The sequence below is a fragment of the Rhopalosiphum maidis genome, chromosome 2 (assembly GCF_003676215.2).
Source record: "Rhopalosiphum maidis isolate BTI-1 chromosome 2, ASM367621v3, whole genome shotgun sequence".
Taxonomy (NCBI): domain Eukaryota; kingdom Metazoa; phylum Arthropoda; class Insecta; order Hemiptera; family Aphididae; genus Rhopalosiphum; species Rhopalosiphum maidis.
Genome location: NC_040878.1, coordinates 49,483,851 through 49,555,939, shown reverse-complemented (window position 1 = coordinate 49,555,939; position 72,089 = coordinate 49,483,851). Strand labels below are relative to the sequence as shown.

Genomic DNA, 72,089 nt, shown 5'->3' with positions numbered 1-72,089 from the left:
TGAAAAATGTTATTTTTTGGGTTATATATATTACAAAAACATATTATAATTTTACGAACATCTCTAAATAATGCAATTACTAGGATGAATGCAACAATACGAACAATGAATTGTAAAAAACTATAAAACAATTACAATATTGATGAATTATACTTACCATTCTTCTCACATCCTTTTCCTTTTATTACATCGTAGAATTCATATACAATTTCTAAAAAGGATAAATATTATTGATATTTTAATTACTTTTATATGCTTACTATTATTATTTCTTGGTTGCAAAAAATATATCTCTAATATTATAAAATATTTATTAGAACTGACTAATCGGTCTAATATATAATTTGTACTATACAAATTAAATTGTTTTATAAAAACAATAATTTTCCACACCAGATAGTTAAAAGTCAGGAAAGATATATAAACATTTTACTCAAAAGTATAAAAAAAATTTAAAACACTGTATAGCTTAGTTTTTTTCCAATTTCAAATAAATTAAATTGAGTATCATTAAAAATAATTGTGTAAACGTATGATCTTATCACATTTTTAAACACTCTGTGATGGTGTATAAAATCATTTATGATATATATAATTAAATACATTATAACTAAAATTTACCGTTATCTTCAACTACCGATTCATATTAAACATTATACCTTATATTCGTTTTAGTTTATTATGTTTTTTCGTTATTATAGGTACACGTTTATATAAAACATCTTAACTAATCATTCTATTTCTATTCTACATTTATACGACATTACCTTGAAGATAACATTAATTTTTAGTCATCACTTTTCCTAGATTAGCATACTTTTCTCAATAATAGTAGTAAATACGAAAATGTATAATGTGAAGGTATATTATCATTTGGCATTTCTCAAATTGATCAAGAAGAAAAATCAAAAATATTTATTTGTTAACCTATGACGTGTTGTAACTATAATACGTAGTTTACGATAATAAATGTAAAAACCTACCTTCGGCTTGTGGATTCCACATTTTATTCTCGACCATATATAATTTAAACTCCTCACGATTTTCTGTAATAGTTAATTTTTAAATTACAACCACCCGCACACTCGAAGTGTCGCATGAAACTTGAAATAGAAATAATTTTTAAAACGTGTAAATTATTATAAATGTTTATACAATGACTATATCAAGTGACACTATTTATACAATTATAATTTAATAGACTCTGCACTTAACTTGTTTAAACAGTCTATGCAAAGATGATAAATTCTCTACAAATTATAGAGTATAGACTTTATAAAAAAATTAAAAATTGATATTTAATACATATAATGATATACGCATAATATATTACAATTGATTTTTTTTTTTTTTAATTTAAATATTTACGAATTAAAAACATAATGACTTTTAATAAATTATTTAATATTAAGTTTATTGTATGACTGTAAATTATTAATACGAGACAAAAAACAATCGCCAAGCGCCAAAATGTGCTGAAACTGATAGTCACTGTCATAATTTTAATTTATGATTATTATCACTAAAAAACTCACCAAATTGTATAATATAACAGTAGTTTAAAAATCCAATTTCCTCTAAAACATGATAAATTACATATTAATTTATGAATTAAATTTTACCATTATAAAATAATTTAAATTTATACACATTTTCAACTGATAATTCGTAATTTTAACAAGTATGTCAACAAAAACTGTTGTTGTTATAAACTTATAACTACTCACTCGAGTAACCAGCAAAATGTAGAGCATCTATAGGTTAAATACCAAAATTATAAATACAACATTGATAAAAAAAAATTAATTGGAAAAAAGAGATATGAACATTTAAATTAGATAAATCAGAATATATTAATCTTCAAATGATTATTTCTAAGATTATTTTTTAAGAGAAAAATAATGTTGATTAAAAGGAATGAGTTACAAATTAAGTATAGGTAGTTGAACTTTGTTACATTATTAACGAATTGACATTATTCATTAAAATGTAAATACCAAAAAGGTATACCTAGTACGTAAAATCCAAAAGATAATAATGTAAATGTTGTATAAATAAATTATAAAATATATTATCTATTAATATGATGTTCCTTACTAATGCAAGCTAATAACAAAAAAAAAAATACATTAAATAAATTTAATGTTTAATTGAAAAGAAATGAATGTCATTAAAAATACTTATAAATAAAAATTATTTCTAATAATATGTATTTTTATACTTTTATATTGCTATAATGATAACTTATGAGAATACTTACACTGCATTTTTTAGCTTTTTGGCGCAGTAGGGAATTTTTATTGACATTTATAGAAATAAAACTCAGAAACATTTCAAATTTAAATAAAATATTATAAATAGCTCGAAAAGAGTTAAAAATGTACTCTACTTATTATAGGCAAAGAAAATACATGATCATTTAGTGAAAGTTGTGTGTAATTATTTTTGAATAACAACAAAACATTAAATATAGGGCATGTACCATCAACAAATATTGTATTTGTTGAGCTTAGAGCCTTTAAATTACTATTTCTAGACAAATACATTAATGTTTTCAACAGATCTGTTTGTATTAAAAATGACTCGCCTTTAACAGTTGTTATTTCAGAATTATCTGTGAAATTGTTAAGTTTTCTATGCAGTTAATTTGAAAATAGTTATTTTTTTAATACATTTATGGGCTATTTTTCAAGATTTCGATAATATCATATTTAAAATATCCGTTTAAGATTCATTTATGTATATTTTAACGTTACACTTTTTATTCAAAATAAAATTAATCGTTTTTCGTTATCACAAATAGACAAATTGTATTTTTATTACAGCAAGAACAAACAAATAAGCAGTACAATCAGTATTTATAGTGACTGTGATTTCATGCGTTTGTAGTCATTTGTATATTATAAAGTGAAATGGAAAATAAGCGTAAATTAAATATCCTTACAATTAATTTTTAAATTCTTACAAAAACAAAATAAAAAATAAACTTTAATGACAGATTTAAAAAATAAATAAATAATTTATTCATTCTTGTATAGTTTATTAATATATCTGTATAGTATTGGTACTTAAAGTATTCAAACATTTAAAATTGACCAAGGGGAATAATTTTTTACGCCCACTAATGCCACATGTGCATGTAAATACTTTTGCAAAAAGTAAAAAGCTTTTATTGCATTAAAATATCCTTTAATTAGTTAATGATTTTTCAATGAGTCAACGCGTAATAATTTTTTAGATAACAAAATTATAGAACATAAATCAATTTTGCATCGAGTTCCTTTTTTACGTGCATTTAGTAGAGATAGTCCAGTCAAATTAAACAAAAAATCGTAAGCGTTTGAAACTAATTCTCCGAAAGCTGAATTTTGGTACATAAATAGTTCATCACTAATAATTACCTCACTAATAAACATACTAAAAGTTTGACACCAATCCCTTGTACGTAGCCCCCTCTTTTCTTTCTGCATATTTTATTTCATATATTATTATTAAAAAACTAAATGTTAATGCATATAATATTATGATATGTAGGTATAACGAAAAACAAATAAAATAAAATACCAAATCTGTTTGTATTAAAAATGACTCACCTTCAACAGTGCTTATTCCAGGATTAGCTGTGAAATAGTTAAGTTTTCTTTAGAGTTGGTTTGAAAATAGTTTTTTTTAAATATATCTATCGGCTGTTCTTCATGGTTTCGTTGGTCAATTTCATATATAAAATATCCGTTTAAGATTTACTTATGTATATTTTAACATGACACTTTTTATTAGCACATATCCACTTATACGCACAAAAATACTTAACAAAGTTTGTTTTAAGAAATTTTTTAGTTTGATAAAGTACTTAATTATTTTGTCGTTTACCAGCTACAATTTCAAAATTCATTATTTTGAAAAATAATCACATAAGAAAAAGAGATTAACTAGTTTAGTGTAGGACGATATTATTATAATTCGGCCACACGTTATATTATCATAAATTAGCGTCTAGGGATAACAAGCCATAATTCAGATATCTATAAAACAATAATCGATACGATACACTATTCAAATTCAATATACTGCCTTCACGACCGTGGAACGTGTAAATTGTATGGTTTAGTTACCAGTTACGAGATTATTAACCATTATTATTTTAATCCAAGATTACCTATTTTCAAACCATTTGGATCAAAATTGAAAAATATTTAAAATTCAAGTTACTTAAATCTATAACAAATATTTTAGAATATTTTGTTTTTTAATTAAAAATAAAAGTGTTCATCCATATTATTCATTTCTGAATTACAACAAAAAAGATTCAAATTTATTTTATCAAAAAATATTTTTGCTAATATTTTCGTTTTTTTACATTTTCTTTAAATAAGCATTGAGCATTTTTAATTTTCACTAGTAAAATATAAATTAATTTAATGTATTTTTAGTGTAAAATCATTGTTAGCCAACAAAGAGTTCTTTCGACACTTGAAATACTTTTTTATATAGTAAATTAATAAAATGGATTATATTTTAATTTTATAATTTATAATCTGTATAGCTACATAATATAAAAAAATTTGATAAAAGTACACTCCATAACTCCATACAATATACAGTATGAATATAATATAATATCCATATTAGATTTGATTATTGTCTATAATCTAATAATTATATTGTTTAAAAATGTAATTATTATCATTTACCATCAAAATTAAGTAATATTGAACCATTTAATAAAATTTTGATTTTAAAATTTAATAAATATATTAACTTATTATAATATGTAATTTTTTCTATGATATCTTTTTAGCAAAATCACAATAATTTAAAATAATATTTTAAATTTACAGTTTTATATTTTTTACAGTATAAACCATATTCTTCATAATTTAATGATAATTGTGTTGTTTCTTACCGTTTATCAAATTTTTTTTTAATACATATTTAAATAAAACTATTGTTATTACCTTCATTGTCGGAATCACTGTAGCTTATAATACTGATTACTGTTAATGTTATTAAAATTTTAGAAGATACCATTCTTATTTTTAAGAATGTTTAGATTATTACAAAAAACAAGCAACTATTTTGCGTTACAAGATTAAAATAGGTGTGATTATTTTCTGAAAAGTTACGGTTATTTATTGACAATTAAGTACACATTTCAACCGTATTAGAGACTAAATCGACTATCATTTGAGACAAGCGTAAATAATAAGATACACATATAATTTATCGTATTTGATTCTAAAGTCAAACATATGATGGAACACATTTGACCTTATTTTTATCATTATTACTCAATATATTGGGACAATAAATTTGCTTAAGTAAATTTTCTGAATTATTTATTATAGAATTTTCAGTAACCAGTTTTTCAAAAAAAAAATATAAGTACTCATCAATTGAATCACTATTTAAAATCTATCGTTATTAAAAGATATCCAATATTTCAAAATATACAAGACAAAACATAAATTTAACATTAACATCAACCATCGATTCATAATATATACTTATATTCGTTTTAGTTTATTATATTTACGCATCATTAAATATACATTTATATTATAAAATATCCTTCCTAATCATCCTATTTTTATTCTACTACATTACCTTGGAGATAACATTAATTTATAGTTATCACTTTTTTTAAGATTAGCATATTTTTCACAAATAAATCCGAAAATGTATTATGTGGAGATATATATATATTATCATTTCGCATTGACGTTGGCATTATATTAATATACGGTTTGGCTTTGGTCAAGATTAAAAACTGGAAATATTTAATTGTTAACTAGTTAACTCATCTTAAACCAAAATACAAAGTTCACGATAATAAATGAAAAAACTTACCTTTAGTTTTTAAATCCCGTGATAATTTTATCTTCTCACAATCTTCTGTAATAGTTAATTTTTTAATTTTTTTAAATTTAAATATTTACTATAATAAAGGAAATGATAACTTTTAATAACTATTTTAATATTAAGTTCATTATGATTTATGACTACAGTAAATTCTTCCAATGTCATATTCTATACTTGAAAGTACACATCATATGGTCATTTTTCTGTAATTTTTTCAAAATATTATTTTGGTAAGTTTCATTACCACAGTCTGGTAACACCTCCAGACAATATTTTTCTAAATACTATTTTAGCCTCTTTCGCAATTTTACATTGGTTAAATAGTTTTTACAAGTTCTATGGATTTTTCGCCAAATTCTACTTCATCGTTAACAGCAGCACCATCATCAAAATAAATAAATAACTCAGATACATTAATGATCATGGATTCATAGTTGTCTAAAAATTAGAAGAAACATCAATTATTTATTTTTCATATTATCTTAATGACCATAATGTGCTCAAAACTGACACTACAATTATTTCTAACTTTTTAAATTATAATTATAACTATTTTACCTCGAGTTTTATCCAAAAAGACTGATACTAAATCATTAATTGTTTTCGAGTACGAGTAATCTGGAATAGATTTTACTTATGAATTATAGACAAATACATTTTGTTACCTACGCATTTTCCAAATTAGAAAAAATTAAAATTATTACTACTTATCACATTCACTACTAAATAAATCGAGAACTGAACAAAATATGTGTATATTGTGTACTGTGTAATTCAAAAATATACGACAGCAAATGTTTAAACATTGTCACTTATCATTAACTTAAAATTAAAATATAATGAACGATTGAATGACGACTAGTTAGTAGTTTCCTAAACCACAATGCGGAAAATATAGATTAAATTCAGCGGTGAGGAGTCCAGCTTGGGGTCTAGTTTCCCTCACACATAGGTTATGAGTGTAGGCTGTGATAGATTATTCGCTTGAGACGCTCCTGTTTTCACTAGCTTTTACGAACTTTATATGCGGATAAACGCTTATAGATAAATCTTGTGATTTCATGCCCATACATTTGAATTAATTCAACAGTTACTGATAATTTAAATTCTTATACATGTATGTATTAAAAGAAGAACAAGCCATTTTATGTTCCAATTTTGTGAAGAAACTATTTAACTTTCATCCAATTTTTTTTCACAGAGTTGTCCCAAATACTCCTACGAGTAAATCACTCTTATTTTTTCCAATTTTATTTTATTTGTTTTTTCAATTATAAATATCAAAAATTAAGTTAAATTATAAAAATGATTATACCGTGTCAGGCATTGCTCTTTGCATATGTTGCGAAAATCATCTTTTCTATTTCAGTTATAGAGGATTGTATAATACTCTAGAATGTATTGGACGAATTTAAAAATTGGTGTAACCTTTTTTGGATTATCACTAAACACAAGTAAATGCAAAATAATGTCTTTCTATCGTTCACTAAGAATCCTTGAATTTGATTATTGTTTAAACGTATAACCACTATAATGCGTTAACCAGGTAAAAGATCTCAGATTTTTTTTATGTTCCATCACTAGATTTTCGTCCTCATATTGACTTTATAACTGGTAAAGCGCAACGTGTTCTCAGCTTTATTAAAAGACACTTTTAAAACTTTGATAACCCAAAACACCTACATGCACTCTTAAGCTCCCACATAAGATCATTTTTGGTATAGGTACCTACGAAGTTTTTGTCTGGTCTCCTTACACAATGAGTAACACACAGAGATTTTATGCAGTCCAAAACCGCTTTTTAAGTTTCGCATGGCACAGCCTCAATGCTGCAGTGTGATTATTTTCTAAAATTATAGGTTATTTATAATTATAGGCCCATAGATATTATAAAAATAAAATAAGTACTAAATCAACGTCTGCTTGTAAGACATATGTGAATAAAAAACACATAGTATGGATTGTATATGTTTCTAAAAACAAACATATCAACAAATACATTTTACCTTATTTCTATCATTATTCATTATTACGATAAATTCTTTAAGTCAATTTTTAGACAATCTGAATTATGTATAGTTATCAAAAAATAAAATGTGTACACATCAATTTCATTATTATTTAAAATCTATCGTTATTAAAAGAGATCCAATATTCTAAAAGACTATGTTGTACTATATTAGCAAATGCAATAAATTATTTATATAGGTACTTAATTTTTTTTTTTTGAAGGTTCAAATTTTTATATCTAACCCATGGTTATTAATAGTTTTATTACGTACCCCAATTTATTGACAACAAAATAGTTGTATAATATATAATATGATAAAATAGTGTGAGGATTGTTGTATTAAGCATTTAAGTATAATATATATATTATATTACTAGCATACCCGTCTCAGCTCCGCCCAAGATTTTAATTAATAATAACTAATTATTTATTAACTTTATCGGACTAAATTTATGCCTGTATCCTTCTCTGTGGTGTCCTCTTTAATTTAATAAAACTGCACGACGATTGAATAAGTAGTTTCGGAGTTTATCCCGAACATACAAACAAACGCTATCATTTTATATATTAGTATAGATATATATAAAATAAATGTATAATTTATTTATACAAGAAGTCACGATAACAGATAATACTATGTTACTACTTGTTACAACACGCAAACATTATTGGAATTATAAAAGAGATTTAAAAAAAAACATTTATGTAATAACAATATAGCATTCATAATTAAGTTTTAGTATGGTTAATATAGAAAACTAGGTTAATCTATTATATTTTACTATGTAAGAGATAGAATTAATGAATTTTTAATAATTTAATGATATCAATATAATGTTTTCTTTAAATTAATGGGCATTAATTGGAAATGTATGAATTACATAGAATAATTCAAAACCAGATTATTATTAAATTTATGACGATTTTATTTATATAAAAATTATTTACCTAAAAGTATAAAAAGAATACATAATGTAAAAAAAAAATGTTGTCTATACATTAGTATAGAAGTACTGTAATTTTTTTTCACAATTGTTGACAATATTGGTTACTTAGACGTATTATAACAAGTTATTCTCCAGCATTAATCTTAACGATTATTGTTATTTTTTTAATTTGTTATTATACAAAATATATTAATTTTAATACTGCAGGAAGAAATTGGTTGAAAACCTACTACTACAAAGCAGTATGTTTTTCAGGTTTTTCATATTATTATTATTGTATTATTTTAACTATATAATTTATTATACGTCTTTTTATAAGTTTACAAACAAAGATGTATTATAATATAACTATTGTGTGTATAATAAATACGATTAATTTAATATATATTTAATTAATAAAAGCTTTTGTTTAATAAATAAATGTTAATGAATATTCCTTAATTCATATTTTAATTACTATATATTTGAATACTTACAATAAATATATAATTTAACAGTTACAAGTTATGATTGAAACATACTTAATACACATCAGGAGTGAATACACGGGTTTTTCAATATTAGTTATATATTTAAAATACAACGAATTGTAATTGATTAAATAAAATAATAATGAAACTCTCTAGTCAGACCCATTCTCTTTGGTTTTCAATTTTTCATAACACTTAACATTTGGATATAAAGTATCGATGATGGGATATAATGTTCTACACCATTTTTTCGGGGTCAAATTTTGTTGGTCTGCAACTAATAATAAAATCAAGATTACATTGTAAATCCTTTAATAGTATTAGGTTAAACTAATAAATTTACCATGATAATTTTAATATTTAGTTACACCTTAGTTCTTATGTATAATAAAAAAAAATGAAATAAACCACCACACAATGGTTGTGAAATGGATTGTATTTATCAATAAATATTAAAATTCATATTTTAATTAAAATAAAAAACGGATTTAAAGTTATGGCTTTTTAGAGACACACATTATATAGTAATGAACATAGCTGACAAAATTAATTTTAGTCCATTCGAAAAATATTTTACAAACGGGTCGCTACAGTATAATTTATTTGCAATTATTAAAAGTTATATTATACAAAAAAGCCTATATCAATTAATTATATACTATTTTCAGCTTGTCACACAGGATTTTCTATAGTAATTTATCATTTTCTCTAGGAAGAATCATTTCAAATATATAATATTATATTAATATAACTTTGAAATTAACTTTAATTAAAAAGGAAAATGTCTACGTTGTTAATGTTGAAAGCAGTAAATATACATTTGTAGCTTTGTATTTAATTATGAAAAAAATGTATTTGAAATATTTTTCTTGGGTGTTTTAAAATCATACGCTAGTTACGGAATCACAGTTTTAACCAAATTAACTAGTCATTAGAAACATTTTAAGAGAATTTTATCATATAATATATTCTACGTAAAAATAGCAAACAATTTAATTTGTTATGAAACTTTGTAAGTAAACAAAATATAAAGATTTAATGTTGCAATTCAATAAATAATAAATATTAAAACTAATAACTTTTCCTAAATTGAAACTTTTGAATTTAATTATTTTACTGTTTACTTAATCTACATTATTTTTATTTTTAGTTATTTTAACGTAGAAATATATATAAACTAAATATATTTTATAACTAGTTATTTTGTATCAAATTATAATTATTATATTTGTAATGTTCTGATGTAGTAATCAATCTAAACGTATATTTAGGTTTTTACTATTCATACACTTTCATGGAGATTTATTATAGTTTTATAATAATATATAATTTAAAAGTTAAAATCAATAAAGAATTATTTTGTACCATTATTTTATCATTTAATAGTTAAAACTAAATATTACTATTAATTATTTTTTACAATAATACGTACTTTTTTTCATTTTAAAAAAATAACTATTGAGGTATTTGTAGTAATCTATTTCATAATCTAAAACAAAGAATTTCAAAACATTTTGATTGGTACTTTGAATATTAAAACTATACTGCCGTCAATTCCATTATTTATTAACAATAAAATTATGTACTATACCTTAGAGGTTTAATTATTGTTTATCGTTTACATGTGTATACACATATTGTATTATTTATGTGTTTTAATAAAATCAATACGATTTTTTTTATATTTTCTTCAGTTTTTTTAACTCGTTTAGTGTCTTCGCAGTGCTTCTACTGTATAATGCCATTCATCTCTATTCACACTAGATTTGTTAGTTTCCTATTATGTCATTAGTACATTTTTCTAGTCTAAGCAAAACAGCAATTGAGAAACTTGTATAAGATGTAGTAAGGAGCGCTATCCTACATTCATATGACTAAAAACTAATCAGTCGCAAAATTATAAAAATATCATTCGAGCTATAGCTCATTAAAATACGCATTATGATCCATAGCTATCTTTTTTTTTAAATTATTTAAAATTTTAGAGTTTAATAAAATTATATTAAAATAAAATTTACCTGAAGCATGTTCTATGTTCTTCTGTAATTCAGCTATTAAAACTAAAATATACATTATTAAATAAGCTTTTCATAACTGTACTATTTTCTTTTAATTCTATAATATTAGACGTCATAGTACTATAAATATTAAACAGTATACCTTCAAGAAAAGTAAAGAGTTAAGTTTTGCATAATTTAGACTTTCAATTAAACCGTTATTATTACCTTTGTTAATATCACAATCACAATCTACAAAAGAGTAAAGAGTTAAGTTTTATATAGTTTATACTTTCAATTGAACCATTATTATTACCTTCGGTTTCATCACGTTGTATAAGCACTAATCAATAAAATAAGAATAAATTTAAATAATTTTCTTTTTTGTAAAGAACCTTTTTAATATTATTAAATTCCATGAAATATAGTTCTTATATTATAATTAGTACAATTTGTTTTTCAACAATTTGTGGAAAGTACAATATATTAATTATAAATATAATTATATAATTTACTATTTGATGAGGAACATTCTTAATTTTAAACAAATATCTTCATAATGCTACGTAATACTCAGTATTAGGTATTACGTATTTGTTGAAGATGTAATGTATGCGTAACGTTTAAAATTATGTAGTTACTACACTGCGTGGTATAGTAGTTACTATATACTAAATAATAATACGGTTTAGTTTAAAAGTTACTTTGAATTATACAAAACAAACGTTTTATTACTTTAAAATAGTGTGTTTTTTTTTTGTTTTAAACATTTATTTTATTTTTTTAAGTGATGTTTTAAGCAACTAATAACAATAAAAAATAATTTATATCAATGTTTTATTTAAATTGTAATATATATTTTATAGCCATAGGTATATAGTAAAGTAATAAAATATATTAGGCAGTAGTTTAAAAACAAATTCAAACTTAAATTAAAAATATTGTTTATAAACTGTGTACCCATATAATATATTGGTGAGGCATACAATATTTAATTATACCGTGTATCTGTACACAATATTATGTATATTTCATAGGGGAGGTGGACAATCGACCGACAACCAAAATACCGACATGACAATTTTACCTTTAATTTATATTTTAATTTTAAAAAATCTGCTCATAATGTATATAATTGACTATGTTAATAATACATTTTTTTATGATATTGTATAATAATAATATTGATAATAATTGTTTTATAATAAATTATAATAGCTAGTTAAGTATAATAATAAAATAATTCGTTGTATAATAAAAAAAAAAAATACTTAAAAGACTAAAAATAATATATAAATATATGCGATTCTAGAGTATATATTACATGATTAGGTTGTGAGCAATATCTCGAAGATAACCAGACGTGTCACGATTGTTAAAAGCAGTGTTCAAGCGCTGTTCACGTTTTCGCTGAAAATTTGTTGGGCGTGGCTTTGGAGCTCCTCGAAGAATTGCTTCGATATCTGTGTCAACCTTAACTTTTTTTTCTGAAGTTCCTTAATCAGCGTAAATAGACCAATATGAGCCCTCCCTACCATTCATTCCAACGCCGATGCCATTTTCTACTGTAAGTAACATTCAAAAACCCAGTCAATCATTGTTTTGGATAGTTGATGGTACTTTTAAAACAGTGTCTACTCTTCTTACACAACTATAAACAATTCACACATAAGTTGGCTTCAGTGACGATTCTAGGGTTTTGCCTCTAGTAGTCTAGTGTATGTTCTTATGACAAGTAAAAGTTCAGTTTGGAGTATCTTCGAGGTATTGCTAACAACCTAACCATGTAATATACACTCTAGAATCACATACATTTGTATATTATTTTTATTCTTTTAAGTATTTTTTTTTTTTTTATTATACAACGAATTATTTTATTATTATACTTAACTAGCTATCACTATTTATTATGAAACAATTATTATCAATATTATTATTATACAATATCATAAAAAAATGTATCATTAACATAGTCAATTAAATACATTATGCGCAGATTTTTTAAAATAAGAATATAAATTGAAGGTAAAATTGTCTTGTTGGTATTTTAGTTTTCGGTAGATTGTCATGTCGGTCGAATGGTTGTCGGTCGATTGACCCAGAACCATTTCATAGAAAAACTACCTACGACACAATTTTATATTTTTTTAAACTTCCATTAAAACTTTTAAATTTTTTGTATGAAACCATTTGTCATCACTCATCACCTTTCAGACCTGGATGATTTTGTTCTTAAAATTGTCAATATGAATATCTAAATATGAATCGAACCAATACGGTTATGAAAAAAAAAACTGCATTATCGTATTCCTGGAAATTGACCACATCGCCACGTATATAGCTCACATTCGTTATTAATGATAAAATCATTGGGTCTTAAAAGTGACCTGGTGGTCTGAAAGGGTTTTAATACACATTTCAACCTGATAATAGGTGTATTGGTAATAATATAAGTACCTATAGACCACAAATAATTCATGTCCCGTATACAAATATATACATCCTCTTGTGGAAAATCTCTAATGGTTTATTGTTTCTCATGCACACCAGAGTCTCATTTAGTTATCTTTCTAATCATGGTCTATGTATTATTATGTATCTATGACATACGTATTCTCAGTAATCACAAATAAGGCGTGCAAATATTATAATAATAGTAATTAGTATTGGTATTTTTCATATTTAAAAACTTATTTTCTACAATATCTAAGTTCTGCAATTAATAACACATATGTAATTGAAAACTATTTAATATTAATCAAATTTTTCTATTAAATTTTATAAATGTTGTATATAATTTATTCTTACGTTGTTTATTAGATAGTCTTATGATGTTCCTGTACGGGTTTTCTAATAAATACATAATAATTATCATATTATAGTCTACTATAATCTACTGTATTTTAATTGTTAGTTTATGATAATGTATATTCCTCGTTTTTAATTCATAAGACCGAAATTTAGTTACCCACACAATGACAAGGTCAGACATTTTTTTTTAAAAAACCTTTGAGTACTTTGTGTTAAGGGCGGGACTAATTTCCTCCAAAAGTAGTATAATTATGCTTCTCACCATAATCCAATTTCTTCAAATATATAGGTACAGTATTGTGATGATAAACATTTAAAAAAACGATAGGATACCACTTTGCTGTACATTAGGTGTGTTATGTGATTCACTATTATGGATGTGTTAAATTCGAATTTAATATCATATTATCGTACGCAAAAAAACGATTCTAAGCGGAGACGGTCTGTCTGTTTATATCATGAAGAATATTTTTGATATAAATATACTTATTAAAATCATTAATTTTCTTTTTAATATTACTGAGGATGTTATAATTTTTTCCTAAAATATGGCATTTATAACATTTTATTATTAGTATTTAATTATTACTATAAAATATATTTATATTATATTATATCAACTTATGTTACTCAAAATTCAATAAGATCTTTATGTAAACATCGTAGTACAGTAAAAAAATAGATTTATAATATAAAATATAAAAAGATAATATCTCAAAATAAATCAAAAAAAAACATTGCGTAAAGTAAAATTAGTAATAATACAATGTATAGTACTTAAAAGTATTAAGTTCCCACGAATTAAATTTAAATTATAACATAAAAATTTTAATTGTTAATTATCATAAATAAATCTAAATTTGAACTCGAAATGTCAAAAATAAATAATTTCTCCGCATATTTTTTAAATTATATGGTTTTAATATGAGCTATATCTGAGAAAGTTTGTGTACAATTTTCAAAATTTGAATATAAAAAGTAAAATTCTTATATATTTCTAACTACAAAATAGTTTGCAATTTTTTGCGAGATTAACGAATTTCATTAAAATTTTAACTTCAAATGCAAAAAAATATTTCTACTTATATATTTTTATATAGATATAAGAATAACTGTTATTATGGAATTTAGCATAAAATTTTCAATAATTTTGATGCAGTGCATAATTTTTTATCGAAAAAAAACTACATAAATATACAAAAATATATCAAAAATTGTTTGTGGAAAAATAATTATTTTACGGATGAATACCAAATGTCATAAACTCATAAATAACTGAACTTGAAATAGTCATATAATATTAATTTAGCTTTCCGGTAGAATTTGTTTTTTTTGTATATAGGTTCAAAAATTATAAAAAACCTTATACTTAATTTTCAAATTTTATGTATAAAAAACATGAATTATTAAAAATTTCTTACAAAACGATTTGTTAATTTTCTCAAATTATATGAATTTTGTGAAAATGTCGATAATAGATTTTCGGTGTTTTTAGGTGAAAAATTAACCACATGATGAATTTTTTATTTAATTTTCAAGCATTTCTAACCAAAAAAATGTAATCACTATTATTTTGATATAAAACTGAAAAAATAGAAAATGTCTCATACCGATATATATTTTAAAAAGAGTCAAAAATATTTTGAAATTTTATCGTAAGTAGTAAATTATAATATAAACATTTGTTGTCAAGAATCTACGGTAATTCATATTCCAGGTTGTATCAAACATTGGATTTGAGAATAAAATATTTGGAATTTCTTACTTTTTTCCTCGAAATACTAACTTGATCAACTTAGATACCAGAAAACACATTCAATTTTAAAAGTCGGTGTATTTGACAAAAAAATTGTAGGATCAATATATTCATTGCTCCACTCAGAATTTTAAACTAAATAAGAGTGATCTTAGATCACAAAAATAATACCTTCATTCAATTTTATTTCAAAAAATAAATAACAATTTCATTATGTTGTGTTGCATAAGTTGTAAGTACTCAGAGGGTATATTATATTATATTTATAGTTTTTAAGAACAAACAGAAGATGGAAAAATAGAAAATCTGTTAGTAAAATATTAAAATTTAAAATGGTGATAATATTAAAATAATATTATGCAGACTAAAACTAAATTAGTAAATTTGTAAGGAAAAATTTAACAATGATACAATTTTAACAATTTAAAAATGTCTGATACCTCCCATGGTTATAGTTATGAAATTCAGTAGTATAAAATATTTTATTTGTGTTAAACTTGAAATTTGTATCATTAAAATCAATATACTTCCTATTGTACTTACCATAAAAAAATGTTTCCAATATTGAATCTGTTGAATAATACATCTTGTTAATACTAAATTCTACAATTATCAATAAATACATCGACACTTTTGGAAAGCAATGATGGGAAAGAATGCGTTCATTTTATGAAAACTGTAAATGACTTTGTTCAATTTTCACTGTTTCCTAATAGATTTTTATATTTTTATTTAGTAGTACGAATATTGGTATATTATAAATAATGGTATAAGAATCTTATCAATCGTTTATTCGTGGATAATTAATTTGTAACCTATACATATCTAAAGAACTGTTTTTAAGAAAAATTAATAATTGATACATATTTACTATTTACAGATTTTTACAAAAACTATACAAAGTACTTACCAACCCTGCAATTGATAGTATTACAATAACTTCTAAGTTTCAAACATTTTATGAATTATATTTTTGTATATTATGAGATATATTGTGTATTATTCACTATTATCTAAGTCTAACGTGTACCGATAGCAATAACATTTTATACCAGTAGAATTTACTAAAAATATTGAAAATAACTATCCCATCATTGCTAATGGTAAATAGTATACCATAATATACCACAATATACTAATATTTAGGTTTGCAAATATTTAATATAAAATAAATTAAACAAATCAAATATTTTACCTTTGCACGCTAAAAATATCAAACAATTGTAAGTCAAATTAATTTTATTTTCAGATTTACATAGTAATGTATTCTAATATATTTAATCTATATTGAAAGTATCAATGAACTAAATTATTACTATTATTTTAACAGCATGTAGAGTTACTATATAATTATTATAACTATATAAATAATTTTATAGTACATAATATACTGGTTGTCCTGCTGTTTGTGGGAAACCTGAAACATAGTTGTGAATCTACTAAAGATGACTTTGTGTGATTAGGTTTGAAAGAAATTCGGATTCAGTGTTTTTCAAAACGGGCAATCCATTTACGGTGGTAAAAGTAGTAATACGTTTTTTTTAATCTTAATGTGGAAATTCAAAAACTGAGTTACAATTTCAAGTTAAAATTTATCTTGGGTGTAATTTTGAGCAGACTGGGCCGAAACCAATAGCATCAATAGGTTAAATTTGATCTTATAAGTAGGTACGACGATCCTATAGCCAAGTATATGGACAATATAAATTTAATAGATCGTTTTTCGATGTATAAATGAACAATGAACCTACAATCTTCTTCGTTTTCTATTTCTTTTGTTATGGCCATAGTACTATGCAATAATCATTTCTTCATCACCTGAATCATCCAAAGTGCTGAAATACCATCCTCATTCCATAACCAAATAGAATAACCTGGTGACTTCGTGACTTCAATCACATTTCAATATGATCGTAGGTATGCGGATCTGAGTCACCGACGCATTAGTAATCACTAATCGATAAGTAATTTAAATCACAAACGTGTTCAGTCTCTTATGAATAACTCCGTTTTTAGAGGGCCTAACTTTTAACTTATACTTTAATAGTCAATCGCACAGTGTCAAATTAAATATAAAATATAGTTGTAATATCTAGTTATTATAAATTAGGTAGAATATATGCAATAGTATAATAAAAAAACTATTATGAACTTACACGAAACTTCTGTAATGTATAAACGTAATTATTTAATTAGTGTTATGAATTTTTAACTATAACAATACTAGACATTATACAATATAATTTAATAAAATACCTATGTTAAATTATATAACAACATAAAAAGATGCAGTTATTTATTCTTTCATAGACATTAGTTTTTAACTATAAATACGGATAATTATACTATAAACATACACTTTAATAAACAATATGCTATTTTGAACTGTATAAGAATCTGTCAATGTATTCACAAAGATGTACAAATTTATTTCAAAATCATATATACTATTAGATTCTTAGCGGAGCTACTATTTATAAATATAACAAAATTTCGACTTTTTTTTAATTATTGTCAATAAAATAAATTTCATTTAATAAAAAAACTTGAAAATTTAATATAAGAATCCTCATAAGTTTTTGTTATATCTGTTAAAAAATATTAAAAACGAAAATACACGATTTTTTTTATAACCCAAAAAATTTTAAATATACATTAATTGTTTAGTTTCGAATTTGAACAAAATTATAAATTTAAAAATAATTTTTTAAAACTATTATAGTATCTACATATATTATTACTATACAACTCAATGACTTACAAATTTTTACTTAAGTATACCTACCATGAATCTAATCACACATTCACACCTTAGGGCTTAGGCTGACAAACAGTCTCATCTCAAAATCGTTTTTTATATACAATGATATATTAGATCATTGAATTCATATTTAATACATTCCATTACAGTAACTCATTTATAACCTACTTTACAAGATAAGCGGTACCCTCTAGACCAACTTTTTTTTTAAATTTACTTTAAGTATATTAGGTATATGTATTTTAATAATATATATATAACAAACATTATTTTAGTAAGTATACAATTAGTGAACTTACTATACCAATCTATAAATTTATAAACATAGATATTTAATAAATATAATTATTTAAAATAATATTTGATAGTTATTGAAATTCTACGATTTTATATAGATACAATTAACCAGATATTAATTCTAAATATATATCGAAAGTTTATTTGTTAATGCATTTGGTTTTTTTTAAATATTATAAGCAGCGCTATTAATGTATTTTTAACGATATACTTTTCAATTTTTTGTGTCTACATACACTTAATAACATTTTATGACAGATAAAATATTTTGATAATCATCTCTAAGAGTAACATCTGCTAGCAAATTGGATTTATTTGGTACATTATATGGTATAAAAAAATTACTGGAAATTTTTTGACATGGTATAAATTTAAAAATATTTTAAGTTATCAATATACTTATTTAAGATTAAACTGATTCCTCAATAATAATATTGTTTGTAAATCTAACATTATTGAGTACTTATTAGTTATTATTCAACAGGTTTATTAATGACGATAATAATAAACAAATGTGTGACCTTACTTTTGACAAAATGAACTATATTAATACAATAAAATATTTAGTTATTATAAATGATTACAAGCTTATAAATATCATGTTATGGTTAATTTTAATAAAAAAAAAAATACTATGATTATTTTATTCATTATAATTATGTTCAACAATTAGACAGAGTACGCAATATTTTATGAAATAACTGATGAAAAAAATACGAAGGATTTTTACATGAAAGGGAAAATTAATACAGTAGACGCCGCTTATAAGACTCGCTTTGGGACCAGCACAAAGTGAGTCTTATAACCGAATGAATCTTATAGGCGAAGTGGAAAAAAAAGTTAATTACGTATTTATAAATTTTATTTTACTACATATTTTGCTTTAATTTTAATACTTTAACACATATTACATATTACATAGGTACTTATTATTGAATAAATTTAATAATCCTGATAAAAAAAACTAAAATTATAATAGGTAAATATTACATATAAAAATATTATAAAAATTATACATTAATAAAAAATTATAAAGGATGTATGTATAATGTATTTATTATTTATTTTGAAAAATTATTTGTGTACGTGTGTGTATTTATGTACCCGTAATTACGATAATCGTTGCGATAAAAATCATTATACGTTATAAGGTACCAACAGAAACTAGAAATAATCAACACGAATATTATTTAATTTTTTAATACCAATTTATTTCTAAATTATAACCAAAAAAGTTTATTTTCTACTATTTATTTTACGAAATGTGAGTCTTATAACCGAAGTGTTTAGTCTTATGACCGATTTTTTTTTAATGTATTTTGATACGTGGTCCGGACGTATCCAGGCGATTTTGAGTCTAATAAGCGACTGATCCTTATATCCGTGAGTCTTATAAGCGACGTCTACTGTAGTTAACAGCATTTATGGTGGTATGGTAAATGCTAATAGATTATGATATGATAATTTAAAAAAGAAACCACCAAGTACCAGATAATGTGTACACTCGCCTTGATTTGAGCGAGGCTTGGACAGTCATAGTAAAAGATGGCGTAGACAATGTGTTTTAGTATAATCATAAAGGCTGATAATTATAAAAATAACGTTTTTGCCAATAATTGTTATGCATAATATTTTACACAAAATAAATTAATAAAATCATAAAAACATGTAGTTGATACATAAATTGAAAATATATAATAATTGAAAATATTTTAATAATACCAGGTGTAGGAATACATCTATTTTCAACTTCTTTCTTATGATCTGAAAGTTTAAATAGGTATTTATAATGTATGATTTATTACTATGTGCAATATTCTGATGTGTGATAAATATTAATATTCTAAAAGAATTAACAAGATTTTCTATAAAAATGTGAAAAATGTATTCTTATAGCACTTTAATAGTTAAATTAATAATTGTATTTATAAATTGTTGAAGTATTTTAATTTAACAAAATTGCATTTTTAATCAAAAAACATAAGGAACTTATTTTGCTTATTTTTTACAAACGACAAATATTTTAGTAAGCTATTGAATCTATTTATATCATCCTAAAGTAGTATGGTAAAATAAACTTTATTTTTAACATTATTTCAAAAAATTTCAGATTTCTAAAATTTGAATTTATATATATTTATTTTGCTCACAAAGTTTAAAACAGTATTTAAATGGTGACATTGGAGGATCTGTAATAAATGAAAAAATAAATATATTATTTTGGTTGGTTACATTATTTGTTTTCATGTTACGTATTATAAAGAAAAACATAACATTTTACAAACATATCTATATAATACAATTACTGGGGCGATTTAAATTAATTGTTTATAAACATTATCATAAAAACAGTTAGATACAATAAAAAATTATAAGTACTCACTATCCTTATCACATTTTTGTTCTCTGATGAATTCGAAGTATTTCATTCCAATTTCTAGAAAGGTTAATATTTGAATATTATTTTTATCATAAACATTTATAAGTTAATATGCATTTTCTTAAGAAAATGCTTCAACCACATATTTTGTCTCCGTCTTACATATATAAAACATAGCAAAAACTGTTTTGCGCAGAAAGGAATCGAGAAGACTAATGTCATAACTAAGAAACAACATTTTCACCGCATAAAATTGGCTGTGAAATATATCGCTTTTACTCTTTAATGTATACTTTTTATGGTTGTACAAAATGCTAATCATCTAATCTTATAAAATAGTAATTAAAGCTGATTAATTAGTCTAATGCATAATACGGACTATAAAAATTTAAAAATTATTGTTTGAAATAATTGTTAAATAAAAACGGTAACTTTAATGACAACTCTAGACAATTACCTAGAATTGTTAATCATATATTAAAACTTAATCACTGTTAAAGTTTAACTAACGACGGCAAACTAGCCTTTAATATTACTCGTATGGTCAGATATTTAATCAGAAAAATATATTACCATCATAACGACGTTGTTAAATAGGTTTAATAATAATTTCAAAAGAATCCTAAAGATAACTAGTTCATTCTTATCTGACCTGATTATAAATAATCTCAAAAAAAAAATGTATTGCTACATTAAGCATTAAGCAGCTTGTAACTTATTATAGATTTATGTTTTTTAGGATTGATGTGATGATATGTTGTTAATCATCCTCAGCAGCCAGCAGCTATTTTGTTTTATAGTACCGATCGCCGCGACTGGCGAACCACGAATACTGAATTACCAAGCAACCCATCGACTGAGAAACAAGCTACTGACGAGCGAACCTATAGTCATCGTCAAACCTAAGTAGTCGCCAGTGCGTCTTGGCCGACCTCGCTGCAGCTGTATCCGCGGTTGTCCATTAACGCCTATTAATTGCGATCTTTGAAAATAGTTCTTTTCATAACTATCCAGGCTGGTGGCGTCCGCTGATACAGATACACCAACGTATACTCGTCATCATCAGTCTGAAACCCGCCGGTAGTAAATTATGCCGTTGCAATATCTTGACGTAAATACGTCGACGCGTTAAACAACCTCGACGGCCGCCGCGAGTCATTACCACCGGGCCGTGCGACTTCAAACAACGCCGAGGACCGACGATAGCGTCCGAAGGGAATCATCGATAGACACACCGAACGAGCCAACGAAAGGGGACGACACCCGGGCAGACGGACTAGGCCCGAAACAAGCTTCCCGTGCAATACGATCCAACGACAGGAGGAAGTCAAGCCAACTACGACTAATTAAGTCCTCCCAAGCGCGCCTGCTTAGGCCACGCTACCCGGGTGGATCCGCGGACCGACGCCACTTAGTTGAGCGGGCCGGACGCGGTAAACCGTACCCCCTCCTTGACTGTGTATCTCGAGAACTTACCCAATGATGTAAGATGGTCTCGAATCCGTAAATCGTATCCACGGTCTCGGAGTCATGAACCGTTAACCATCATAATATATTTGTATACATAAATAATACGTTTTATGAAAATATACAAAGCTGATTACCAATAAATGAATAAACTGCGGTATTAGATTTCAACACGTTGCGGAGGCCCGCGTCAAGCGTTACCCGCTTACAATCCCCCTAAGAATCAGTCCTTGGACCCACACTGTTCAATATATTCTGTCAAGATATACCAAAACAACAAATACGTAAGTTACCAATGTACGCAGATGATAATGCTGTTATAATACAGAATAAAATACTTGAAAACTGAATTATAGACTTTCAAATTAATGAATGAAATAAATATTAATGATTAATAAAACTAAATAAATGTCAAAAAAATACGTTTACATTATTACATGTTTATATAAAATATCCTTTCTCTTAGTCTCCTTTTAATTCGTACTACATTACCTTGGAGATAATTTTTAATTTATTGTCATTACTTCAGCCTATACTTTTCAAAATCATAAGCGCATACAATAATAGGAACAAAAACGAAAATATATAGGTATATCAACACACATAGGCATTAAATATCAAGGTGAAAAAGCTAAAATATTTAAATACCTATTTAATAATTAACACAGCGTAACGCAATAATATAATTCACGATAATAAATTTAAAAATTTACCTTTCAACTCTTTTGTCCAATTAACATTTTTGCTTGTGGCATTTTTAAATTCCTTTAAACTGCCTGTAATAATTGTCGATTTTAAAATTTCCATCACAAAATACCACGTAATTCATTAATTAATTAATTATTATAGATATATATATAATATATATCATGTGTCACTGTTTATACATTTCTATAACCTAATAAACTATAAACTATTTGCAAATTCACATTATGATAACAAACAACAAGTGGAAGACAAAAGATCTAGATACTATTCTATATTATAATGAATGTAAGGACGCAGTTTATTTGCCCAAGCGCTCCAGTAATTTCAAATTAGGTATGCTGCACACAGGTGCATTCAACAGCATTGTACAACTGTCACTTTAAGATAGGTTCGGTTCCCAGTCTGTCGTCTAAATATGTTGTATCTACAATATATAGTCTTTTTATAGTTATCTTACAGTATTTGGTCATAGTCACATAAAAATGATGGCACTTCCAAAGTATGGCAAATTTGCTGTATCAACTCTCAGGATCTCTCAGGAGTCAGGGCCCCTCCTTCATTGCGACTACCGATGTGTGAATGAGTAACATAGTGTTGGTAGCGCCATTGTCGTTGTCGACAACGCGAAGCGATTTCGCTGAAAAGTGGTAGGAATGCGCATGCAAAAATAGACGAGTTTTGGACGTCGCCCGATTGCGTTTTCTCGATGAACGATTTTTTACTGATCGAACGATTATATGATATGAAATAGTCCATCGAACCGTCGAAAATGATCGAAAATCGAAATGGACTTGCACGAACTTGCACTATGATTTACATGCATTTTCATTACATTTTCATACATTTATGAAGCATTTTACACGACTTATATCGACTACCATGATTATTCATGCTTAATGTTCTGAAGACGTAGTAATAATTAGTAGTACTAATAGTTTTTAGTGGTGAATTCGGTTCACAACAAAAATAAATCGTACACGTGGTTCTGAAATGTGTTGTACAGGTAATCTTACACTCGAAAATAATATTAAAAAAAATAAAAAAAAAATTGTACTTAAAGAGGAACTTTCAGAAGGCTTAGTCGGTTGACGCTATTATAGTTTAATATCATTTTAAACCCTTTATATTCAATTTGATCTAACCGCTAGAACAAATCCGTTTGTTTCTGGATACTCTTCGAAAAAATAATTATTAGGTCTTGGGACGTCATCTGTTCAAATAAGCGCGGTTTTGCGGACGATTACGACAACCACTCGACCACTGCGGTAAAGCCGCCAATCTGCCGTCGGTCGCGATCTTCTCTCACCGCGGGTGGTTGTCGCCCTGTCGTCGTGACCGACATCGCCTCACGACCGCATCGCGATCGTCTGTCTTTTACCAACGATCGGAGCGTTCGTCCGCGCCGTTTTTTGCTTTGCGCAACAGTTTTGAGTCGCCCGTGCGTGCCGTTTTGTCCATGGACATAGGCGTGCGCACTGGGGGTTCCGGGTGTGCCTGAGCACCCCCCGACATGTAATTGGGGCCCTAACATTTAAGTCCTATAGTATATATATGGGTCCGTATTTTAACTAATGTTACTATTTTTTCTAAAACACGTGGTGAAAAAAATTATATTTCGGGATAAAAAAAATAATACAACGTAAAATATTTTAACCAATAACCATTAAACCAATTCCCGACTATTTGATAATTTATGTATTATCAACACTAAATGACTTACTATATTGCATAACATTACAGTAGTTTATAAATCCTTCATCTATAAAAATTATATATAACAAGTTAATTTATATTTAAGTTGAACACTAATTAGTCTAAACGTATTAATCATTTATAAATAAGATTAAATACAACAAATATAATTAAATACAAAATTTGAATATATTATAAGATATAATTTTAACAAATAAGTGATCCAAAAGTTGTAGTCAGTATTATAAACATATACCTAGGTATACTTACCAAAAAATCTAATAGATTTTAGAGTATCTATTAATTATATACTGGTATTAGAAATATAATATCAACAAACAAAATATGAAAAAAGTATATATTAAAAAAAGTGATTTTTAAAAAAATGTTATTCCGATAATAAATTAATTTTTAAATAACTATTGTTAATAGATTTTGTTCGAGCCAGACATCGACAGAGCACGCCAGCTAATTGCAAATAATTAAACAACCCTGTTGCTGTGGCACCCGCGCCGTCAATGCCGGTGAATTCCGTCGTCGACATTTTTCATGGGCCATATATACTCTACTACGCTTATATGCAACAGTTAATGCGCATTGAATTAGTCCGAGAGTTGTAGGTGCATATAAACGCATAGGCTCAAAGTTCTAAAAAACTTAATGGTTGCCTTGGTATCATAGGCATAAATGTAAAATTTAAGGGAATGGAACTTAGCCCCTGGTTAATATAATGTCCCCGTAAAATCCAATATTCTAATGGATGCCCAATACCCCATAATAATTTCAATTGGTGCCTGACCCCCCAGGCACCCATGTGCCATATACACATGGCGCCCATGCATAAACGCATTTTTAATTCGCATTAAACTGATGCGCATTTATTATTTAATTCGATTCGTCAAATCAAATTAAATCTTACTCCGGGATTAAGAAATGCATGTAAACGCTTTAATGCAAATTAATATTTTAGCAGAAATTTTAAAATTTAAAATTATAATTATTTTGGTCAAGGAATCCAAAGTATACAGTTTGGACTAAAAAACATTCGTATTAACAAAATTTTATGTTACGGATTAGGACCATATTATATTTTATGCACACGGGTGCATTGACCCACGATGTAGAGAAATATTAATAAAGTATAGTAATATTAGTATCTTGAAAATTACTTAAAATGATTGTATGTACCTATAGTATGTATTATTACCATTTACCATATAATAATATATTATTATGGAGCTATTTAGTAATTATCTACTTTAAATTTAAAAATAATTATATAATTTTAATGTATGAAACTTATTCAATCAATGAAGTTCTTGAAATCAATTTATTATTATACTGGTCCAATGCAACCTGAATTAATAATTAAAATTAATATTACCAGATAAGGCGAAAAATCTCGAAAAAATATTATTGTCATTCGTGTCCATCTAGTGTTGACGTCAACGAGGATATCGAGGAATAATCGAATATTCGATAATTGAACAAATAAATAATCATTTTGATGCAAATTACAAATTCTATTTTCGATTACCTGCAATGGTGCAAATTACAAACTCCCCCAGTGTGTACACCCATTGCTCTTTTCATAATCTAAACACAGACTTCTATGTAGTACATTATATTATATATTGTATAATTATAAAAATTATAATTATATATATACATTGTATTATATAGAAGTCTGTGAATCTAAACTTGTAATTATCAAATTCAAGTGATATATCTTCTATGAGAAACTATATGGGCATTATTATAATGAAGTGTATACATTCCTACACATGTCAGCCAAAAAGACAGAATTACTCAAATCAGCTATTATTGAATTATATCTTGAACAAAAAATAAGAAACTGATTTCCCATAGCGTGTACATGGCTAAGTGCTTTTGTTAAAAAACAATACTGCAGCCAATAAATCTTGCTCTCCAAAGAATTACAAAAAAAATTAGCGACTCCTCATTAAAAGCTCATGTTCTAAGCAATTCCATAAATCAATCTCATTATCAATATCAATGTATAGTAAATCTTTTTGCTTTTATCAACATGCTCTTCATGGCACACAATTTGTCTAAAATGTTGCAAAAGAAAAACGCCGACTTTTCACAAGCTATGAAAAGTATAACAAATGTTTTAGAGCTGCTAAAAACAAAGATTGAGAATAGCTTCAAAATACCCCAATAAGAGATTTTGCTGCAAAAATAATATTAGAGAAGAAGTTTGTAAAAATCCCGTTATAACGTGCATTATATGTTAGAAGAAGAGTACTATCGACGAGCAGTACCTATATGTGCCTTATCTTTACGATCTTGAAGAATGAATATTTCAAAACCATATAAGGAATTAATCTTATCATTTTATCAATTAAATTAATATCATCATTAATTTTTTAAATTTTGAATACAGTTTAATTGCATGATTAACTTTGACTTAATTGCTTAAATATCTAAAAAGTATGCAAATAACGAAAAATATATTCTATTTATCGTGGTTAAATTGTATAAAATATAATATTTAATGAGTCTCCCTTACCACAGCAATCTAAACAAAAACAAAATAACTATTATTAAATTAATATATAAAGTAATTACTTATTCGAAAATAGATTCATTGGATATAATCGGTATATAGTCAATTAAAATTTATTATTCTACAAAATAGCTTTATTTTACGTTATGAAATCAGGTTTTGTTATTATGTTTTTAAAAAGGTACTCATAAATAAAATAATGAATGTTTTACATAACACACACTTTTTATTAAATTACTGACAGTAAATTCATAAACTGATAACCGCTATATTTATTTTATAATTATACATAAAATACTGATATGTAATACTGGCAAGACCAGTATCATTTTAAAACTAAATAAATAAATAAAATACAATATAATAATATTAATATTACTTAATATCAGTTTCATATTTTAATTTAAATATAAAATCATTATTAGTTGTTACTTATTTTCTTGACATCACTATACTTTTTTAATAATAGATATCACTGCCGCTGACAATGTTAGTAAAACTTTATAATAAATCATAGTTTTTATTCAGATAATTACAAAAAAACTGACTATTGATTAAATTAAAATAATAAGTACTGACACTGAAACCAGATGAATATAATTGAATACCAAATGGATAAAACGTGCATAATTATTATGTCATCAATAATTATAATTTACTGTTTTTCAAAATATTTGTCTTATATTATGAGATCAAATTTTGCTTTCCGGTTTTTAATAATCTACTAATGAAGAAAAAAAATACAATTTGTATGTAACGTATGAATAAGTAAATTTAGTAGGTATTTCACATTAATTTGTATAATGATTAAGTATTTTTTTCTTTATCAAAATAAAAGAAGAATTCAATGTGGCTGTTTTAAAAAAATAATATACATACAAAATAAAATCTATTTACCTACCAAAATAATATAAATATGTTAAAATAGTATAATTTTATTCTTATTTGTTATTTGACTAAGTACTTAAATAAACTTTTATACGGTTTATTGTTAAAAATATGTATGTACCTATACAAATAATGTAACTATTAAACAATGTGGAAAACGTAGAGAATTAGTCATACTATGAATAAGTCTGTATTTTTATTATGTAATACAATAATTTAGTATTCAGTATGTATGAAAATTTAAATTAATTATTATACCAATTGTCTGAGGTTATTGTCGATAAAAAATTAAATCTTTTCAATAACGTTTGAGATATGTTTTTTAGATGATACGTGAATGAAATAAAAATTTATTACACATCACTAATATAATTTAATATTTATAATCTGTAAACTTACATTTATATTCTAATAAAATGAAAAATTTTTAATTTAATTATTATACAATATATATTATGTCTATATGTAATATAATATGCTAACGGTAAATATAGGTATACCGCCAATACCGATAAAACCTGGGACACACAAATTATAGTTTGGTAACACCCTGAAGTTAAGATTTACTAATCTAACCTTCGGACTTTTACAAACGAGATTTAGTAAATCTTAGGATCAACAATCAGCGTTGAAAAAACTCCGGCATTTTTTACCATTTATGTGATATTTTTTTCCTTTGCTTTATATACTCGTAAATAAAAATAACAATTATTATTTAAGTATATTAGATACTAAACTAGCTACTAGCTTTTAGCATATAATATTGGTACACACATTGATATTATTATTAATAATTAAGTATTTTCTTTTACTCGTGATACATGGCTATCGCAAGTAATTAAATCTTGTAAATAATGTATTAACAACATTGCAAACAAAAGAGGATTTAGATGCAATGTTTACAGAACAAAATTGAAATATATTTGAAGTTAGTGATATAGATAATAAATAAAATCTAACTAGCGCAGGGAAAAATATTAATCAACATCGAGAAGAATCACGTATTGGACTACTAAAACAAGCTAGAAAAATGTCAAACAAGAAAATGCCAATCAATCGAAATAAAATGGATAAAATAAAAATTTATAACACTTTACTTATATAATTTAATGTTTATAATCTGTAAACTTACCTTTTTCATTATCTAATAAAATAAACTTTTTTAAATTTAATTGTAATTACATAATATATTTTGTCCATACTATATTAACGGTAAAAGTACGTATATCGACAATACGGGTAAAACATAGGATACACAAAATATAGTTAGGTCACACCTCGAGGTTAGGTTTGACTTAACTTAATCTCTGTTCTTTTACAAACGAGATTTAATAAACCTTAGGATCAACAACCAATGTTGGTAACCTAACCTAATCTTATTAATAATATTATTTATCTGTTATTTTCATTATTTAATTTTTTAAGAAACATCATTTCATAATTTTTTTTTCCTTATTATGATACGAAATTAAATCATTATGGAACAAATATCATTTATTTAATACCCACTTACATCAATCGTTCATACGTGTATATAATAATTCTTCCCGAATCAACAGAATGCGAATAGGACACACGTCGCTAACACACCAATATTTGATGAAAAAGGAAGATCCGTCTATATGTGCCAGTTGAGATACACCTCTCTCAATCAAACACATCGTATCTGAATGCCTTAAACATGAAACGGAAAAACGGAAAGCAGGTGTATCAGACATCCTGTCAGAAACCCTCCATCCTGATAAGATAAGACTCGCGATCACCTTATTTATAGTTTATAATATGTAACCTATTTAATATCTAGTCTATTCTATATGTAAAACTCTTTGTTTCCAATGGCCTTAGACGCCAAAGTTTAATTTAAATTAAAAAAAAATTCTTTCCTTTACTGCGAGTAATAATTGTGGCCATAATACTGATTATCGGGCGACGACAATCGTCGAGAATTTTACGATGTTGATATAAGATAATGAATATGGATTATACATTTCATTTTTTAGTATTAATAATTTATTACGGTGTATAGCTGACAGCCGTGTAGTGATGACCTAACCGTTTTGTCTATTTTTTGTCTATGTGTACTGAGTACACTATTAGAATAACCTAAATACGTTTTTCTTTAATTTTGATTATATCTTGACTAGTAATTAAATTAAAATAATTATAACCATGCCCGTCCTATATTTTTATTCTGGGCACGCCTCTGAAATTACTGTTCTCACAAAAAGATCTTTACCCGTTTATTATACATAAATAAATAATGAATTGCAACAATATCCTGTCTTACTAAACAGGTATCGGGAGGATATTAGTGAAAATGTATTATAATTAAGGTGACAATTAATGTATATCATTTTTAAATTTAATACAATTGCAGAAAATTTGGAAAATTAATAATATTCGATGTTTGAACTACTTGAAATGGTTGAATTCAAATTTGAACTTCTATTTCTTTCTAATATCAAACTGTTTGACTGTGAATTTCTTAAAATTCAAACAGTTACTACTTAACTAAACTGTTATGGACGTTGATAGGTATAACTTAAATATTCGTAAATAAAACTAATACGTGTTTTTAGTTATCACTACAATAAATTAAATAATTAAGAAAAAGAGAAACTTCCGTGTACTTTAATTAAAAAGAATCATACAAACTTAACACTTTAACAAAAATTCTTATACATGCTCAAATAGTACTTACCACAATGTCTCTTGATTGACACGGAACCTTCCGTAATCGAGTCAGTCGAGCTAATTCGGTGTACCGTGGAAATTTCTATAAGTGACCGTATAACGGTGTTCGTTCACAAAATATTATAATTTATCTTATTTAATAATATTTATGCTAATCCTGTACATGTTAGTAATGACTATTAAAAAGGTAAATAAAATAAAAATGTACTACACTTAACTTAAATAATTTAATATTTATAATCTGTAAACTTACCTTTATGATCGTCTAATAAAGTAAAAAAAAATTAATTTAATTATGTATACTATTCATTGTATATTACAATTATGTTACGGTAATATCCATATATCATTACGATTTATTAATGATTATATTTTTTTTAAATGTTATTGTATTTTATATATGTATATTATATACAAGTATAAGATAAGTTAAAATTTTAAAATTCAATTAATACATAATAATAAATATAACAATATTGATGTTACTCAATATCAATTTCATATTTTAACTTAAATATAAAATCGTTGTTAGTTGTTACCTGAATCATTATCACTGTTATCAGCATCACTATTGTTAATTATATACATTACTGTCACTGAAAATATTAGTAAAATTTTAGAAGAAATCATAGTTACTGTTTAGATACCTAACTACAAAAACACAAGCATACAAATTGCGTTGCGAAAATAGAATAATATATTTTCTGAAAAGATAATATATTAAAACCCGGTGATTATTTATTTTAATAGAAACTAAGTACGTAATATTTCAAATTCAGCTATTACAAAATTAATTATTAAATCATTGTTTATTTTTAAAAATCTTACACATGAGCAAATAAGACACACATGCTATGGTTTATATTTGTTGTTTGTTTATACATATACGTACTTGAATAATACTTCTAACAAGATTATATGCGATTTATGATAGCAAATTGAATTTATTACTACTTCTGTAAAATCAAAAATCCATTTCCAATATTTTAAAAAATAATCGGTAAAAACGAAAATGTTTGAGCAAAATCAGACCTATCATAATAATATACTAATAGAAAAATTAATTACTTAAATAGCAATATTCAAAAAACATCATGGAATATACTTTACCATATACAGCTAGGCTAACCTATTATTTTTCCAATACCCAATACCCATAGGTACAACGGTACATCATTGAATTCAAATTTAAGTAATTAAAAACACGTATTATAGTGACCCACTCGATAACTACGGTCGAACGACACTTGTACACAGGACAATTCGGCACCGCATATTTGGGCGCAAGAACGCCAAGAACAAATTTTATTTTATTATTTAATTCAAATTGTAATAATACAATACCTTCTTAAGAATATTTTTCTGAAACTCGACAATATATAGGTATCCCACCGTGCAATACTTTGTTCCAGCAATGTTAATAGGATAATATTCTTTTGGAACATGTAACGTGTAATGTCACAAATTGCGTTCCATATAGGTACGTTTAACGTCCCAGTAACCGAAATTCTACCGCAATGATGTCTTTCACAAAACATCTTTTAAACATCACTTATCAACATCCTTACAACAGTTTAATACAATAGGTACACAACCTATATTATGCCCGCATTATTTATTTCTATATGAATCATTAATCTATGTTCGCACTAGGAGCTCCTGACTCTGCGGTTAGCACCTAGAACTCGCACACCCTGGACCAGGTACAATAGAGCTAATATAAATATATATATGCAAGATGAAAATTAACAATAAAATACAATAAATCTTTATTGAAGGTTATATCAAAAGAGACAACAAAAATATTAGCTTAGATGATCAGTCTCCAGAGACTAATAAATACAAAATAATAAAATATCAAACAAATAATAATATATTAAATACTCTGTTCCATGCCAGAGTACCTATAACACAATTAATAATATCATATATATATAATACGACGAAGGGAAATGAGACGGCTGCTCAATACATAAATAATATTTTACTATCTGCCTAGACATTTAGTTAAATGCCTAGCCATTTAATACATTTTAATTCAATGTCTATTTCAAGTCAGGCAAATAATAAAAATTAAACATTTTGTATTAATTGTTTATTTTTATTTTTATGTACAAAAAAAACTATGTAATATTTATTAATATATAAAACACGTAGGTATATGAAATATGTTTAATTTCATATCCATCGGTAAGTACTATTGTTTTAAAACTTAAATCATAAATGTCATAAATATATATATATATATAAGTAATTACTCCTAAGAACTAAGACTATGGGCGTAGCTAGAATTTCAACCAATAAGGCAGTGGCATAGCCAATTTTAAATCATTAAAACTCAATTTATAAGGTGTAAGAAATTTAGTTTAAAATGCAAAGGGAGGGCACTTGCTCCACCCCAGCCCACCCTACGCCCATGACTAAGACCAAGACCGTGATGTATGTCATATTCAACAAGTGGTACTGCAAAATCGGACACTAACACTCTGAGACATGCGCAACCGCGACCAGTTTTCTTCTGACAAATGGGTCCAAGGTTTATAGATATAAACCTTGAAATGGGTCAACTTAAACTGATTAGAGTTAGTCCCCTATCACTTATTAGATTCCATCTTTCCTTTATTAATAACTGGTGCAATAAAAAAGTGATTGACCGGTGCTCTGTTATCTGTTACTGTATGTAGTGTGTACTATTATCACAGAATATTCTGTGCTGTTATACCTAATCCACTTTTAATAGTAATGTAACTTACGACTTATGTAACTACATCACATAATAAATATTCAAATATTAATTTGCCTATCATCGTTTGAATATTTTCTTTTAACAGTTCATTTTTCATTTATCTATTCGTCAAAATTTAAAAGTATTAAGTCATAACTTCATTTTTGATATTCTATTATTAGTTATAACCATTACTTACTACTAAATAGTAAATGCTAATACTACTTTACTTAGATACTACAATATTTCTTACCTATGACTTATCTGCCTAAGAGTAAAGTTGTAACATTGTGTTTTTGTTGAATGTTATCAACTACATACAACACCCTTAATATTTGTGTACTTGTCAATGCAAATAATATTAAATTATAATGATTAGATAGCTAATACAGATACATTTTAATCATTTTACACAACATTGAACTACATAATAAAAATAATATACAGCTAAAATGTCTGCCAAGGTAAGATGTGCTTAACTTTTATTTTTGTTTCAATATAAATACGTATTATTGTAGTATTAGATATTATTCTTTAAATCTTAGCTGATATATTTGATTACTGCTGGACGTAATGTGTTATGTTACATTTTCTCCTTTAGGCTAAATAATAATAAAACAGATAGTATAAATATGTACCTATACTTTACAATTTTTTTAACTATACAGCTAGAATTTGCTGTTAAAATGTCTTCTCCGTCATGTGCTGATAAAATACAAGATCAACTGAGCCAAAACGGTATTTCAAAATCTGACATTCATATATCTTATGAAGATAGAACTGTTACTGTTACTACAGATCAGCCATCTTCCGTTATTTTGAATTCTATTGAAGAAACAGGAATTAAAGCAGTACTTAAAGGATATGGAAGTGCTACATGTAAGAATTATATTTTCAGTCTTTATTTTATATTCATTTAATACAACTTTATCTAATTTTTTTCAAGATGACAGGAACTTAGGTGCTGCTGTTGCTATGTTAGGTGGATCAACTGGTTATAGTAAATCAGGTATAAATGGTATTGTTCGGTTTGTTCAGATAAACAATGATGAATGTATAGTGGATGGTACTATTGATGGTTTGTCTCCAGGAAAACACGGCATCCATGTATATGAATGTGGGGATTTATCTAATGGATGTGACAGGTTTGAATGATTAAAATAATTTATTATGATTATTTTAATTTAACTCATTAATTTTTAGGATTGGAGATCATCTTAATTTGAAACAAACATCACATGGCAATCAAACTGATGACCCAAATTTTAGGGTATGATAAAAAAAAAAATTTTTTTATTTACTTTACATTATTATAGAACTTAAGCTTTGCTTTAATGTTCTGCTTTGTCCTTTGGGGCTATAATGAACACAATATAGGTATGACTGGTTTTTAATGAGTTTACCCATACAAGAATTCTAGCTATAATTGGTTGGTACTGTTTATCATTTATCATTATTTGTATTCGGTTTGCTCATTTATACTTATATTACAGCACACAGGTGATTTAGGAAATATCACTGCTAATGAAGATGGAAGGGCAATATTTTACTTTAAAGATAAATTAATAAATGTATCGCATTTAATTGGTCGAGCAGTTGGTATCACAGAAAATGAAGATGATTGTGGTAGAACCAAAATTAATACATCACATATTGATGGAAATAGCGGAAAAAAGTAAATTAATATTCATAATTGATTAATTAAAAAACAAAATATATATTATTTGAATAAATACTTGCTTAGGTTATAAATTATATTTACTCACTTGGTGATTGGGCATAAGTTATTGTAAGCTGTGATTAAGATATTAAATATACCTAAGCATACCTTAACTGACACAGACAGAGATTCTCATTATCTTCCTCCTTTATTAAAAAAAAAATGATTGTTTAAAAAAATGTATTAACACTTATTAACCTATAATAATACACTTAAATTTAAAATTTAAAAAAGTTATAATTAGATATATTTTATTTACATATTAAATTAATTCTTATTATTTTTTTCAGTAAAATCTTTAATTACATAATCATAAATTATTATTAATTTATAATTATATGATTTGTTTATATTTTTCTGATTATTAAAGGCAGAGGACACAAATTATTATTACTAATAATACTTATTTACAAATACTAGTAGTCCTCTGCCCTGATCATCAGTAATCATTTTCTATTTTAACAATTAAACTATAATTGTTTTATTTTTACAGAATTGCTTGTGGTATTATTGCTAGATCTTCCGGTTTATTTGAAAACAACAAAAAGATATGTGCTTGTGATGGTGTAACACTTTGGGAAGAAAGAGATGTACCATTAGCTGGGCCCGGTAGACAAAGAAAAATATAATGTTAGAATTATAGGTATACTTATTTTTTTTAAAATACGCATATTACAAGAATACAGGTGTTAGAATATTTAACCAAATAATTGTTATTTTTAATATTTTAGTATTAAGAAAAAGTGCAATACTTCTAAAGGTAATATGGTAATATTCTTATAACTGTTTTGGTAATGGCTAAAATAATCACTCTAGCGACAAAATATCCTTGTACCAATTATATTTTTGTGTTTATATTCTATACATGTTTTATCGATATGAATTATGAAATAATCAAGTAATAAAGATTTTAGTGTAAGCGTATTTTTTTTTTGCATATAGATAAAAAAAAAGATAACAAAAATATAAAAAAGTGCATGGTGATGATAATAATATTGCATTTTTACACAAATATTATAATATATGTACAATTAGAATGTGTGACAATGATATTTTATTTTTTAACTTGAATAATAAAATAATAAATAATTTAAAACACAATTGGCAAGAAGACTTTTTACTGTTTACAATAATTTTAAATCAAGAACTAGTAAAATAGTTTCTTTGTAAAATAACACTTCATCTTTTCATCTTATAAAATAAAAAAATATTTACTAAAAATTCAGCATTTATTTTGTAGAGTATTACATTATATATTTATATCTGAAGTAGAATCGAGGCAAGCTTTAGTAGAAGTAGGATTAGACGAATCAAAGGTTATTGTTTGCATAGCCTCAGTAACAAGTTGTTGCAAATTTTTTGGTAGAGTATTCATTTCATTAGGATACTTATCAAAATTAATATCTGAAAAATAATAATAATAATAATAATAATAAGTAACATATTTAGAGGAACTTTTTCGGTGAGTGTAAAAATATTTTTATAGCATTCAGATCTAATTAGACAGCAGATAATTTATAATCAAGTAGTCAATTAACTTGAGAAAAACTTTAAATAGCTTAAATAACAAAAAAACTGTTGCCTTGTTTTACTACAGTATTTTATAATAAATAGCTGAACAATGTAAAAAAATATTGTTTTTTCACAAAAGACCTATACATAGGTACTTTTTTTTAATAATAATTATATCATAAACACAATATAAACCAGGGGTGGCCAACTTGCAACTCACCATCTTATTTATAAAAAATTAAAATTTACTGATTATTATAAAATTTATATTTTTTGGTTTACAAATTTTATAATAAAAAAAATTACCATATTATAAAAAAAATAAATATATATTTATAAGTATTTTTACTATTGATTTTTATATGGCCCACAAACACATTCTTGTTAGTCACCCCTGGGTAGATGATAATAAATTCTTACTTTTAATTATAGAATCATCTTCTTTATAAATTAAGCAAGTATTCGGTTCTAAAATAAAACAAAAATATAATTTTATAACATTAGTACATTAATTAATATTATATTGTTACTACCTGTTATCATAATATTTAAAGAATAAGGATTATTATCAAGTATTGTCATAATAAGAAGTTGGTTTTAAAGCAAGCCTGATCCCTATAATAATAATATTTGATAGCTTCTATCAAAAGTTTCATTGTATGAACAGTGCAATAGTAATTAATACTCATGGGCGGAACTACGAACTGGGTCATGGTCCAAGCTAATTGGCTCTGTATTAATGTATAAATTTGCTAAGAGCGTATTATTTTAAATGTAATACAATAAATTACTTATATTAAACATCTGTACTGTAATAAAAAAAAATTGGTGTTCCCTATCGCCCTCCTCCCTTTCCTTAGGATATTATAGGTACCAAATGAAAATATCTAGTTCCGATTATGTTAATTCTAATTATTAAACTATTGAGAAAAAAATTATATTAGATACTATTTACATAATATATGCATTATATAGTATTAGGTAGACCTGGCTCATGACATATTTTATTAAGAGTAATTTTTACTAGGACATATTTTTATTTTTTTAGTTATTAATCCCATTATAAATTATAACTGTTTTTTTAAAAATAAAATATTTTAAAGAATTAACTTAAAATTGTCTAGTTGATATTTAAAGAATTTTACAGTTTTATTTTACTAACCATCCATAGAACTTGTTTCAATATCAGTTTCATCAGATGTATTTGAACATTCATTCAACAAAACCAGTGAAGGAAACATAATGGCTTCTCCTTGGTTAATTGTTTTTAACTTTTTTTCCAAGTCTTCTAATCGTTTAGCCAATACTCTAAACATTACATAATATTACATATATTATAAATATACCAAATTATATATAACAATACTTATTTGTCTTTTTCTGATGATTAAGCGCTATACTTTTATCTTGCAATGCTTCAAACAATGTCTGACATAACTTTCTTAAATCTGAAAGTGTTGTGCTGTTTGAAAACAAAGCTTGAATATTTCCAGTTTCCAAAATTTGTTGCACTAATTTAAAATAAAATTAAAATTTTTTGATATAAATATTAGTATAACTTTAATATTACTCACTCTGTTTGCAAGCTATTACTTTACGAGTTATCGAATTATTAGCAGATAATAAAGATAAATCATCATTTGTTTTTGATGTACTCTAAAATAATAACATTTTATAAAATGAATACATTTTAATAGCAAATCTAAATAATATGAACTATAAATATAGTAGAACATTAATTGTAATGAAGCGTTATTGTTAATTTTAAGCATAACAAATATTACATCAAATAAACAAGTTAGTAAATTATTAAAAAATAAATACACTACATCATAATTAAAATATTTCTCATTGGATTGTAAAAATGTAATTATTATAATATAAGTAATTTTTAAATAAACCCAGTAAATGCATTCAAGAACTCTGAAGACTATAAATATACTAATTATTGATGTCATATTGTCATGCGAGTTAGATAACAAATCTGTACTAAAGCAAAGCATTATATCAACTTTAAAGAAAAAAGAAAAATAGTTTTAAAAATTAAATAATGGTTTTAGTAGAAGTTATTAAAATAATGATTGCTATTGCAAAAATTAAGTTATATTGTGTAAAAATGTAATGCTTGCCTGTTATTTTCTCTTTTCATTTCAGCATGAAATTATTTTTGCTATATAAATAACCATGTACTCTGCCACTTTATTTTTATATATAAATTATAGATAGTATAATAAACATGAAATAGTGCATTTTTCAAAAAGTCAAAATGTGTAATTACAAATTATAACAAACAAAATCAAAATTATTTGTATTTACAACAGAATATTTGTTTTCTGCGCGCATAACACTTATTTAATGTCAATTAAAAATATTAGGCAATTAACTAAAAATGTATTGCAATGAAATCATATCATTCGATATTAATTAATTTTTTGAAAAAAAAAAAGAAGAAAAAATGTGCACAAAAATATTAATACAAAATAATATCAAATATGGCATAAACTACACGAATCAATCATTGTATATATACATATAATTTAATAACCCATGTCAGCTCATCAACTGAACAATATAAACAGTCTACATTCAAAAATTGTACTGTAAGAAACTGTAAAAGGACATAAACCTGGTAAAATGAGTTTGTTTTCCTTAACATTTCCTTTTCGGCGATCTCTAACTGCAGTCTTTCATTTAAATACCTAAATATTATACAATTGATATTTTTTTAATTCATTCTAAGTTTCATTCATTTTGAAAAACCTACTTGTTTTCTAATAGTAAACTATCAATATCTAATACACGTTGATTTTTATTAGCATTTAAAGAGGCTGCTAATTGATGATTTAACCGTCTTATTTTACTTCGAGCTCCATCTCGTTCAGTGATTAATTCTTGTTTATCATCCAGTAATAAACCAAAATCAAGCTTTAATTGCTGATACTAAAAGTGAACAGAAAATGATTTTTTTTAATATATTTAAAATTTTTATATTTAAATGATAATATATACCTTTGAATGTATTATTTCTAAATTTTTAACTAATTCTTCTTTACTATCGGAGCTTGTTAATATTGTATTGATACAATCTTTGACAAAACCACCAGTTCTTAAAACCTTTAAAAAAATTTTTAAACATATTTTTTTTTTTAATAATCATTATTAAATATTATAAACTAGTATTATTATTAAATATATATATATATAAATATTTTTTTGATGGAAGTTGTCCAATTTCTCTTTGGTGACTTATTTAAATTTTTATAATATGTGATTCTATCTAGTTTATTACTTAGTTACTTAAACTATAATTAACATCACTTTAAGTACATTCCAAACTAAGATTCTCCTATTTATGTTTCTTTTGTGTAGTATTGATAATTCTTTCCACTACTTGATATTTTTTTTATTTTAAGCAGACATTTTTTACTGCCTGCTCTTAATTGAAGTTTTCAATATACTTATTTGATTATATCAATAAATTATTTAAAATGTCTTACTTGGTTGTCACCTTGAGCATCCTGTAATTTTTGACGTATATCCTCTACTTCTAATCTCAGTTTCTTATTTTCTTCTCTTAGTTGGTTCACAAGTTTATCATAATTCAATTGGTAATTCTAAATTATGTAAAAATGTAATTTTAGTAGAAAATCAATTTTTTTAAATAAATTATTTTACTCTATTGTATGTATTATGTAGCATTTTATTTTCCAAAATTATTTTCAAATGATCACGTTCTATTCGACATTTCTCTAATTCTTCGCTTAATAACGTGAGAGCTACAGACTTGCTATTCAATTTCCGTTCTAAGGCAGTACTCTGTGTAATTTCATAATTTCAAAGAATTAACATACATTGTACGAACTACCAAATATAATGAATGCAATTCAGTAGCATACATTATATTTCAAAAATATCGACTAGAAAGTTATATAGGTACATCATATTTTATGTAAAAATCACTTACATCCATTTTAGAAAATTAAATTATTGACTTTTAAATGTATTGCGTTGGTTATTATTTATTTTAACATATGTTACAACGTTGAAGATGTGCTAGAACTTTAGTTTTTTTAAATTACTATTTAAAATTATAATTAATAATTAATAAATAATGTTTTAATACAATAATTAATGATTTATTATTGTGTATTATTTTTATGAAATAAATCAGCCTAAAGCTAGCACATCATCTGTCATCATTATTTGACAATTATTAATTATTGTAATTATACAATAGCTTACAAAAAATACAAAACACTGAGTTTAAATCTATAATGCAGTATGTACTATGCAACATAGAATATGACATAAATATAATGTATGAATTTAATGAGTGATACATAGATAAATATAATGTACAATATGCATGGTTCAGTGGTATTATGGTAATTTTAACATTATTACTGTTCTATGATAACACGAATTTTAGTCTGATAAAATAAATAAAGTGATAACTGATAACCATAAGCGATATAATTTAATATATCCCCCTTGCGATCAATAATATTAAATTAAGCGATGATCACGGCTTTATGGTTTATCTAAGTGGTCACTACCATTTTGTGCTAAACTCTAAAGCCACGCCGCCGCGGTGATGGTCATAAATTCATAACACAGAAATCGTTATTAATTAACTTATAATATGTTACTTACATTAATACAAATTTCCTTATTCCTTATATTATGATGTTTCTGTGATCAATGATCATAAGGTAGGTTTATACCATAAAGTATAGATAATGAATTCTATGGTCATTTGTCACCATTTAATACAAGTTGGTGAAATTTTAACTTGCATTACCATTGTACTTTTATCTTAAGTTATTACTATTTAGTTCTAACTATTAGCACAAGTTCTTGACCAACAAAACTACAATGCAAAATATTATACTTTAATTTTTAATATTCAAAATTCTGATATATATTTCTTTCTCTACTGTGTGCTTGTAAATTCAAACTTTATTAACACAGAGCAATACTTGAATAAATTGACATGATTTATAAGTTGTGTGGTATACCCAGTGGTCTTCAACCTTTTTGACCTCACTACCATTTTTTTAGCCTACATTTCTCGTGATCCACATAAGCTTTGTAAAAAAGCAAAATTTCTATTATATATACTATTTACTAAATGTGGTTTGCTGAGCACTATGTTGTTGAAAATCAATATGGCAGTATCCAACAGAGTATTCCAGTCGACAATTTTCATAAATTAACATATATACTGGAAATTAGGGTGTTATATTATATTTGTATAGAATTAATTACCATTAGTATGGTATATACCATTAATATTATATTAAAGTCTGTGCAACGAAAACTGGCTGGTAACCCCAAATCCACCCCCCATGAAACTGCCGTTAACCGCAAGTTCTTACCAGCTAGTGTTAGTTGAGTAGACTTAAGTATTTAAAATCAAAACTTATGGTTAAATTTAACATTTTATATTGTATGACTAGGATCGAGAAATAAAAATTATGCAAGATGAAAAATATTTTTTTTAATTATTTCTTATTAAGAATTTCTACATACATTAATGTCATCATACAACTTAAATGTATGTAAATGTATGTAACAAAAACACAATACAACAAAATAGTATTTTACTAAAATATGCTGTAATTTTAACTTATAAATAAAATGTAAAACTTAAAAATAGTAAACATTTAAGTTAAAGATTAAAATTGTTTATATTATTTTCACTTTTACTGTAATTAAAAATATTTTATTTGTTTTTATCGAAGTGAATTAAAAAATTAAATTAAGATACACAAATATATTATATATACACACACAATGCATTATATTAACATTAGATTAATTATATAGGATTTAAACTAATACATACTATACTAATTATTTAATAACGGTATTTAGTAGAGTAATCTTTAGGAGAAACAACTAAACCACGTCCTTTTCTGGCACCTCTATACACTGTTTCAACGATATCTATCATTTCTTGTTTGTCTTCAAGTGCCCAATTAATTTTATTGTTATTTCCGGTACCCAAATCAATCATAATGTGTTTGTTGCGGAAGAAAAACATAACTGTACATGGATCATACAATTCATACCTAAATTAAATATAATCAATAATAGATATATTATGTATAATAATAATTAATAAAATATTTTATTTAAAATTACATTTTATTAAAATCTGGTACTTTGGTGATGTCAACTAAATATATAACTGCAAAGTTTTTCACCTTTTCTGCAATATTATATAAAACTTCATCCATTTTCATACATGTAGGATCCCAATCGTGACCAAAACGAATAACCTGTTAATCAAAATAATTCAAATATATTACATATATTAAGTCATTGTTATAATAAAGTATGGATTTTTAATGAATAAAAACTATGGAAAAAAAGAATAGAGATCCTGAAAATCATGCCGCCTCATGCAAAAATGGGGGTAGGTTTCCCAATGACTTCAGTCCTTAGGACCTAGACGGCTAGATTAGTCAATAATTTATACTATCATAGTCACACCTAACAACATATCTATACCTAAGTAAATATTAGGTACTCTAGGTTATATTATTGAGAAATTGTTTAAAATGTGAGAAAAAATTGGCGGGTGGGTACTTATTTAAGGTTACACAACATTATACAAATAATTGATAAAATACTTTCATTTTCATTTTGAGGGTGGTTTTGGATAGCAAACTAGATATAGTTTGTACTTTAGAAAGGTTAAAACTAACAATTCCCAATACTTTTTTTGGGAAAAGCAAACAAAAAATTAAGTAAACTGGGATTTTTACACAAATCCAATATTATTATTAAAATATTTGTTTTGTAACCGTAGTTACCAAAATTTAAACAGTATTCACTAAGAATTGTTTTCTACTGTAGATAATTGGTTATCATTGTAAAAAATTGCAAAAAAAAAAATGTTAACAATTTACAATTCACTCCTAATATACAGCAGAGCAGTACCCACTTGGACTTGCCTACCTATTTAAAATTATATTTTGTATTTTTATCAAAGCTTTCTAATATAATATAATATTCTATAATACCAACTAATTATGTTAATTATAGCATTCCAAAATGTTTCCAAGTGTATCATTTCTGAAACTAAACATCAAAAAGATAATATCCAATATACTACTATAATATCTTCATGATTATTGTGATTTCAAAATAAACAAATCTACTAATATTTATAAAAAAAAAAAAACAGTCTTTTATTTATAAAATAAAATTAGCTTTTATCTTAAGTACTATAAGCAGTATAAGCCAATGTTTAATTTAAAATTGATTTAAATTTTTAAATTAAATTAAAGAAAAATATTAATATGTTAGTTTTTAATCATTTACAAATCTTCAACTTGAATTGATGGAAAAAGGTAAATAGATTCAAAATCAATACTTATTCTAATTACATTTAAATATTAGTAAACCATTATACTTACAACCACCCTATCTTCCTCCGAAAGAATTGCTTGATCGACTTGCCAGCCGTTAAACAAATGCGCTAACATATAAGACATATTAAATGATTTACAATAACTTTTTCTTGAGCAGTGAGGTCTTGTTTTACGTCAAAAATGTACTACAATATTAAAATTTAATTTAATATGTACAATTGTCAATTTTGAAGTCCTGTTTTATGATTGTAACTTGTAAGTAAAGTAGTAGCGTTGAACAATAACAAATACGATATGTATAGTTGCAGTATCACACAACAATATTGATAATCATTATCACTTTTTCCTATCATTGGAAATCACGGACAATATAGAAAAAATATTGGATGTCTCCAAAATCGGTTGGTAGTCTTGGAAATGTTCGTTATTATCGCGAATAATTGTTCTGTGATGATAATAGTGTAGTACTTTTGCACGGTCTTATATAAGACTGTGAACTTTTGTAATTTGTAACTCTGTTCAAGACTATTAATCAGTAATCACCGCGAACAAGAGTTAGTCCATGCCACGATTTAAGATATCTTAAATTGTGGTCCATGCTAAATGCTGATCAATGTTTACAGATGTACTCTATAAACACTACAGTACCAATTTTTTGTAAATTTTGCTACCTACTGCACACTTTACCATTTTTTTTTTTAGCATATCAAGACAAACATCTTTTATGGGTTGTAACTAGTAAACACAAACTTTTTTCCGTCTATTTGTCATTTGCTGCTGCACACACAAGTATGGACTGCTTATTAAACAGTATAAGCATAGACATATTAATATGTCTATGAGTATAAGCCTTGAATGCTAATGAGTAATCACCATAATATCATGAATATTCTCATAATAGTCTAATTTATAGTGAAATCAATTTAATTAATTTAATCTGTTCGGTACAATTTGCAACGGTTGGCAACAACGGGTTTTTTCTATTAAATTTTCAAAAACTTCCAAATGGACGAACAATTTTGTCCCTCCATTGCCCCTCTATAATTTAATGTTTAAACTTAAAAGTTTAAAATATGCAAGTAAATAAAGAAATTAAAAATTAGTATTAATAAGTGTGATAATAATAAATTAGGTAGGTATATTTTTTGATTATTTATTTAGAAATCTAACATATTATAACCAAAACATTTTTAGCAATACTTTCCTGAAAATATGGTACCCTAGGAAAAAATGAAACGGTAAAAACGACAAATGCATTTTACTCTATAATTCCAAATATTAGTTAAAGTATAAATAATAATAACAATAAACCATAGTTATCGAATAGTACACACTCAGCCACTCAGGTATCATTGCATTAACAAATATAACTTACATATTATTACTTATTTAATATAGTTATTAAATCAAAACCGTAAGTGCAAAAATTAATATAAATGTAAAGTTTATTTCAACAAACGTGCTTTTGAATTTCTATATATTATATTTATGAAGGCAATTATTTCGATAACTTTTAACAAAAATTACGTTTTTCACCTTGTTGTTTTTGACCTATAGTTTTTTTCCGTGTCATTTTTTACCTATTATCGAGTAAACATACATAAATGCCCCACCAGAAAAAAATTTCACCCGGTATCACCCCCTTAATAAAAAATATCTGGCGCCGCTGATTATAATAGTATATATTAAAGCACTTAAGTACAGATCGTGTACCTACAAAAACATTATTTAGAAATTTAGATACAGCAATACCTTTGTCGCCTTGATTATTTTTCAGACTTTGATTGACATTTTTTACTATATTAATTGCAAAAGTTAATAGTTATATTAAACTTTTTAAGATATTTAGTATAATACATTCATATCATCGTATATTGTATAAGCATTTTGTGCGGTATCTCAAGTCTATTTTTAGAATAATTTTTAGTATTTTTTTTAATAAATCAATAGTTGTTTCATGTATACCTCCCCATATACAAATACCATAATTAATTATGAATTATTGAATTCTATTAATGCTTGATACGAGTACACTACCATAGGCGGAGATTTAATTGAATTTTAGGAGGGGGGGCTTAAATCTTTCTTTACAAAATAAGCCGCGGGGGCTTTGCCCCCACGCTCCCTCACTATTATCAATATATACAGGGGACGCCGTTTATAAGACTCACAGATACAAAGTTCAGTCGCTTATTAGACTCAAAATCATCTGAAACGATCCGGACGTATCCAAATACATTATAAAAATTCGGTCATAAGACTCACCACTTCGTTTATAACACTCAAATTTCGTAAAAAAATATACAGTTTTGGTTAAAATTTAGAAATAAATTGGTTTTTAAAAATTACATATTTTTTGGGTTATTTCTGGTTTCAATTCATGCTTTTTAATGTGTGTATTTACAACAAATTTTATCGCATTTCACATTTTTTGCAATTATTGTTATTGTAATACGAGTACGAGAAATATATTTTCGAAATATTAATACTCAAAACAAACTAAAATTACAAATATTTTTCATAAATAATAAATACATTATACATCTTTTATAATAATTTTTATAATATGTATTATAATTTTAATTTCTTTATCAGAATTTTTAAATGTATTAAATAATAGTTATGTAATATGTAATATTATATGTATTAAAGTAAATTAAAATTAAAGCAAAATATATAGTAAAATGAAATTCATAAATATGTAATTCAATTTTTTTTCCACTTCGCCTATATAATTCATTCGGTTATAAGACTCACTTAGTGCTGGTCCCAAAGTGAGTCTTTAAGCAGCGTCCTACTGTATTACCTCCAATACGAGTTAACTACTAAATAACCAACTAATAATTACAAACTAAAAAGAAAACCTACTAAATGCGCATTACTAACTACATATGTACTATAAAATCATTTATTTATAATACAATAAATATTTTATTATTTTAGTATAATAAACCTATTTTGATCAGCAAATATATTAATAATGTTCTCAATACCTACTGATATTGATATCTTTTCAATGTATATAATATTGAAGAGTTATTAAATTTTTCAATTCGTCGCGACTATAGTAGGTATATGTTGTAATAATTATTTTATTGATAAATTTCGGGAAAAAATATATTTTGTAAAGTTCCAAGATTTTGGCAATTGCCAATTTTTGTAAAATAAGTCCGACGTCCGGCCGTCCACATATGACTTTTAAAAATGTTCAATAATTTTGGGGGGCTTTCGATCTTTTTTGGGGGGCTAAGCTCCTTAAGTACCTCTCAATCTCCGCCTATGTACACTACTCTAATTTTCTTAAATTTTAAGATATCTGTTAAATTTTTAAATGCATACATTATATTTCTTAATTTATTTGTTACAAAGTAAAAAAAAAAAAATGATACTGACCTATCATAATGACAAATGTACGTTATGTTTTACCACGGACTAAAATATCTTAGTCCGCGTGTTTTACCAATCTATATTATAATCGTTTCAGATCGCGCCCTTCCCCCGTTCACTCCTTCTTCACCACGTGCGCTACAGAACGTATATTGCCCCTGTCATGTAAGTTCCCCTTCTCCGCCGAACGAGCGCGCGTTATCCGCCTAGGAAATGGTAAAAAAACAATAAATTTTAAAAACACGTATAATACACAAGATGGAAAATCTATAAACGCGATGCGTCTGCGGCGCGGACCGGTTGTGTCAGTCGGAGCGTAAACGTTAGATCGATAGTCGCGGTCGTGTCCGGTTTCATTAATTATATGTATGATATTATGTTTGTATACGTACAATACATTTCTCCCGTGTAGTGTAAAATTAAGAAAAATATTATAATATAATATATCAGAGTTCCGTACGAAATCAACGGGCGCTTCCGACTAACAAGTATTTATTTATCATCGATAAAACATTATTTACTATTGTTTGTGTGTGATACCATTGACCAAAGACGACGATGATGACTGTTGCGATTCACCGCCGATGTAGCTACCCTACATTGTCCACGCATTACAGGTAAGTGCAAGTCAAGGACAAGTTTTATTTTATCTTTACGTACCACTGCACTTATACAGTTTTACCGTTAATATATATATAATACAATCTATGATATATTATTTATTATATAGGAAATATACATCATAATACATTATATTATGCTACAATAATAATAAAATAATAGTTATATTTATTAGCAAAAAACATTCAAATATATGTTTTTCATAATTATTATTTTTTTCTATCCAATAAATAAATTATTTTTAACTAGTCTTCAAATGTTGATAATTTTATTATAATAAGTATAAAAATTAATTTTAAGCATCCTATATATATATATAATTATTTACCTAATAGATACATAAATATAATTTCTAATTGCAAACTGTTTTTAATAATTATTTAGAATAATTATATTAATATTTTCTTTATAATGAGTACCATGTATTACCCTAAGAAAATTAATTAATACTCCTCCACACATTTCAAATCGTACTCTCCACTCGGACATTAAATTACAAACAACCCAAGAAGAAGCCAAATGCTTCTATAAAAGATTCCACGACCGTCTTCCCTCCCACTCAAAAACCTTTCCTCGCTGAGAATCCCAGGTGCCCTCCTAGACATTTAAAATGCAAATGGTGCCGAGACCTTTAACAATAATTAAAAAATAATTAAAAAATATACATATATGTATATTCTTTCTATAACTTTTTGAAAACCCAGTTATAAAGTGACATTATTGGGTGGCTTCTTTATTTAAGTCATTATTTCATGTTATTTTTTTTCTATTATCATATATACTTATTATGTCTACTGATATAGATTATATATTTCGACTTAAAATAAAAATAATAAGTACTATTATCATTTATGAGTATTTTGTATTTATATTATTACCTATGTGGAAATGTGAAATACTAAAAACCTATGTATTATGTATATTTACTATCTACACTGAACCTACATTCATACAATTTTATTAATATATAAGCTAGGTAGTATAAAACTCTTGATGTACATAAATATTGCAATACTAAAATAAGATAATTTATATTATTTTAATTATTATAAATATACCTATATTACCATACGATGTTTAAGACTTACCTACTTATTTTCAAATTTAATTTTTATGATCTGTACAATGGGTACTATTATGTATACTTGTACCTATATGTTATAATTGGTTCTACTAATATATTATTAATTTATGAGTTTATATGACTATAATAATATGTTTATTATATGATCGTAGGACCTATTTACATAAAAAATGTTGTTATAGTGCAATCGTTCTATTATTTGCTTAATCTGGTATTAAAAATTAAAATATTATAGTGACTGCAATTATTTTTGATTCTATGATTTTTATAAAAACTATGTATAGTAAGCACACGATATCTATACAGTGATTTCGGTGGTTCAACTCCCATCCAAATGTACAAAAACATTTATTACTTAAATATAGTAGGATTCTCATTACCTATATTGTTTATATTTATAACCTCAAATTTCTCAAAATGTTTTTCTGTACATGTCTAGCTCGTAATTGTAAAGTATTAAACAAATGACTTCTTGAAAATGTTGATGTATCTAAGTCAAAATTCTAACGAGTTGTTCCTAAGTTAATGTAAAAATTAATTATGATAGTCTTTGAACAATTTAAAAAAATATATAAAATAGGTGTAATATTAGGTCTAGAATTAATTATTATACTCGAACAATTTTTATAAATTATAAAATATTGACAGGTTAATATTACTTAGTTAGTAAAATATTCAAATCTTCAGAACTTCTATTTCTCTCTCATATCATCCAAGTTCCAATAAATCAAGAAATTTATTGCTTCGTAAGGATTTTAAATGGACGATTTTTAAGGAAAAAATGATGCTTCTTATAAAACAAATAATTAATTCTAGAAAGTACTAGAATAGTATCTAAAATATGGTCTTCATTCTTTATAAAGTAATATCTAATACCTATAGACACAATTCCAAAAATTAAAATTTGAATTAATTTGTTTTAAGAAATTACATCGTTTTTATTCGATATTATATGATATACTTGCGTCGTAATATTGATAATTAAGACCTTTTTAATAGTTAAATTCAAACTACATGTTAACATGCCTATAATAGCCTATTAAAAAGTTAAAGATCATATTATGTGTAATTAAATAGATCAATTATGAAAGTGATACAATAATATATAATGTATGTCGAGCAAATAATACACGTAACAGTCGTAACATCGTAAGTTACCTACATTATATTCAGCTTGCGTCGTCTAAATTATATAGTTTAAGTAATAGTCTAGTACCTACTATAATAATAACATAATGTATGAATACTATATTCGTACATGATGTGGTATACGACTAAGTAATTAGATTGTACTTATACTATAGAAAAACGTCTAATTTACGTTTGGCCACCTAACACTTTTTACAGAGATGAAGTATCATCATTTTAATATCAACACGTTATTTAAGCTCATTATCTTATAATCACCAGTCGTCCAGTCATTATACTAAAAACAACAGTTAATAAAATATGTTTAACCTATATATACCTAAATTTAACCTAAAATATATTTCCAGATTGCTAAATATGTTGTAATCTCAAAGATATTAATATTTAAAATACATACTTATAAATTATACCATGTGCGTATAATTAAAAGTAATACCACTATATAGTACCAATTAGTGTGCACGAGGGGAGGGGGTGCCGGATATGTCGTGGTTTGTGGCATAGGTTAGATTATAATATACTATATACACATATATTGACAATTATTTTGTGAACTTTGTAATTGTGTGAAAATTAATTCTAAAAAAATGTTGATTTATGCCTTTTTGAAGGGAGTCAAAATTGAGCTATTTTGAAATATATGTACTGTACTACTGGCATCTCCAGTGAAAAAAGTCTGCAGATGCCAGACATCTATCATAGGTATAGCATAATTCTAGTATCTACTTTTTTAATAAATAAGTTACTAATTTAAGACAGCCAGGTATATAAAGTTTTAAAAACAGAAATATTTTTGTTGAGCAATTGAATTGAGACACAATTTATTAGTTAGTTCAAATATTATAAGAAATTTAAATAAAGTTAAACTTCAGTTAAATTCAGTGACATTTGATTTTGGTAAATTTGATTGACAAATAGGTATTATACGCTCCTTGGCGTAACTATAAAGTGGTACACAACTACACAAGGGACTTATGAATCCTTAAAAAATAAAAGTTGTCTATTATATTTTGAAGTAAAAATTATCAATAGGTATAGTTATAAAAATATTATATTATACATACTTACTGTATATTTAGAAATCTAGAATTATAGATACTTGGTAACTTTTATGTTACCAGCTAATACTAAAATCAAGTAAACACATTTCCTTAGTTTATACTTCAATAATAAAGTTATTGAAAAAAATAAGGAATTGAGTATGGAAGATCATTGTCCTATTTATAATTTTAATTAAAATACTACGTCATATAATTCGTTGTCCGTGTATACGATGCACAAGAAATAGTAGATACTCGAAGTACGAAAGAAGTCAAACGCAATATATTATATTATTTATATTAACTATATTTGTTCGGAGTTTAGTCCAATGGAATGTCGTGACGTCCGGTTGTTAAAATTAAGCCGGAGCCGTCGGGGTACATTAAGTTTGTAATGCCATTATAATTTATAATATATATCCATGTGTTTGTTATTGAAAATAACATCTTATAAATAGAATATATATATATATATATATATATATACTGTGCATATATATATATATAGGTAATGACTACGTGTTCTGTACATTTTTAAATATGTAGACTACCGCATTAACATGCATATTATTATTAAATAAACTCGTATAAGTGTCTAACCCCAGTGACCCACATTCGAATCATCTGGACCATTGAAAACAGTATTATGGTATACCTGACCTGTACGTACATAATTAAACACGTAAAATATAAACCTGCTGTAGTGACTTGTCCCAAAATCCAGTGGTTCTAATACTGGTTATAACTTATCAGTAAAATACCATAATATAATATTATTATTTGTTAAACCGGTACAGGTCTCATTTTTATGTGCAGTTGATGACTGTGGCTGAGTTTAACGTAAAATGTGTGTATTAGATACGGGATATTTGATTAGACAGGTACTTCTATAGACTATACAGTACTATCACAGAATTAAAATTCTACTATTCACAATCTATTAATATTATGATCATTTATCATACAGAATAAAAAAGTGTACATACAGCCGCACAGCGCTATACAACCATACGGGCAACTTCGCGATATTGCCACTATATATGTACGATGGCGGTGATGATGATGCGTGTGATGGGTACCGTTAGTGCTCTAAGCTATATCAAGTGAACGCATGTGTATGTGTCACAATATACGTCTTTACTTACTACACTTATAGTAATAATATTATTATATGCTATACGAGTAGGTATAAATGGTATACAAATAATAATCCAGTATATATAATATGGTAGTTTAGGTCTTAAATATACCTACATTTTGTAGACATATGTCTTATGTGAGTACTTTATGGGTATACGAGTTCGCGATGAAAAGATAAATAATAACATACAAACATACGTCGTAGTACACGATACTTTTTCTTTATATGATTCGTCTCAATATTTACTGAAAAACTTACGTAGTACGAGTAATTGTTCCCATCACAAGAAAAAATAATAGTTATCTTATGATGGTTGACATTTAAGTTCAGTAGTTCCATGTATAATATTAATATACATAATGTTGGTACAAATAGTGAGGGGGGTTAAATCCCTTCACTCAAATCAAGTAGGTACTTATAATTAGGTAATTTAATACTAAGTAAATAAAATAAATAAATAATTTTTTTTTCGACTGAAATCAAACCCAAAAAATATTATTAAAAAAAATTTTAAATTTTGTTGATAGACAAATTTGGTTGATGATAAACTGATAAATAACCACAGACGATACAAATTGTCGTCTTTTCCGTATAAAATGTGTTAGGAAAATAATATGAATAGATAGTGTAATATTTTACGACAGATATGACTCATATGAGCTTTATTCAGTTTGCCTATTAAATATTAATTATTGAATGTAAATATCAATACCTATAAAATATTTGTAGTTTTAAAGGATCGTGTGCACACATGTTTGAAATTAATATGCACTTGAATAAAAGTATGTACTGTGAGCCTATATTTAATTAAAATAATATAATATAATGTACAGAATATATACCATATACTCGTATAAACAAAACTACTCATATACGTACAACTGCAAAAGTTTGTAACATTTAAAAACTTTCTTAACATTAACATGTATAGATACTAGCTATACTATATAATATATTATATTAATAATCATTGCCGTCAAATGATCAAGTCATCAATAACAATAAGTATAACTTGTATAGTTGATTTTATTCGACATAACTATATGTATAAATATATATTATATATATATATATATATATATTAGGTAAGCAGGTATATTATTCAGCAAATCAAACAATATCCTTTTAAACCTGATAATTTATTTATTTTAAAACACTACATTGTTGTCTATGGTCTATGTATTTATATTATGAAGATTTCATTTTTGTATGATCTAAATGGCTCCTCCTTGTTTATTAGTTGTATGACTATTGGTTTTTATTTTTAAGACAGTATTAGTTGGTTTATATTTGGCTCACATGATGCCACGACTCGCACTATCTGTTCATGGTGATGAATATCGTTATGTTTATATGATATCTTATAAAATAGAGTAAAAATGTTCAAGATTCAAGAACATGTATAAAATGTTACATATTTCATCTTCGAAATAAATTTAAAGAGTAGTAATACTGTGGTATATAACCACAATTTAGGCAAATATCACTGTACCATGACCTTAAGTGTCGTCTCCACGGCGGATGATCTCAATAGAAGGCGGCTGACCACCGCCACCGGATGAGTCAAGTCTCCTTTCGACCACTACGTACCATTTTATGGTAAATTACTTGACATAATTAGCGCACTGTTGATTCACTGGCCGTTTCTTCATTCTGTTTGCTCTCAATGTCACCACTTCACAAGCACTACGATATTCAACAAATTGTCATCATAGCTCGTTAACCTATAAAAAGTAAATTATGTTTATGCGCTTCTATTTACGTTTTAATTTTTAAACAATAGAATAATGCTCCTATTATAATATGAAAATATTGTATTGTACTCGTGTAAAACCATCAGTGAACCTAATCTCGTATTTTATTTGCCATATTTTCTAATTTAGAATTTTATATTGGTTAATCGTCCACACAATAATTGCAATTAAACGAAAAATAATTTGAAGATTTTTTTACGATGTTATTATTATTGGTACCAATATATTAATAATAAATTGTATGAACTTTGTGTATATTTATATGTAAAACCACTTATTATCAATATTATTTTATTGTTGAATCTTCGAATCGAATCATATATATAATATACAACGATTTTTATGATCACGGAGAATAATAATTTCGTTATGAAATATTGAAAACCATCAAAAGCCATCGTTGGCGATGGTACAAGTATACAATTGCAGTAAAGTTCTTGTACATATTTATTTGCGGTTATATACAGATTGATTTATCAAAAATTCTCATCCTCGTTTTTTTCTTTGATAATACATTTATTCAACTTCTTATTTTATTATACATAAACATCATTATATTTTCATACTGTTGTGATCCAAATGGTTTTTTCAAATGAGTATCAATATTTTTTTTCTATTAATTGTAAAAGAGACGATTTTTTAAAAATATTTTGTTTTATACAAATCGAGTTTTTGTCAAAAAAATCATGTACCTATCTGAAATTATACTAAAATATTTTAAAAATTCAAAATAAATAAATCATTCATTATTATATTAAAGTATCAAAGGGACCGATTAAGCACGCTAATTTGTGTGAATCATCTTGTAGGCACATATCAGTATAAAGTATAATATATAGTTATACACGGAAACAAGAAGATATATAAACAAAGACAACGTTATACTGCAAGCAATGCTATTACGTTATACACACTAACAATAATAGCGTACACAGCCGGTCCATTTTCACGGGTACCCACCCATTTACTCACGGCCAATTAGTTCGATTTTCCAGATATTCTCGCAACGATGCATTATGTTAAAAATGTTTTCCTACGTATAATATACGCGACGATGTTATTTCACAGGTAAAAACGGTGCATTATAATATACCGACGCGATGGTTTTAGAAATTGCTTCCCTCTAAAATGTGTAAAAATCCACCGTTCACCAAATAGGTATGTATATATATATATTCAAATGTGTATGTATGTGTGTATATATAAATAATTTCATATGTATATAATAACTACATATATTTTTATATATATACATATATGATACGCCTACTACATAACGTAACTTTGTTCGTGCCCATAGATAATATTATTATTTATAATAATAATAATAAAAATGATGTGGTGCTGCATCGGTATCGAAGACAAGGCCGTGGAAAATGTTTAATATTACTCGGTTACAATAAGCGGGTTTTTTTCAATATTTTTCATTACATTTTTTTTTCGACACGCATAATATAACAACTAAATAGCATAATACGCATATAATATTATATGTCTATACTCGCGCGTCTACGTTGTATATTTATTGTATAAACTTGTCTCAAATAATAAATTGGTTAATATAATACATGGTCACATATCGCGTCACGTATATGGAAACGCTGAATTTATAAACATTTTGTAAACGTAATAAGTTATAGTAATATCATCGCGGTTAATGAGCTATATATCACTATGAAAATGACTGCAAATTATCGGGAAATATGTCGAGAAATAAATAAACTATATAGTAGAACGGTATGGTATCATTTTTTTTTTTTTGATGACTGTCATAAATCATAATATACCGTCCAATTATAGGTAGGTACTGTAATAATTTTCGGTTATTATATTATGCATGATAACAACGTATTACACTTGACATTTTCAACGATTATCTCGTCAGTTGCTGTCACTAAATATCAGGATAACCTTTATTCATAAACTATTCAACATTTCTTAACACTGAAATAATAATAGTTATTTTATTCACACAACCGGGTTTCAAACATCTTCAAATTGTACAAAAATTTAAATAATTCTAGATATTATAACTGATGTAAGGATTACAATAAGTTGGAATTTTATTTCAGGGTAGCTAGGAGATTATTTGAATATTTTTGATTGAACTGCTATCTACACTTGATAAAAAAATGACCGTTTGCGATTTTGAACAAAAATTATATACATAAACCTAAGAGACATTTTAATTTTACTTATTATAATATCTACAAATTAACTTTGTGAAAATGAACACTTATTATATATTTTGTATGATTGCAAAATTCATTTTTGTAGTCTTATATATACCAAAAATATAACTTATACTCTATAGAAACTACTATACTATATTCCAGGTTCCTATAACTATAAATAGGTAGGTACGTAAATAGTGAATATATATTATTATTATGTAGTAGCAAATAGTAAATAGGTATACACATTATAATATACAGTGCTGTAAATCGGTATCTAACGGTAATCATATAAAAAAATATATTTTGTTAATATTATATAAAAAAAACAAAATGACAACAATGAATAATAATATGTTGCTTCATAAACCACCGGATTTATTCCAACTCCGCAGTCTGTAAACCGTTATTCACGGACCAAATTCTAGCAGTTACTTAATTCGTACCACATCATAAGGTTTTTCTCGTATTCCATATTTTCTCGTAGTATATGATATTATTTTCATTGATTTGATGCAATATGTGAGTTTTCATCTACATTCGTTCGTATTGGATGTTATACAGTTAGGTATCGATTAAAATAATCAGTAAAATAACAAACAAAAAAAAAACGAAGAATAGTACAATAATTAAAATTATTTATAAATGAATTAATATTGTTAAAAAAAATTTAAGCTTCCAAAAAAATCAAAATTAATGTTTCATTTTAGATTCTATGTGAAGCGTTGGGGTTAATTAGTAATTACTATAAAACAAATTTGATTTAATTAGAATTTTGTGAGGAGGAGGGTCAAAAATAATAAATTCCTAATACTTTTTTTATTATCTGAAAAAATAAAAAATAAATAGACTAGAGAAAAACAGGAATATTTAGGCGAATCCGATTTTCGATAAAATCAATTTTGTTGTATTGGTGTAATGCGAAAACGAATTATAGTAGGTTCTTGAAACCAAATATTTATAATAATCATTTTCTATTTACGATAAAATTTATAAAATGTTTTGACACTTTTTGAGGTATTTATAGGCATTAGAAATTATGTAACCTTTATAAAAAAAATTCCACCGGGAATCAAGATTAATTTTTTTTATATGCATTTGAAGTTATAATTTTGATCAAATTTATCAAAATCGCAAAAAAAAATAAATGTTGAAGTTAAAAATTCATTATAACTTTTCGTTTTATATTTAGTTTTGAAAATTTAATAAAAGGTATCCTATAAGTACCTTGTTCATACTGGTCCATAAAATTAAAAAATATATATATTAAAAGAATTATTATTTGTAGATATTTTAAGGGTTCGAATTTGGACGAAATTAAGAAATGCGTTTTTTGTGAATAATGATTTATCATAGAATTCAAATTTAGTGGAATATCCATGGTTATAATAATGCTGCAGTAACCTACTCAAAAATGAGGTACACTTGAAATCTATTATACAAAGCATATTAATTTTCCTGGTTAAGTAGGACTTTTTCAACAATTTTGTTGCATACCTATATATAAACAATTACGTAGGTAATTATTAATATATTAAAACGATATATTACCTATTTTTACCATGAACTTCGATTACGATAAAATAGTTACTAATTTTTGTATGATAATTGTAAATAGGAACCTACATTGCAGTTTACTACGGGAGTGCAGGTTAAAATCGGATTATTTTAGAAGACGTTAATTTTATAGCATTCAAGTACGAAATATATTTTGTCGATCCCGGAAACCTCACTTTCTAAAAGTTATTCTGTACTCATATTATCCCATATTCCCATTTATATATAATTCTAGCAGTACATTTTACATATTATAAAATAATTTAACTGTTTTATTATATGCTATTAAATTTGAATTTTAAACATAAAAACGGTCAAAACGCTTTATGTATAATATAATATATATACAACGCTTAAAATATCAAATTTTATTATAATTGAACGTTTTACAACTCGTATAGCGGTTATATGTATTAAAATACTATATTATTATAGAAAAAAACCTATCATCGCCTATTTAGGGCCAAATCTAAACGAGTTATTGTTTTTCCAACCGTTACTCCAGAAGATTTAATAATTATTATTTATAACTATTATAATCGGACACAGGTAATAATGTACAGCTATTATATTTACAGATTTTGGCATGTGTTCTATTGTAAATCCTTATTACTTATTGAATATTTTATAAGATAAATATTATATATCTTGTGCATAAAAATATAGAATCACAAACGTATCACTATAGTTTTGCCTTATATATTATAATAGTTATAACAATATTAATAAAAGTTAAATACATGTAAACATGTGTAATTAACACGAAATAATAAATTTTATTAGGTATATTATAATATTAAAAAGTACTTAAAATAATATAATAAATAATCAATATTATATATTATAATCGTATATTACATTATGAAATTTTTATTTATCTGTGATAAATAATAGTATATTTCATATAAGAAAATTATATTTTAAAAACTGCGGTGGTCTAATATAATTGGCTGCAAATATACAAACATTAGCTATTGATGCCTATTATATTATATACATGCGTAGAAGAGTCGCATCGTGCTGTGCTCTTACTGCTCCTGTCCGATCTGGTTACATTTGAAAGGACTGCACCCTATAATGATAGACTATACATTTTATAGACGTTGTGATGGGACTAATCATTAATTAATTTTAAATCAATTATATTGCATGATAGTTGAACTATTATACATTAATACATTATAATAGTTAAGTCATAATAATCAATAATTAACATTTTGTGTGCAATATGTAAAAAAAATAACCAATAGCCAACCATATTTAGAGCCGCTTGCGAAACAGGGAATTTCAGATTTTAAAATGATTATTAACATTAAGATATTTTAATAAATGTTTTTTTTAATTTTTTTTTTTTAAATTAAAATGAGTAGGTACCAAATAATGCGAAAATATTATGAATAATTATTTAATAAAAAATATGATAAAGCGAAAGGAAATGTATAAGATAATTATTTAAGATAGTGTTAGCAACATTTAAATATTCAAAATGATCAATAAGTATTTATTAGGTGTATATAGCTGAAAGAAAATGTAATTTAAATAATAATCAATTTTAACATTAAAAATGTTTAAAACGATTGAAATGCGAAAAGGGCCAACAACAAATTTGTAGAATATAAAAATCATCGCAAATGCACATGCTTGAAAAGTTGAAACCAGTAATATTAACGGCACCTTTCAACCTTTGATTCATTTTGTTTAATATTAATTGATATTAAAAATTCCTGAGACGTTGACTGATATATAAAAAAATTATATCAATAGTAATTCGATGGGTTATACTTTATATTAAAATATTAAAAAAACAGGTTACGTTTTCGATTTCGAGTGCAGGTAACTGATTATATCTTCATCAATGTTATATGGATATATTAATTTTTAATTTGATGATAAATCATTGCACGCAAAAAATGATTCTAAGTAAAATTGTATATCAGCCTCTGTTCCTAAGGATATTTCTTAATTTATTTAAATTAATATAAGTAATTTATTTTTCTATTATTAGTATATAAGTACAGTTTATTGAACTTGTCTATACCAAAAATATTGCATACATTATATTATTAATTATTAGGTATAATTTATCATAATTTATTGTTTTTATGAACTGTATACCGCATACCATAGAACGATGTAAATTGGTTCATGGTATAAATAATAGCTGACAATTAAAATAAATATTTTTTAAATTGTATTATGCATAGAAAATAATAATTGCTATCTATATTACCTATATTTTTGTTTCTTTTGATAATCAAATTAATCAATAATAATCGGGTTAGTTTGGAAATGTTTAAGTCCACTTAAAGTTTAAAATAAACTAATGCTATTTATTACCTACATATATATTATACATACAAATTATTTTTCAAACAGATTACTGTTCGAACGTTTAAGCGTTTAACCTGTCAATGGCTCGTCATTCAAAAATTCTGTATACCATCAAATATCTAACACACAACATTCGATGACACAAAAACGCTTGGGAAACAGTATATGATGGATATTAAGTTGATAATTATTATTTATTAATTTTTTATTATAAGTTATAAGTTGTAACTAACTCTGCAGTTATGTGATACAAACACAGTGTTCCACTTAAAAGAACTCTATTTTATTATACATAAAAATCTCGATAAATGTAATGAATTTATTATAAATTTTATTTATGACCGGTGTAATATATAGATCGGAGCTGTAGATGTCTTAGTCCGCTATTTATTATAATATTTTTGAAACTAAATTAAACATAACAGTAAAAACTATCTTGAAAAGCCCTACATTTGTGTGAGAAAGCATATTATTATGCTAATTATAAAATATTATTTATGTATAATTATCATTGAAATTAAATAGTGGACATGTATGTATATGGTTTCGATATTACCATTTAAGTAAGAAAATCAAAACTGAGCCGTCGCGGGACGCCTGGCAGATGTGAAACGTCAATAATTTTCTTTTTGTAATAATGTTGAAAATTATTATTATTATTATTTTAAAATTATTATAATTAATTTTTTGCCGAGCTTCGGCGAATTGAGCCGACGAGTCACGAGTGGAGCGTCACCACGCCACAGTCGGTCCACTACCGTACCGCGCCATTAGATGTTTCACATCAAAAAAACATACATATGCAGATTTAATATATATATCGGTAAAAAGAAAAGAAAAATGACATTTCTTTTTTAAGTAAAAAGTAAATGCATAATTTTACTTAGGGTTTTGCAGTATGTTTTGTTCCACTTACACTATAATATTAAGTATATTATTATGAACAAATACGCAACTTTTCAATGATGGGGGCCTAGGTGTCTGCAATTTGTAAAATGGTAACGTTAAGCAAAATTCTTTTTTCAATTTCTTGCTGATGTTCAAAATATATGTTCACGATCGTCTTTCCCTTGGATCATATAATAGGGATGTAGTTGTATTTTGTATATTGGCACCTTTAATGAACTGCGTATTTGCGTCCAGCATTATCGTCATCACCTTCAAAATGTCACGGTACTCGACACAAATGCGGATGATCGGAACCATCTGGTTGTTTATTACGACTGATGATGTTAAACTAATACGCGATAATTGATCCTGGGTATACGGTATTACGTATAATACGTATATCGGTCGTGTTCCGTGAAATTTTGAAGGCGGTGGGGATAATGTTGAGCAAAATTCGGTATACCTATGCATAATTACAACCGTGAACCATAGTATTTGATGTAAGGTTGCGACTGATATATTTCAGGAGGTTGTTTTCTGTGTCGTCCTCGAAAGTCGCAAAATATTTTATTTTCAACTCTTTCAGTCCGTCTTTATGCCTATTTGGAAAATCGGTTTATTAGTTAACCAATCGTAAATTTGTTGGCTTCCGTACTTGTTATGTAGTCTGACGTTTAGTTTATGTCGTCGTCAATTTTAGTATTTATGTTGCGCTTTTCTGTGTTTGATTAACTGTGTGTGTCTACTCCTATAGCCTGTGTTGAACTGTTGAATCGTCTTCTTGACAATTATTACTATTGATTAAATCGAGCGTACTACGTATGCATTTTAAATACGCATTATTACGCTTTATTATCGTGTCGTCTGACTTATTAGAAGCCATATTTAAAGTAGACTTACTATTTAAGTAAAATATCTTCCGTTAAATCATATTATTATATCATTATATCATATTTAAATAAATTCCGTTAGTGTGTTTGTTATTTAGTTAAAAAATAATAAAATATCTTTTTATATAATTAGTGCAACAATTTTTATCATAGGTAATACTGCACTTAATACTAAATCATTGTAGGTACATATCTATAAATGATAGAATTAATAATCATTGTATACACAATATACATATGGTTTACTCTTATACTCTTACTATCTTACCATCTTTACTCTTTACATCGATAGTAATCGCGACATCTGCATACAAATTAATTATAACCCGTTATTTTAACGTGATGCGGAGAATGGCTGTTTATTTTTTGGCTAAAAAATGGCAGTAGTAACTTAACCTCACAATAACATAAAATGTAGTCGTAAGACTTACAATAAAATATGGGTTAGTGACAACTTCATCAGTATTTTTGTGGTTTTTTTTTATACATCAGTAATAATGTATTTTACCGTTTAAAAATACAATGAAAAAATAATAGTAACTATAGGTATCACATCGTCTACAGGATTTTCGCGGCGGGTGCATTTACTTAATAGTTATGATTTCTTCGAAATTTCATCGTAATAGTTTCTATGCTTGTATTTTATTCAAAACAGCAGTATTATTCGTAAAATAATTATCAAGGAATAAATTATGTGCTTCTTTTAATAGACTAATATTTAAATATTTTTAGAAATAATAAGGTGAATATATATTTATGATCTATTAATATAATTCTAAGTTAAAAAAAAAATGTTTCTATTAGTTGAGAAAATTATAATAATTTATTTGGTAAATGGTCGGTAGTTAAAAATTTGTCTGATTAATATGTATTATAGATCCATTAAACAGTGTTTGTAATATTACCTATACCCCTATACCCAGAACGGTTATTATACTATTATAAATTATAATCTTTTTTTTTTTTCAATATATTTGTATATTATATACTTGGCCAAAATCAAAATTGGACTGTACAGTCTATACAATAATTAACATGAACACGAATATTAATGTTGTACTGTAATTATTATTGAAAAATGAAGGAATCAGCTATACCGCAGAGAAACGCCACGATATCGAGATTATTCATGTATGTTTGCGGTGAAACGATTATCCTATCAATCAAGCGTCTGTGTTACGCGTATTATACGTAATATATGCATAAAGGTACCTAAATCCTAATTGCTCTGACAAACTGCCTATTTAAACTCTAGAGTCGGTCGGACGACTTATGATTTGCACAGAATTCTACGAGATTATTGTTAACCTTAATTACTGTGCATAATAAATTACCAACTTTAATAGCTATAATGCCTTATGGTATAGACATATTATATGGATATGCCCATCTTTTTATACCTACAGGTACTAAAATGCGCTTAAACAAATACAGAGTATAACGTTTGCTTCAAATCACGTGTCTTCAGGAAATGTTTTTGAGTTTTTGACCCAATTTTCAAACCCCCGCAGCTATATAGTTCATTATATATATTATGTATATATATATAATCGTCTGCATATACATAAAATATATTACCCACGCAAATGACATTGCAACGATTTTTTCGATTTTTTTCTTTTATAAATTCGTTTATTTTACAACGAAAACGTTCAAATTATATCAAACCGCATCAAGGCCTAGTTTTATTTTGACGAAAAATCGATTTCATGGTCTTATAATGATGACCGGTGTGCGAACTATAATCACACTATTCAATTAATTCAATTCAATATAATGCCTGATGAACTCGAAATTATTTCTTTTATAAACAATGCGAAGACCCGTGTCAACGTTTCTTTTCGTAATAAATCTAACAAAACAGAAGAAAATAAACCAATGTACACTCTATTATTTGTTTTATTTGTCATCAATTATTACTATGAGAAACGTTAATTAATAAGATAAAAAAATATTATTATATTATATTTGTATACACGTTGTAGTACTTAATGTTTAATTTTTTTTCATATTGAATTAGAAGACCCTACATCAAAGCATCTTGATAACTTATTAGTTCATAGACCTTCCGGGGGGTCAACATCCCTATTATCGGCCACGCCGATCCCCCATCATGACTCGAGGATCGCCCCATTTGCATCTTAAAATTTAATATCTGTAATTTAAAACTATAGAAAATAGAATATGAGGCATATTTTATACATGATATAACATTCATAACTTTTTTAATAATAGAGATGAGTTCAGAGTTGTTAGTATTTAATAAATACTATAAAAATAATAACCACATATTATATTATCTACTTTTTTAGATACCATGACAATTATAATTTTATTGAATATATATTGAAATGTACAGTTTATTTCATATAATAGCAAGATTATATTACTAATATAGCATTATTAGCATCATATATTATTTGAATTTACATCGAATTTTTAGAATTTTAAAATTTAATTTTCACAATTTCACATAACCTTATGAATAAATTTAATATATGGCCATAGTCCATGTAGGTACTATTATTACGAATTGTTTTTCTTAATTAGCTATATAATATTGGTAAGATCAATTATGAAATCATAATTATATTAAAGTGCTTTTTAATCAATTAAACACCTATAAGAATACTATACGGTAATCGTAATAATAATAAAAAGTATATTTTTTCAATTAAAATTAATTTTAATTATTTGATATCTTATCAAATATGATAAGATCAGCAGCTATTGCATTACCATTAAATAATTTCGATTTATGATCGTTATTCGTTACTATTATAATTAGTGATAAGTATTTTGCGAATAATTATATGGTTCATAATTTAAAATGTATAAATCGTTTATAACAGCTGGGTCAATTCATTAATTTAATTCATTTAATTAACCTATTAGGTAACCTATTACCTAAACGTTTGTGGAGAAATGCATGCAACTCATAAACCCACATAGTGCTTATTTTTTTTCTCGCAAAACTATTAAACAATAATTAAATATTAGCTATTAAGAGTTATATATAAGTTATATATGGCAATTAGTAACTAATATATGTTATTAATTAAAAGGTACATAGAATCTGCAGGAGTAGGTATAGTTTTTTTTCTGTACTAATAAATATCTTATAAATATAATAAATTACTTAAATGGACATTAACGAGTTTTTTATTGTTTTAATTATACTCAATAATAAAAACTGTTTTAATTGAACAATGTGGATTATTCTTTCACTTTTCAATATTGATAATTGCGCGGTGATATTTTGTTGCAAGTAATGCACTAGCATAACCGCATAGGTATATAACAGAAATATGTATAATATGCTGATACGCAATATAAATAGTATAATATATACTACGCTGTATTAAGTATTCTTATTATAAGCGGTTCCATTTGGGGGAGGGGAGGGACGATGTCGTTTTCTTTTCTGTGCCCTTATTTTTTCTGTTTTGGCCTGTCATATAATTTACAAATGCGTCAATGGTCGATTTATAATAATTAAAATATATTATGAAAACTATAAAATACGTATAAGACGTCCGAAGTAATTATACTAATTTATAATTTATAACAGTATTTCTTTAAATTCTACCTAATTAATTTGATGTAAGCTTTTTTGTTGTTATTGATATTACTGTTATACTAATACAAGTATATTTGAGCTTCGTGGCGTTAACAATAAATAAATAAATACATGGATAATATTTATGCATAACAAAAGCAAAAAGTTATTTCCAACTTTCAACTTTCAAATTTTTTAAATTCTGCATTTAACCCAGTGACGTATCGTGAGTTTCGACTTGATGTATGCGTCTAAAATCATAATACAATGCATTTGTGGGGGCTCCACCCCCACACCACCCATTCAGTTTTCAAAAACTCTATTTTAAACATACACAAGTTATTCATATTTTAAGTCTTAATAATTATTAGTGTATTTTCTTACCCCAATAATATTATTTTTCATAAAAATGCAGTGAACCGAAAGGCTTTAAAAATAGTTTTTCAATTTCACACTCATAGACTGTATTCATTACCTATTAAATATTAATTAGTTTAAAACAATTAAAATGCCAATTTAAAATCAAAATATCCCAATAAACGGATAATACGCACGTCTAAATGATAATGATAATAATAATAAATGTTATAAATATAAAATACGTGGCGGAATAACGTGCAAATTGATAGTGTACGCAATACTGCATGTCTGCATGATCACGCATACACGTGAAGAGTATACACGACTGCGGCGGTCTGAGAGTGTTTTTTTGTTTCGTTATCGACATCATCTATAACAAAATATTTATAATTTATTGTCACTGTCACACTGTACATATGCAATCGCTAATGTGCATAACTGCACACCTAATAAAAACGGTAGGCACTGTGTAACGTATCGTTATACGATATTACTAATTATTATGACGCGGTAGAGCCTATAAAAGCATAGTCATATATACCTACATATACTACCTTAATATAATATTATTATACGTTTTCGCGTGGCGTGGCCGTGGTGTTTCGGATCGATCAATCGCCACAAACTATGAAAATAATCCATAGTATTAAATATTATAGAATATCACAAAATAATAAATACTATTTAATGTAATAATGAAAAAAAAATAATTTTTCCATTTTTTAAAATCTATTCACTATTCCGAGTGTCTGTATTTATAAATACTTGTAATACCCACATTATAGTTATTTAACCATAATTTGATATGTTATAATAATCGGATAATAATGACTGGATTTTCGGTGGTTTCAGGTAAAATTCAAAATCAGACGAAGCGTCGACCGACGACGACATAATTCATACGAGACAATATAGAGAATATGGTGTTACGCCCGAACGACGAATACGGTGGTTACGCGATGGACAATTACCCGCAAACCGGCGGGGGTGCCCATCACTTTTACGAGAGCATCAAAACCGAACTGGAAAGTTTCCGGTTGCGTGGCGAGGACGGAGATTTTTCGGCGTCGGTAGCGGCCGCGTCGGAAGCACCGCTTAGTGACGACACGAGCTCAATTGCGTCCAAGAAACGAATAGACAGTATGTTCAAGACGACCGCTTCCGTGACGGGCGACACAAAGCGGACGACCCGCTACCGCGCCGGCCGTCTGACCAAGTCGTTGGCCGACGACAACAACCACTACGGCGGCGATGGTGCGGGCGGCGGCTATTTCGATTACGGTTATGCTGCCGATACCGGCGACAGAAACAACAACAACAACAACAACAAGAATACGGTACAGGAGAAGATCGAAAAGATGTTTGCGGAAATCAGTTCGTCGGAACTCGATACCGACGTGTCAATGGACTCGGCAGTGCCGACGACGGATATCGGAAGCAACAAATTCCACGTGCAGTACATAGGGTGCGCCGGGCTGTCGGGCAAGATATCCTCGTTAGAGGGCCTCCAAAAGCCCGTCCGAGACATGTACTTCGGTTACCGGGAAAATCAACACCATTACCGCGGCGACGACAACCTGTACCGCCGCGGTTATTACCACGATGACGACGACAACGACCGAACAGCCACGCGGCGCGACTTCTCGGGGCTGTTGGAGATATCGGCGGGCGGTCTTACCATCCGTTACAGGAACGAAGTGGGCGACCTGGAGCAGCGGACCAACGCGTTTCCGACGATCGCCGTGTGGGCGGCGCTCAAGTATGTGTGTCGCCGCCGATCGCCGACGCCGCAACGGAGAATCGCCGGGGAAGGTGCCGCCGGTGTCGGTTACGAGTACGCTTTCCTACCGCTAATCGCAGATCCCGACGGCTCGGACAAGGCGGCGCTTTTCAGGGACATGGACCCGGGAGACAGGGCCCGGTTGGACGCGGCCGGCGACCACGCGCCAGTGTTTGCGGTGGTCACGCGCGCGGCCGGTAAGCGGCTCGAGTGTCACGGGTTCGCGTGCGAGACGGAGAACGACGCGCTCCTCATGGCGGCCAACCTGTACGGCGCCCTCGTCGCGGCCATGTCTTCGACTGCGGTGGCGGTGGACGTGGACGCGCCGACAACCGGCGACGGAGCCGGACGACTGGCCGCGACCTCGACCAGACGCGTTATCCGACAGCGAAACGGGTTCACGAGCATGAGCAGTACGGCCGGTTCGAGCGTGGCCGGCGGTGGCGCGGCGGAGGAAGCTCCTGCCCTACCACCGCCCCGTCCGCCGCGCAGGAACAAAAAGTCCACGTCGTCTGTCACCAGTGCAACGTCGGACGGCGGCGGCGTTTCGTCGGCGATGACGTCGGTAACGGCTGACGGTGACGACGGCAACGGTGAGGTGTGCAGCGGCGCCAAGACTTTCCAGTTGACCGTCAGACAGGCACCGTCGCTCCAGCGGGGCGTGTGCAACAGTAGCAGCGTTGCGGGCTCGGCGGCGGAAGTGCAGCCCCGCAGCACTAGACAGCAACGTCCGGACGGCGGCGGCGACATACTCACCAAAGTGGCCATACCCAGGAGCAGGAGTTTCCTGAACTCGAACGGATTGGCGTCCACCAAGTACTCCAGGCGGGCCGCAGGCTGTGGCATAGAGACGGCCGCGGCCGACAGGCGCCGGCGCCGGAGCAACGGTAGTGGCGTTATGGGCTTCTCGGAAATGTTTAACGAGTTGCGCGCGCAGGAAGGTCTGAACAACATGGATGACATACTGAACGCCATCATTAACGTGGAGGGCATGTCGTACAACGATCTGAAGCCCATTTACAAGGAGTTTCTGATGAAATTGGCACTGACGCTCACTAAAGACGAGCTGTACCAACGGACCAAAGCGATAATGACGGAACAGAAACGCAAGCGGAACAAGCGACGCCCGGCGGTAGCTACACAAGCGGCCGGTCGCGGACGTCGTCTCAACGACAAACTGCGAGATGCGTTGAATTTACGAGCGACAAAGTCGCGAATCAGTGCCGTGTTGATACCGAACTTTTGCAAGCGCAAAACCCGGAACAGAGCGTCGCGGAAACAAAAACTACAACTACTGCAACAAAATCAACAACGACAACAACAACAACAACAACAACAACAAAGGAGACAACGATGTTCGTGTTTGGCGGTAGCAGGGTCATCCGCCGAAGTTCGGCCGGCGGTGGACCGGAAACCGGAACGGAAATTCCAGCGGCGGGCCATTGCGGGAAAACGGCCGGCGGGTAAGTCGGCGAGCAAAGGCCGCACGGCATCGGTTACGTCTACGTCCGACGACAGTGACTTTTTCGCGGCCGCGGCGTTGCGGCAACGGCAGCGGCAACATCAACAGCTCCAACAACAACTGCTGCAGCAACCGCCGCAGCTCTACAAGAAGACGTCGAAGAAACGCGGCAGCGGCGGTAACGGCGGAGGTGGTCGAGGGCCAGCTACGGCATCCGAGGGCGGTTGCCTGCACCGGGCGTCCAGCGGTTACTTTAGCTGTTCCGAGTGTAGCGCAGGCGACGCGGCGGACGACGACGGATGCTGTTACTGCGGCGACGGCGCGGCGGACCCGACGACGTCGCTGGTTTCGTGCAGCTGTGACTCGGATAGCTGCGCTGACAGCGATAAGTGTTACTGCGGCAAGCCGCGGCGCCCGCGGAACATATTCGACGAGCTCAAGAGCCGCGGGTTCGCAGCGTCCGAGTCGAGCGTGTCGCGCGCCGACTCGCCGGGCACCGCATGGAAGAAGAACGAGCTGCTCATGCTGTTGCAGCAACGACACGACGACAGCAGCGCCGGTATGGCCGGTGACGAATCATCGCCGGCGGCCAGTGGCGGTGGCAGATGCGGCATCGAACCGTCCAAAAGCATCGAGTACCTGCAGATGACGCGCCGGGCCTGTCCGTCCGATAACGCCGGCGTCGACATGACCGCGGCGGTCGGTTCGTCTTCGTCGCCGTCGTCGTCGCTGTCCGCGGCCACCGTGCACTCGTCGTCGTCCGCGGTGCACCAACGCCGGCAGCAACCGCCGCGCGGCGCCAAACACCATCACCGCCGGTCCGGTTCGAGCGGTTCGGACAACTTTCGCGCCATCGATTACGCGCTGTTCGCGGCCACCGCGGCCGATGCCTCAGCGGGGCCACGAAAGTCGCGCGGCTGCGGCGGCAGGCAAAATCACCGCCGTCCAGACTGCGCGCCCGTGGCAGACGGTCGTCGACGTGCCGCCGCCTCGTCTGCCGTGGGCAGGCGGTCGTACAGCTCCGAAGCGGTGCACATGGCCGGTTGCCGGGTCCAGTACGGCGGCCACGCGCGACAGCCACTGCTGCAACAGACGAAGCCGGCCGCCAGGCGACATTCCGTCCACGACGGTGACGTCCTGTCGTCGTTTTTCAAGTGTGGCATAGAAAACTCGTTGGGCTACTATCCGTGACGATACGTCTACCCCTCCCCGCGAATTTGACGTTTGTAAACTCGACCCGATATTTTTCAAATAAAAATTATTGATATTATGTAAACTCCGCTCGAATAGAAAAAAAAATGACTTGTCGAATCTTCTCGTTGGTTTTATACCTATTATTATTATTATAATTACCTATATTATTGTAAACCATATTTTGTCCATTTAGCAATACCCAACGCCCCGCAGAGGACACCGCAAGGAGGTAATTCACATTGTTCTCTAAAAAATGATTTCATTAAATCGACCATAATTATGAGTATTATGACAATAACTATGTAAAAATCACAAAACACCTGATCCGCCGTTTCAGAATTCAAATACAAAAATGAATTGATCAGTTTAAATGTTGAATTATATTTTTGGCAATAATAGTATTGTCCATGATATGATATAGGCATAATGTGTTGTTTATTATTACCGAACAAAATTGTGTCGAGTTCATTACATTTTATTGATAAATATTATCGAGCTTAATTTACAATTTACATTCGATTATCTATTATCTTTGGTTATCGCATGTCGAGTTTACATCGATAAAGGTAATCGCGGGCCGAGTTAATATACATATTTTTTCTAGTAAGCGCTCGCACGCGTCTAACGAGTTAGTTCTGTAAATGAAGCTGGGAAAGTTTTATCTAAATAAACATGTATTAAAATAAGACATTATTCGAAAAATTGTTTGAACACAATGTTGTACATGAATACCTGTCTAATGGTATTTAAAAACTGTTCAAATAATTTCAAAAAATGTATTCGATTTTATTTTATTTGATTGTTTGAATAAAAATGTATTCAAATAATGTCCTACTTTGAGTGTAAAAATAATATTATGGTATATACGTCATACCCATACATATTATAGATATTATCTAAGCTATATTTTATTTTATAAGATATTATGTTACTACGTGATTTGACGTAATTATTAAAGTATTTTGAGTGCAATATAATATTATATTATATATAATGTATAATAAACATATTGATTTTAAAATTACGATTAAAAATATAATATTCATAAATTATAAATATACAAATAACAAATATTAAATATTTAGAATTTAAATAGGTATATAATAATATG

General features: G+C 27.5%; 4 protein-coding genes across 6 annotated transcripts; 2 read left to right on the top strand and 2 right to left on the bottom strand.

Moving 5' to 3' along the window:
- The first annotated feature begins 33,932 nt into the window (after positions 1–33,932).
- LOC113551823 (copper chaperone for superoxide dismutase) lies at positions 33,933–36,637 on the top strand. Of its 3 annotated transcripts, none has more exons than XM_026954338.1 (7): positions 33,933–34,457; positions 34,662–34,872; positions 34,940–35,002; positions 35,084–35,138; positions 35,197–35,263; positions 35,487–35,668; positions 36,207–36,637. In XM_026954338.1, exons 1-7 carry the CDS (start codon positions 34,446–34,448, stop codon positions 36,340–36,342), a joined length of 726 nt encoding a protein of 241 aa, XP_026810139.1. In that variant the 5' UTR covers positions 33,933–34,445; the 3' UTR covers positions 36,343–36,637. The 3 variants fall into 3 exon arrangements, with proteins under 3 accessions (XP_026810139.1, XP_026810138.1, XP_026810137.1); XM_026954337.1 differs by having other exon boundaries at positions 33,940–34,457; positions 34,940–35,138; positions 36,207–36,356; positions 36,445–36,637; XM_026954336.1 differs by having other exon boundaries at positions 33,941–34,457; positions 34,940–35,138.
- Positions 36,638–36,923: 286 nt separating this feature from the next.
- Positions 36,924–41,551, bottom strand: LOC113553576 (coiled-coil domain-containing protein 149). Its single transcript, XM_026956964.1, has 11 exons — positions 41,190–41,551; positions 40,901–41,041; positions 40,723–40,839; positions 40,235–40,339; positions 39,990–40,165; positions 39,852–39,924; positions 38,800–38,881; positions 38,592–38,736; positions 38,388–38,533; positions 37,646–37,693; positions 36,924–37,117 (listed from the first exon to the last, which is right to left on the bottom strand). The coding sequence occupies exons 1-11, from the start codon at positions 41,193–41,195 to the stop codon at positions 36,963–36,965; spliced, it is 1,194 nt and encodes a 397-aa protein (XP_026812765.1). The 5' UTR covers positions 41,196–41,551; the 3' UTR covers positions 36,924–36,962.
- A 1,422-nt stretch (positions 41,552–42,973) lies between these two features.
- Positions 42,974–44,730, bottom strand: LOC113553373 (thioredoxin-like protein 4A). Its single transcript, XM_026956681.1, has 3 exons — positions 44,653–44,730; positions 43,373–43,509; positions 42,974–43,299 (listed from the first exon to the last, which is right to left on the bottom strand). The coding sequence occupies exons 1-3, from the start codon at positions 44,728–44,730 to the stop codon at positions 43,086–43,088; spliced, it is 429 nt and encodes a 142-aa protein (XP_026812482.1). The 3' UTR covers positions 42,974–43,085.
- Positions 44,731–48,298: 3,568 nt separating this feature from the next.
- LOC113554550 lies at positions 48,299–71,831 on the top strand. The gene is made up of 2 exons (XM_026958438.1): positions 48,299–48,611; positions 67,395–71,831. Exon 2 carries the CDS (start codon positions 67,463–67,465, stop codon positions 70,973–70,975), a length of 3,513 nt encoding a protein of 1,170 aa, XP_026814239.1. The 5' UTR covers positions 48,299–48,611; positions 67,395–67,462; the 3' UTR covers positions 70,976–71,831.
- Positions 71,832–72,089: the final 258 nt, after the last annotated feature.

Excerpts from the sequence above, each read along its gene's own strand:
- LOC113553373 (XM_026956681.1), bottom strand. The coding sequence starts at position 44,730 with ATGTCTTATATGTTAGCGCATTTGTTTAACGGCTGGCAAGTCGATCAA. Across the intron at positions 43,510-44,652 it reads CGGAGGAAGATAGGGTGGTT|GTTATTCGTTTTGGTCACGA; the intron begins GTAAGTATAATG and ends TTTGATTAACAG. Across the intron at positions 43,300-43,372 it reads GTACCAGATTTTAATAAAAT|GTATGAATTGTATGATCCAT; the intron begins GTAATTTTAAAT and ends TATTTAATTTAG.
- LOC113551823 (XM_026954337.1), top strand. Across the intron at positions 34,873-34,939 it reads AGGATATGGAAGTGCTACAT|ATGACAGGAACTTAGGTGCT; the intron begins GTAAGAATTATA and ends ATTTTTTTCAAG. Across the intron at positions 35,139-35,196 it reads TTATCTAATGGATGTGACAG|GATTGGAGATCATCTTAATT; the intron begins GTTTGAATGATT and ends ATTAATTTTTAG.
- LOC113554550 (XM_026958438.1), top strand. The coding sequence starts at position 67,463 with ATGGTGTTACGCCCGAACGACGAATACGGTGGTTACGCGATGGACAAT.
- LOC113553576 (XM_026956964.1), bottom strand. Across the intron at positions 40,340-40,722 it reads ATGCTCAAGGTGACAACCAA|GTTTTAAGAACTGGTGGTTT; the intron begins GTAAGACATTTT and ends ATTTTTTTAAAG. Across the intron at positions 38,737-38,799 it reads AGTAATAGCTTGCAAACAGA|TGCAACAAATTTTGGAAACT; the intron begins GTGAGTAATATT and ends ATTTTAAATTAG.